Raw genomic sequence first — 72,089 nt, forward strand, 5'->3', positions numbered from 1 at the left:
ATGAAACAAAAATAGAACTGTTTGGCCATAATGACCATTGTTATGTTTGGAGGAAAAAGGAGGAGGCTTGCAAGCCGAAGAACATCATCCCAACCGTGAAGCACGGGGGTGGCAGCATCATGTTGTGGGGGTGCTTTGTTGCAGGAGGGACTGGTGCACTTCACAAAATAGATGGCATCATGACGAAAGGAAAATTATGTGGCTATATTGAAGCAACATCTCAAGACATCAGTCAGGAAGTTAAAGTTTGGTCACAAATGGGTCTTCCAAATGGACAATGACCCCAAGCATACTTCCAAAGTTGTGGCAAAATGGCTTAAGGACAACAAAGTCAAAGTATTGGAGTGGCCATCACAACGCCCTGACCTCAATCCTATAGAATTTTTGTGGGCAGAACTGAAAAAGCGAGTGCGAGCAAGGAGGCCTACAAACCTGACTCAGTTACACCAGCTCTGTCAGGAGGAATGGGCCAAAATTCACCCAACATATTGTGGGAAGCATGTTGAAGGCTACCCAAAATGTTTGACCCAAGGTAAACAATTTAAAGGCAATGCTATCAAATACCAATTGAGTGTATGTACACTTCTGACCCACTGAGAATGTGATGAAAGAGATAAATAAATCATTCTCACTACCATTATTCTGACATTTCACATTCTTAAAATAAAGTGATGATCCTAACTGACCTAAGATAGGGAATTTTTACTCAGATTGAATGTCAGGAATTGCGAAAAACTGAGTTTAAATGTATTTGGCTAAGGTGTATGTAAACGTCCGACTTCAACTGTATGTCTAATGGTAAAATGAACATAAGGGAGTATATTAGTACTTTAATAATCCCCAGACTAAAATCAAAAAAGGGAGAAGAAGCACTGAGCTAAGGGACCAGGTTTGGACTGTCGTTCTAGTAGTTCTGTTGTTGGTTCAGACACTTTGTTGTCCAAAGGGTGTTGGTGGAGTTGGGTGTCTGTGAGAGAATGGAGAAAACTGAAAACTCACTAAATCTAGCAAAAGTCGCTAAATTGGCAACACTGAGGATCACAACAATGTCGCTGTCGAATTTCGTCATCAGTTGCGGTGTTACAATCGTCACTAGTTGGCCTCCCAAGTGGCGCAGTGGTCTACGGCACTGCATCGTAGTGTTGCCGTAGGTAGTCCCAAAGGGCGACGCACAATTGTCCGGGTTGGGGGAGGGTTTGGCCAGTGGGGCTTTACATGGCTCATTGCGCTGTAGTGACTTTTTGTAGGGGGCTAAGCGCCTGCAGACTGACTTTGGTCATCAGTTGAACAGTGTTTCCTTTGACACATTGGTGCAGCTGGCTTCCGGGTTAAGCGAGCAGGTGTTAAGAAACGCGGCTTGGCGGGTCATGTTTCAGAGGACGCATGACTTGACCTTTGCCTCTCCCGAGCCCATTGGGGAGTTGCAGTGATGAGACAAGATCATAATCAAGAAAAAGGGGGTTAAAATTATAACAAAACAATCATATATATATATATAAAACAACTTCACTCTGTTTTTCTCACAAAAAATGATGCTTTAAAGAAATATGTGAACTCTGAAATAATTGAGGTCAAATCATGATGTTGGTGATCTTCAGGTCGGAAAGTCGGAGCTCTAGATAGATGCCAAAGATTTCGACTTGGAATACAGAGTTGGATGACCTTTCAAAACGTATTTTCCCAGTCGGAGCTCTTTTTTTTTCGAGTTCCCAGTTGTCTTGAACTCACTGAAGACTGAGATTTCCCAGTTCCGAGTTTCCAGTTGTTTTGAATGTGGCAGAAGTCATGCTAGATTGACAGCATGGCCAATGTTTTTAACCTTTTCTAGCCCATGGTGTGGTCGCAAGTGAATGTTTAGCTTAGAAAAGAGACCCTTAAACCCAGACTTGGACCACACACACTCTCCACTGCATAGCAGACTAGTGATTGCTTTGCAAAGCTTGCAGTTAGCCACTGATTCCTTCCAAACCACTCATTGTTGAATTTGTTATGTAATGTTCATGTCCAATGGCCGATGAGCACCGATACGTTTTATCTATAATTTCTCTTCATATGACAAGGATTGAAAAGGATTTGTCGACTTGATTCATGATGATAACTGCTTGTCTAGCTTGCTAGCGAAGATTTTGAAAGTATGATGTTGACATGATCAGTCCAATCAAAGCTACGATAGATATGATGTGATTTGACGTGATTTTATCTGTGGTCAATGACCTTGAGCGTTCTTGTATCGGCACTTCAGCTTGAATTTTCGAGCACTCCCCTTAGATTTTGCGGTGACGTACTGTCTCCATGAGTGACAAAACACTGACACAATCATGGAACAATTAGAGAACATTACCAGCACTCTGTATTTTCCGCTGGCGGCCACACCACCATAGCAATTCTGAAACACCTGCATTTTGGAGCTGCCTTACTCAATAAAGCAAAAAAGAGACCATGTTTGTATGTGGCTTTTTTTTAACGTTGTTTGCAAACTGATATGTGACAGGTATTAATGCCAAAATAACATGCAAAACAGGCATATTTATTTTTAGCTAAACATGTGGGGCTCAAATGCCCTGAATGACAGGTTGCCACTGCAAAATATGTAAGTGCCTTTTTGAAAAGAGTATGGTAGTAAGTACCAGGAGCACCGGTTTCAGCGTGTCAAGAACTGCAACGCTGCTGGGCTTTTCACGCTCAACAGTTTTCTGTGTGTATCAAGAATGGACCAGCACCCAAAGGAATGTATAAGATCTCCCAAGCCTGTGTTAACCTCAGACCTTATTTTTGGCGTTTATCCCAAAACCCTATTATTTCAAAAATGTTCTCATAGGAATGGCTGAACGAATCAGAGGTAACTCATTTCCAGTTTTTAGGACTACAAGTTGGTGATCGCTACTGGACTATGTCATTAGCTGAAACAGACCAGTAGGGATAAATTGAGAATAAACATTATGTGGTCATGAAGGGCAGGAAGTTCTAAAAGTAATATGTCGTTGTTCATTTGCTAAGGAGGAGGATGAAATCAGCAGGTTTTATTTCCGCTATATTCATTTATGAAATACTGACTTGCTTGCACACAGTTATTTTTTAAATTCTGATTCCATAATATATATATTGGGTTCACCCAAGTAAATGCTGACAGGAATTAATAATGGATATTTATTCATTATTAATTTGATCATTTATCGAGGGGAGTTGGTTGTTCTTCTGAATATCGAGCCTTGCAATGAAATGTGTATTTACTCAAATAGATTATTCTCATTAATGATTAAGTCATGTTGACTACATTTTTGGGAGAAAAATAAATAGAAATGAATGTCCCTTGACATTCAAATAGAGGCAACCCATTTGCTTGGTAATCTTCATCCTCTTTGCAACACCAGCCTTCTTTCTCTACAGTGTAACCTCTCCCCTGTTTCCCCACTCTGCTTTCTCCATCTCCAAAACTAGTCTTTTAGACAACACCCCATTTTAGACTATACCCCGCTGTGTGAGTGAAACCCAGACACAAACATCCACACATCTACAGCACTCCCCATCTTTCTGTCTGACCTATCTCTCGCTCTCTCACACACACTCTCTCTCTTACTCTGCCTTTTTGCATTTTCCTCCACTTATACATACACCCCCCCTCTCTTTGTGCCACAGCTCTTATTGCTTATGTAAATCTTTCCAACATTCCTCTTCTTAGTCTTAGATGGAACATACAGGTATCTCTACAATTTGTATTGGTATACTCTTCCTTATACCTCCACATTTAATAGTTATTTTTGCTTCATGTTATGTCATTTACATATACTCTGTGGAATCTGATAACGCCTCTGATAATAAGCAGCTGGATGTATGGCTTGATATATTGAAAGTCCCAATGTTGAAAAAGTCCCAAACTGTATCATGGAAAACAGACTGTTTCATGAATAATCTACATCTAACCCAACATATATTTGCAATTAATAATTTACAATTAACTGTGCCAAATGAAAATTGTGATAATGTTATTTTACTGCACCTGTAGAGTTACAGATTTGGATATTAGTGATAATATTATTTTACTGTACCTGTTAGTCTGCGTTTACACAGGCAGCCTAATTCTAATCTTTTGCCCAATTATTGGCAAAATATCTAATCCGATTGGTCAAAAGACCAATTAATGGCAAAAGATCAGAATCGGTCTGTCTGTGTACATGCAGCCTAGAGATACAGATCTGTAATTATAACACAGTGGCCTAGACCAGTACAATTCACAAATACAGTATCCCTGTGTGGCTGCAGATGGTTTTTCTACAATGGGATTCAAACTGTCAATCCTTACGACCGCCCACACTCAGCATCTCAGCTGGGGCTCAAAATAGTTGTCCATCACCATCACCACCCAGGGGGTTGCAGCCTTCCAAAACTGTTTCCTCCATTTATAGAAATCTCCCTCAATGTGATATCTAAAATGTTTTATTTTCCCATTATTCATATTTTCCAAAAGTGGTGTATCTTAACCTATGTTGTAACTGCTGTCCTGTCCACAGTAAACTGTGTCAGTGCCGAAGAGCTCCAGATGTTGTGACTTAGGTATCTTAACAGATGCTATCCTTAATACTTAGTTTGTGCTTAATGTGCATTTAACTATCTGTGCTATAGATAGCTTGGTTGTTTAGCAACAAAACAGACGCATGCGCAACTATGGGGCAAAACAGAAGGGGTTGGCTTAGACTATTGACAACTATATTTAATCTCCAAATGTTTATTGAAAACATTAATATATTTGCACAATGAGCACTTGTCTCTCAAATACATCATTACAGTTGTTGGTTAGCTGGCTAGTGAATTTTGTCCATATTAGAAATTAGCATATACATGACATCAGTTAAAACACCTAAAAACAAGACATGGTATCAATTAAGAAGATACAACGAGCCACCTACGATTCCCCACATGGCAGCTTCTTGTCTTGTTGCTAGCTATCTGACTGTTCAGAATCATAACAACGCATGCCTTCCGGCCTGCATCATTTTCATGACATCAGCCAACCCGTCTATTGTGAAAGGTGTATTGAGAAATGACCAGTGAGCTGCAGTCCTCAATAAAACACTGTACCCGGAATGAACATTTAAATTTTTTGTCATTTAGCAGACGCTGTTATCCAGAGCGACTTACAGTAGTGAATGCATACATTTCATTTCATGCATTGTTTTTGTACTGGCCCCCCGTGGGACTCGAACCCACAACCCTGGCGTTGCACACACCACGCTGGCGTTGCAAACACCATGCTCTACCAACTGAGCCACAGGGAAGACCCATTAACCCCATCTTTGTTCTAGCTTGGGAATATTCTGCTTTTTCAATCATGAAGATCAAACATTGTATCACTGTTACTATATGGAGCTCACTGTCAGTGCAGATTGAACCCTATTGGTGCATATGGTTCCTTAGTATTCAGAGAATGGTACAGTTGAAGAAAGACAGAAACATGACAGAGAATCACAAATGTTCAGTGACTCATTTATTTACTGTTGAATGTAGCATAACACATTACTTGTACATCTACAAGATGAGATTTACCCATTGATACCACTTGCTATTTAAAAGATCAGAGACATCAAACACAACATTTTCATCCTCTAATTTAAAGCCTGTTCAATTAAAGCCTGTTCAATTGTCCAATGCTACCCTCTAGAGGCTAACTGTGTAACAACATGCATATGATCAAACGTACTAAAGAGGAGATTTTATTTCACCTTTATTTAACCAGGTAGGCAAGTTGAGAACAAGTTCTCATTTACAATTGCGACCTGGCCAAGATAAAGCAAAGCAGTTCGACAACTTACAACAACACAGAGTTACACATGGAGTAAAACAAACATACAGTCAATAATACAGTAGAAAAATAAGTCTATATACAATGTGAGCAAATGAGGTGAGATAAGGGAGGTAAAGGCAAAAAAGGCCATGGTGGCAAAGTAAATACAATATAGCAAGTAAAACACTGGAATGGTAGATTTGTAGTAGAAGAAAGTGCAAAGTAGAAATAGAAATAATGGGGTGCAAAGGAGCAAAATAAATGAAATAAATAAATACTGTAGGGGAAGAGGTAGTTGTTTGGGCTAAATTATAGATGGGCGATGTACAGGTGCAGTGATCTGTGAGCTGCTCTGACAGCTGGTGCTTAAAGCTAGTGAGGGAGATAAGTGTTTCCAGTTTCAGAGATTTTTGTAGTTCGTTCCAGTCATTGGCAGCAGAGAACTGGAAGGAGAGACGGCCAAAGGAGGAATTGGATTTGGGGGTGACCAGAGATGTATACCTGCTGGAGCGCGTGCTACAGGTGGGTGCTGCTATGGTGACCAGTGAGCGGAGATAAGGGGGGACTTTACCTAGCAGGGTCTTGTAGATGACCTGGAGCCAGTGGGTTTGGCGACGATTATGAAGCGAAGGCCAGCCAACGAGAGCGTACAGGTCGCAGTGGTGGGTAATATATGGGGCTTTGGTGACAAAATGGATGGCACTGTGATAGACTGCATCCAGTTTGTTGAGTAGGGTATTGGAGGCTATTTTGTAAATGACATCGCCGAAGTCAAGGATCGGTAGGATGGTCAGTTTTATGAGGGTATGTTTAGCAGCATGAGTGAAGGATGCTTTGTTACGAAATAGGAAGCCAATTCTAGATTTAACTTTGGATTGGAGATGTTTGATGTGAGTCTGGAAGGAGAGTTTACAGTCTAACCAGACACCTAGGTATTTGTAGTTGTCCACATATTCTAAGTCAGAACCGTCCAGAGTAGTGATGCTGGACAGGCGGGCAGGTGCAGGCAGCGATCGGTTGAAGAGCATGCATTTAGTTTTACTTGTATTTAGGATTTGTATTTAGGAGTATTTAGGAGGATTCGAAATGGTCGGTAATCTGTTTGTTGACTTGGCTTTCAAAGACCTTAGAAAGGCAGGCTAGGATGGATATAGGTCTGTAGCAATTTGGGGCAAGAATGTCCCCTCCTTTGAAGAGTGGGATGACAGCAGTTGCTTTCCAATATATGGAAATCACAGACGACACGAAAGAGAGGTTGAACAGGCTAGTTATAGGGGTTGCAATAATTTCGGCAGATAATTTTAGAAAGAAAGGGTCCAGATTGTCAAACCCGGCTGATTTGTAGGGGTCCAGATTTTGCAGCTATTTCAGAACATCAGGTGAATGGATATGGGAGAAGGAGAATTGGGGAAGGCTTGGTCGAGTAGCTGTGGGGGGTGCAGTGCTGTTGACTGCAGTAGGGGTAGCCAGGTGGAAAGCATGGCCAGCCGTAGAAAAATGCTTATTGAAATTCTCAATTATAGTGGGTTTATCGGTGGTGACAGAGTTTCCTATCCTCAGTGCAGTGGGCAGTTGGGAGGAGGTGTTCTTATTCTCCATGGACTTTACAATGTCCCAGAACTTTTTTGAATTTGTGATGCAGGAAGCAAATTTCTGCTTGAAAAAGCTAGCCTTGGCTTTTCTAACTGCCTGTGTATATTGGTTTCAAACTTCCCTGAAAAGTTGCATATCACGGGGGCTGTTCGATGCTAATGCAGAACGCCGCAGGATGTTGTTGTGTTGGTTAAGGGCAGTCAGGTCTGGGGAGAACCAAGGGCTATATCTGTTCCTGGTTCTAAATTTCTTGAATGGGGCATGCTTATTTAAGATGGTGAGGAAGGCATTTAAAAAAAAAAAAACAGGCATCCTCTACTGACGGGATGAGGTCAATATCCTTCCAGGATACCAGGGCCAGGTCAATTAGAAAGGCTTGCTTGCTGAAATGTTTCAGGGAGCGTTTGACAGTGATGAGTGGAGGTCGTTTGACCGCTGACCCATTACGGATGCAGGCAATGAGGCAGTGATCGCTGAGATCTTGGTTGAAAACAGCAGAGGTGTATTTACAGGGCAAGTTGGTTAGGATGATATCTATGAGGGTGCCAGTATTTACGGCTTTGGGGTGGTACCTGGTGGGTTCATTAATAATAATTTGTGTGAGATTGAGGGCATCAAGCTTGGATTGTAGGATGGCTGGGGTGTTAAGCATGTCCCAGTTTAGGTCACCTAGTAGCACGAGCTCTGAAGATAGATGGGGGGCAATCAGTTCACATATGGTGTCCAGAGCACAGCTGGGGGCCGAGGGTAGTCTATAGCAGGGGGCAACAGTAAGAGACTTGTTTTTAGACAGATGGATTTTTAAAAGTCGAATTTCAAATTGTTTGGGTACAGACCTGGATAGTAGGAACTCTGCAGGCTATCTCTGCAGTAGATTGCAACACCGCCCCCTTTGGCCGTTCTATCTTGTCTGAAAACGTTGTAATTAGGGATGAAGATTTCAGAGTTTTTGGTGGACTTCCTAAGCCAGGATTCAGACAAGGCTAGGACATCCGGGTTGGCAGAGTGTGCTAAAGCAGTGAATAAAACAAACTTAGGGAGGAGGCTTCTAATGTTAACATGCATGAAACCAAGGCTTTTACGGTTACAGAAGTCATCAAAAGAGAGCACCTGGGGAATAGGAGTGGAGCTAGGCACTGCAGGGCCTGGATTCACCTCTACATCACCAGAGGAACAGAGAAGGAGGAGGATAAGGGTACGTCTAAAAGCAATAACAATTGGTCGTCTGTGATGTCCAGAATAGAGAGAAAAAGGAGCAGGTTTCTGGGGGCGATAAAATAGCTTCAAGGTATAATGTACAGACAAAGGTATGGTAGGATGTGAATACAGTGGAGGTAAACCTAGGCATTTAGTGATGATGAGAGAGATATTGTCTCTAGAAACATCATTGAAACCAGAAGATGTCATAGCATGTGTGGGTGGAGGAACTGAGAGGCTGGATAAGGTATAATGAGCAGGGCTAGAGGCTCTACAGTTAAATAAGCCAATAAACACTAACCAGAACAGCAATGGACAAGGCATATTGACATTAAGGAGAGGCATGCTTAGCGGAGTGATCAAAGGGTCCAGTGAGAATTAGATAGCTAGCCGAGGCATATGTAATAAGCTGGTAGAAGATGGAGGGAGGTCTGTTTTTAGCCACCTCGTGCGTTTCCGTCTGTAGATTAGTGGGGTTCCGTGTCGTAGGGGGGACCAGTCCAATTGGCAAAATAGTTATAGTTATAGTGGCCCAAAAAAGTTGTCCGATAGACCTATTCAGATAGCAGCCGATAAGATAGCTAACGATTAGCGGGCCGCAGATGGGCGTTCAGGTTATGTCGCGACGGAGGGGCCAGTTGGATAACTCCCTCAGGCAGATAATGTCGGTGGTCCAGTCGTGAAGGCCCGATGGGGCTCCGCATCGGCAGTAAAAACCGGGTCCGGATAGGTGATTGTAGCCCAGGAGTGGCTGAAGGAACTCTTCAGCTGGCTAGCTCCGGAATAGCCCAGGAGTGGCTGATGGAACTCTTCAGCTGGCTAGCTCTGGAATAATTTATGTTTAGCTCCAGGACCGACGTTTGCCAATAGTCACTCAGGTAGCAGCTAGCTCGCTGCAAGATCCAGGTGTAAAAGTCCAGAGCCTGCGGTAGAAATCCGGGGATATGGAGAGAGAATAGGTCCGGTATGCTCTGGTCTGAGTCGCGCTGTACAAAAACTGCCGATAGCTTTTTGAGCTAATGGATAGCTGAGGACCGCTAACCGTGGCTAGCCTGAACTCCAACGTTAGCCAGTGAAATGGCTAACCTCTGGCTAGCTTCTGTTGTGGATTTCAGATTTGAGGTAAATAATACTTTTTTTTTTTAATTGGTGAGGCGGGTTGCAGGAGAGTGTTTTGAGGTTGAGTTTTTAGAAAAAAATATGTAAAAAGATATGCAAATAAAATATTTAAATATATATATATACACTCGGGACACGACAAGAGGAGAACAATGGACGTCTGAACTGCTACGCCATCTTTGAAAGAGAGATATTGGATTTATGGATCAAATAAGTTATTGTCTATATTATGGCACAAAGTATGTGGTGTACTGCCCTTCAACAATATAATTACAATGAAATGAAGGGGTATCTGAGCAAATAATGTTTTATAACTAGAACTTATAACCATACTATTACCACTTTATTCTGTGTTATGTAAAGCGCTACCTATGTTTTTTAACACAGCCTGATGACCAGATCAACCATGCCCTTTGGGCATGCACCATTCACCAACCTGTCCATCAAACATCGGTCTTAGCAGCACTGTTAAATTCATTGCAATCTTGCAGACTTTTGAAATGATCAGGAAGTGAGTTCCATAGATGGACTCAACAGTTACCATTCGTGGCCCCTCATTAACATCTACCTTTACATTGCAAATATGTTACCGGATTGCAGTGCATTCAGAGCCAGTCCATGCAGACATTTAGACATTTGTTTCACATTAAGGAAAAAAACACAAGTGATCAAAACCAAACATAGTACAGTATGCTTTGGAATATGGCAGAGGATGGATAAGGCCAATATGTAAAAACATATCCCAACTTTGAATAACAATGTTTTTCAAATACTGTTCTGGCCAAATATATTGGCACCCTCAGAGTTTTTTCTTGAACCATTCCATACTTCTTGATGTGTGTTTGGGGTCGTTGTCCTGCTGGAAGAACCACAACCTGTGAAAGAGACACAGTTTTGTACACTGGGCTTAACAGTACCAAAAGCAGCAAAGCAACCCCTTTGAACTCTTCAATTGGTCATCGGTAAACATAGCACGTGATTTGTATTGCCAAAGTGTCCTAATTTTGTTTCATCAGTCCAGAGGCTTGTTTGGGTGGGTTTTTGCAAAGTGCAATCAGGGTTTCTTGTGTGTATTTCAGCGATGGGGTCTTGCTATGTTTACCGAAGACAAAATGAAGCATTCAAAGAAAAGAACACTCTCCCTCTGAAACAGGGGGCCAAACAGGCATTTATTTATATGTGCAGTTGCTAGCGCTAACTTTAATTAGTGAAATACATTAATGAAAAGTACACAATAATAGCGAGAAACAAAGGTTTGCCACTTAAAATAATTGTCTGTTTTCTGTTCTTTTACAGCCGGTCAACTCTGAAAAGGCATAAAAATCATTATAACAATTTATATAAATGAAATGATGTCTTTAAATTAATATTGCTAATAAACAGTTTACATTTTAGCCTGGATAATTTGTCATTACAAAGGCAGGACATCAGCTCCGTCACAATATACTGTACCTGACATCCTTCCTCCAAAGGGCCTTTCTTGTCACACCCTGATATGTTTAACCTGTCTTTGTGCTTGTCTCCACCCCCCTCCAGGTGTCGCCCATCTTCCCCATTATCCCCTGTGTATTTATACCTGTGTTTTCTGTCTGTCTGTGCCAGTTTGTCTTGTTTGCCAAGTCAACCAGCGTTTTGCTCCAAGCTCCTGTTTTTCCCGTCTGTTTTTCTCGTCCTCCTGGTTCTGACCCTTGCCTGTCCTGACTCTGAGCCCGCCTGCCTGGCCATTCCGCCTGCCTGCTGCCCTGTACCGTTTTGGACTCTGACCTGGTTATGAACTCTTGCCTGTCCCCGACCTGTCTTTTGCCTTCCCATTGGACTATAATAAATATCAGAGCTCAAACAATCTGTCTCCCGTGTCTGCATCTGGGTCTCGCCTTGTATCGTTATATTTCTATGGATTTCATTGTAGTAGGCTTTTTTTTTTTTAAAAGGCTTCAGGCATGGATCATCATGGCATTTTGTAATGGAACTTGTGAGTTAAGCTTGTGTAAAGTAAGCTCATAATGAGTTAAGCTCTGCTACACAGCAAAACATTCAGCACCACATATTTATGTAGTTTTCATTTCAACATTTTATAACTTGGCTTTACTCAAGTTGCTATCATTCGCCAGATTTGTTCTATAGAAGTCCTGAATCCTCTTCCAAGGCTCGACCTCTGCTGCTGCGTGGGCCCTGGGCTTACCTCCCCACACAACAGGCTGTCCGGTAACACAATGGATACTGGACAGGAAAAAGGGCATGTAGGGTGTCTCCAAGTAGTGTCTTGCCCCAGGGTAAAATACTGACTTGTAGTTATCCTTCCCATGACGCTTGAGTTGTTTGTTCCATTGCCTGATCTGCAAAATAACAACTGTCCCAGTTTTGGTCATCCTCTGCAGCAACAAAGAGAAACCTTCCATTGGCTCTCTCAATTGGGATAAGTGTTGCGTGATTCTCCTCTGCCATGGGGTCATTCATGCCATATTTCACATTTAAGGCCCCGGACTTGGTAGCAAAGACTCTTTTGGTAACAAACATAAAGGGAAGTATGACTGTGCATTTGTAGTGAAGAAGAATCACGGCATTGGCATTGCAACCATTGACAGACCCATTCCATAGCAGCATACCGTAGAAGCAATGGAAAGTGCAAGATCCCCACTTTTGGACAGTGATAGCAAACCTAATCCAGAGCTGCAAACCTAAGAAGAAGAAACAACAAGTAAAGCACCAACTTTAAGACATTCTGGTAGTAGAGTGATTTGAAGTAATATTGAAGTAATTACTCATCAATTATATGACTGATAAACTAAGAAATTACAACTAGTTTCCACCTTATTACCATGTTGTTACCACTTTATTTTGTAACATAAAGTAATACCAAAAAGGTAATATGGAATTAAAATCAGAGGATTATTTACTGCTTACCTACGGCTGCTTTTTCAAGAATTTCAATCGCCTCCTCCGAATACTCCAGATGGATCTCGGTCACGTTTTTAGGAAGATCATTATAGCCATATAAAAACACTGTAAAGACCACAAACACTCTGTTGGTAAGAAGAGAATCTAGTTTCACACCACTTCCGCCCTTCTTTGGACACTGTGTTAACAACCCTCCAGACAAGCTTCAATGCCATACAACTCTCCTTCCGTGGCCTCCAACTGCTCTGAAATACAAGTAAAACTAAATGCATGCTCTTCAACCGATCGCTGCATGCACCTGCCTGCCCGTCCAGCATCACTACTCTGGACGGTTCTGACTCTCCTTCCAGACTCACATAAAACATCTCCAATCCAAAGTTAAATCTAGAATTGGCTTCTTATTTCACAACAAAGCATCCTTCACTCATGCTGCCAAACATACCCTCGTAAAACTGACCATCTTACCAATCCTCGACTTTGGCGATGTCATTTACAAAATAGCCTCCAACACCCTACTCAACAAATTGGATGCAGTCTATCACAGTGCCATCCGTTATGTCACCAAAGCCCCATATACTACCCACCACTGAGACCTGTATGATCTCGTTGGGTGGCCCTCGCTTCATACTCGTCGCCAAACCCACTGGCTCCAGGTCATCTACAAGACCCTGCTAGGTAAAGTCTCGCCTTATCTCTGGTCGCTGGTCACCATAGCTGCACCCACCCGTAGCACGCGCTCCAGCAGGTATATCTCACTTGTCACCCCCAAAGCCAATTCCTACTTTGGCCGCCTCTCCTTCCAATTCTCTGCTGCAAATGACTTGAACGAACTACAAAAATCTCTGAATCTGGAAACACATCTCCCTCACTAGCTTTAAGCACAAGCTGTCAGAGCAGCTCACAGATCACTGCGCCTGTACATAGCCCATCTATAAATAGCCCAAACAACTACCTCTTCTCCTACTGTATTTATTTATTTTGCTCCTTTGCACCCCAGTATTTCTACTTTGCACACTCATCTACTGTCAAATCTACCATTCCATTGTTTTAATTGCTATATTATATTTACTTCGCCACCATGGCCTATTTATTGCCTTTACCTCCCTTATCTCACCTCATTTGCTCACATTGTATATAGACTTATTTTTCTACTGTATTATTGACTGTATGTTTGTTTTACTCCATGTGTAACTCTGTATTGTTATATGTGTCGAACTGCTTTGCTTTATCTTGGCCAGGTCGCAGTTGTAAATGAGAATTTGTTCTCAACTTGCCTACCTGGTTAAATAAAGGTGAAATAAAAAAATTAAAAAAATAAAAATTGCCCTTTGTCCACTCCAGATGCACACCACACACCCTCTCTTGCGCCCTTCAAACTTCACCAGGGAGTGGACCTATGTTCAAATGATGGAGTAACAACACCGTAGCCAAGTGAATGTACAAGCTGCATTTTGAATGCCTTCAGGGACCAGCGCCTGCGATTTCTGGGAAAGGGCCTTTGCAGGATCCCCGCACTGGTCTACTGACGCTGCCCTCAGAGTACCATAAATAGGTAGCAATATGCCATGCAACCGCTTTGAGCAGTTACTATGTAGGTACATGCACTTTTCCTCCTTTAAAAGTTGCTTCATATTGCGGCACACCCTGCGTGCCCCTGCAGCATTCTGTGGCACGTCATTTAATTCTCAGCCATTTCTTCTGTTACTGCACATTATTGCTAGTTTGACCACCAGAGGGCATCTTTGAGAAGCATTTGATAGTATTCCGTATTAGCATTACCAAATAATTTAAAAACGTTTTTGTATTAACATAGAGTATATGGGATTGATTTTAAGAAATTTAGCTGATTAATATTTAATTAATATTATGGTGTTTCCATTCAGAGAAAAATTGTCAGTTTGTAAATTCAGACAGTTTTGCTCCAGCATAATATGACCATATTTCCCAGCTGCTTACCATCGTTTTGAAGTAATATTGGAACTCTGCGGTCTTCCCATTGTTTCTTATGGGGGAAATATTGGCATGTCTGTCTATTTCGCCAAATATCTCGCAATGTGTATATTTACATTTTTTTCAAGTCGGGTGTAACCGGTGTAAAATGGATAGCTAGTTAGCGGGTGCGCACTAATAGCGTTTCAATCAGTGACGTCACTCGCTCCGAGACCTTGAAGTAGTTGTCCCCCTTGCTCTGCAAAGCCTGCGGCTTTTGTGGAGCGATGGGTAACGATGCTTCAAGAGTGGCTGTTGTCTATGTGTGCAGAAGGTCCCTGGTTCGAGCCCAGGTAGGTGCGAGGGGAGGGACAGAAGCAAAACTGTTACACAGGCACCATTTTAATCAGTAGAATCTCCTCTTTGTAATTATGTAAGCCAGGGCAGCGAGCTCATTTGTCATTGATTGCTAGACCAGAAATAGTCATACGTTTTCATTACGCAGACATAAGCACAGGATGTTTACTTTCTACACAAGTTGTTTTTTTCCCAATTTCGTCCGACGAACAGATTGTAGTGGTAAAATAAAAAGGGGTACATTTTTTAATGGAATTCTAAGCATCACTCCAGTCAAAACAGGCTCTGCAAACGTTCGATTCCATTAATTTGCTATGGGCTCGTGCTAGTGTTCCAGTTTAGCCAACGTTCTTAAGCCATTTTTCAGCCTTAGGTGAATTTTGACTCGTTCTATTGTCCGGCCTATAGATAGCCAGAGCAAATTTACGAAAGCACCCGAATGTCCATTGAGAACGCACACCGACTATACCATTTAGCAAAGCTAAGAATGACGAAAATAATCAAGTCAATAACCGTTGGGTTGTTAGATAGCCTATATACTGGCAAGTTTGATGTATAACTACAAACGTTAGGTAGCTAGCTAACATACCGGTACGTACTGCTGTAATGATATGCTATGTGGTTCGTAATGACAGCATAGCTAACAAATTGTCAGCCAACATAACATGTAAGGTAACTTATTTGAAAAGTCATTACTTTATTACACTGAGTAGCAAGCTAACCCTTGGTCGTTTGGGCAAATCTGGTCTGTGATAGGAGGGGGGGTTACGGCCATATCTCAGTTATTGTTTTCATATCTATAAAAAATAAGCTGTTTTCTTTACTTTCAGAGAGCGGGCTGACCAAGAGGTCAAAAATGTAGATATTGTCAGATGTTCACTGTCTGAGGAACAGGCCGTGAACGCTTTATTTCTGGCAAAAGTGTCCATAACCAGAGGTAATTAACTGTCCTGTGTTATTTTTCTCCATCTCTGCCTGTCTTGTTGTACATGGAACCTGTCTCACATGCATTAATTACAAAATCCTTAAGATGTCAGCTGCTAATTTAAACATAAACACAGCCATTTTCACTGGACTATCTGTTTCTGCCAAGTCATTATTTCCCTGGTGAGACACATAGCCCTCTATATTTAAATGTTTCAGGTACACTCCGATAGGTGTCTGCGTCACTTACAGTATCTTCTATTGACGTTATCTTCTATTGTTTGTCCTCGTGTCTGTTTTTCAGCATAAAGTACTCTGTAGCCCCTTAGTGTGGACACCAGGTGAGACCACACACACACAAGAACAGTCTCTATTCTTCACTTCGTCCACCTTCTCCCTAAATTCTCGAGGTTACATCAGCTGTTTTGGTGAACCCCTCCCACATCTGAACTGGCTGACACAGAGGGCACAGCATGATCATAGGTGAGATGTCACTTGGTCGGGTCAACAGGAAGTATTATTAAAGAGATGCTTTGCATTGAAATACAGACAAAGATGTAGTTGTCCCGGAGTTAATGATCAAAGGTCAGTTTTGCATTTCACCTCCAGATTTAAGATGACTGACCGTGTCAGAATAAAAAAGCCAAGGCTTAATCCTGCTCTCTCGTCTGGAGGTATGTTTTGATGTGAGAGAGGAAGCCAGTCCCGTCATCGACACCTCTCCCGCTCTTAAGATAACCTTTGGGTCATCTGGGGGCCCAAGGCTGGTTAGGAGACACCGCAATTGTGATGAACTTAGAGAATATTAGGGTAGCACTGTAATTCATGAATCATATGCTGTCTGCCGCTGTTCTTACCTCTTTCCGTCTTCTACACCTCTTTCCCCAGCCTCGTCTTTCTTCCTCATTTTATAATGCACACCATATGTGCATTGAAGTACAGATTAAACTTGTATTTATAATATTAAAATTATCATAATTATAATGCATTTATGTATTCATAACACCTGAATAATGATCTTCTTTCAATAAAGCGTTTCATATTCTCCACTGGTTGAAATTAAGTATCTCATTGAAATGCTATCCTGTGTCCTCAGATTAATCCAGATGAAGGGAGTTAGATATGCATAGTTTTTTCCCTGTATATATGAATTACAAATCAATCATGTTTCTAGTCTATTGCATAGTTACAATGTGTATTCATTGAAGTCCCAGGAGCAGTAAACCCTGTTGAAGCGTATAATTGTAATACATAGAGTTGAAGTTGGAAGTTTACATCCACCTTAGCCAAATACATTTAAACTCAGTTTTTCACAATTCCTGACATTTAATCCTAGTAACAATCCCCTGTTTTAGGTCAGTTAGGATCACCACTTTATTTTAAGAATGTGAAATGTCAGAATAATAGTAGAGGATGATTTATTTCAGCTTTTATTTCTTTCATTACATTCCCAGTGGGTCAGAAGTTTACATACACTCAATTAGTATTTGGTAGCATTGCCTTTAAAATGTTTAACTTGGATCAAAAGTTTTGGATAGCCTTCCACAAGCTTCCCACAATAAATTGGGTGAATTTTGGCCCATTCCTCCTGACAGAGCTGGTGTAACTGAGTCAGGTTTGTAGGCCTCCTTGCTCGCACACGCTTTCCCAGTTCTGCCCACAAAATTTCTATAGGATTAAGGTCAGGGCTTTGTGATGGCCACTCCAATACCTTGACTTTGTTGTCCTTAAGCCATTTTGCCACAACTTTGGAACTATGCTTGGGGTCATTGTCCATTTGGAAGACCCATTTGTGGCCAAGCTTAACTTCCTGACTGATGTCTTGAGATGTTGCTTCGATATATCCACATAATTTTCCTTTCCTCATGATGCCATCTATTTTGTGAAGTGTGCCAGTCCCTCCTGCAGCAAAACACCCCCACAACATGATGCTGCCACCCCCGTGCTTCATGGTTGGGATGGTGTCTTCAGCTTGCAAACATCCTCCTTTTTCCTCCAAACATAACGATCGTCATTATGGCCAAAGAGTTCTATTTTTGTTTCATCAGACCAGAGGACATTTCTCCAAAAAGTACGATCTTTTGTCCCCATGTGCAGTTGCAAACCGTAGTCTGGCTTTTTTATGGTGGTTTTGGAGCAGTGGCTTCTTCCTTGCTGTCGATATAGGACTCGTTTTACTGTGGATATAGATACTTCTGTACCTGTTTCCTCCAGCATCTTCACAAGGTCCTCTGCTGTTGTTCTGGGATTGAGTTGCACTTTTCGCACCAAAGTACGTTCATCTCTAGGAGACAGAACACGTCTCCTTCCTGAGCGATATGACGGCTGCGTGGTCCCATGGTGTTTATACTTGCGTACTATTGTTTGTACAGATGAACGTGGTACCTTCAGACGTTTGTAAATTGCTCCCAAGGATGAACCAGACTTGTGGAGGTCCACAATTTTTTTCTGAGGTCTTGGCTGATTTCTTTTGATTTTCCCATGAGGTCAAGCAGAGGCACTGAGTTTGAAGGTAGGCCTTGAAATACATCCACAGGTACACCTCCAATTGACTCAAATTATTTAAATTAGCCTGTCAGAAGCTTCTAAAACCATTACATAATTTTCTGGAATTCTCCAAGCTATTTAAAGGCACAGTCAACTTAGTGTATGTAAACTTCTGACCCACTGGAATTGTGATACAGTGAATTATAAATGAAATAATCTGTAAACAATTGTTGGAAAAATTACTTGTGTCATGCACAAAGTAATGTCCTAACCGACTTGCCAAAACTAGTTTGTTAAAAATAAATTTGTGGAGTGGTTGAAAAACGAGTTTTAATGACTCCAACCTAAGTGTATGTAAACTTCCGACTTCAACTGTAGATTAGTTTACTCATCATTTCACAATAGTAACATATAATTGTAGGAGTTTAAGAAAATCCCTTCAAGTAAATAATAACATTTCTGTAATGTCTTTTACTGATAATTTACCTTGAAAAGAGATAACAGAAAATAGAAGAAAAAAAAGGTGTGCTTTGCATCCTACAAATGGAGTAATGGCATCCCAGCAAAGCCCTCTTTGCACAGGAGCAGAACAAACTTCTGGAGCACATTTGTGGCTCGAGTGAAAAGAAGTTCATCCTTCAATCCAGAGAGATGGAAAATATCAAGCAGTGATGATGGTAGGGAATATGTGAAAAGGTCTTTCTTGTCCCTAAATGTTTTGTACACAATCAAAATATCTCAATGTTCCTCTACCAGAAGGTTTTGCACTAGGACAACCTCGTTGTTCCTCAACTGGACATAGTTATTCCCAGCGGACATCTGCATGGAGAAGTGAGTGAACTGCATTTTTTTATACTGCTCCTTCACTGTTAGACCATTTGGGACTGGGCCATTGTCATGCTGCTTTCGTAGTGTTTTCTCTGCATCTGACTGTGTTGCTCTCATGGCCTCTCTTTCTGACAGCCTCCGTATAACCTGCTCTAAAGGCTTGTTTGGTTTTCTTATCATTCTTTTTAACTGGCCAAGAAAATTCTCAAAGGGGAAGCAAGAGATATTGTCAAGAACACCAAATGCTTGTGCTTCATGACTGAGATGGGTTAGGCAATACATGTTATATGTTATGTTTTCCTTCCCATACAGGCAGCTGCAGTGGTCCACAAACAAAACCAGGTTTCAAGCATAGTCTGCGTGGTCTGCACACAAGGACACACTTAGGAAGATGGTCGTGGCAACTGCAAGCAACATTAAGTTTTCATACATCACCCTTGGAATATTCCCTTTTAAACAGTGTACAAGAGAAATGTACAGAACTCAGTTGCCTTCCAACGGTCAGACTCATTCAGTGATCTGGGTTTTCTGTTGATTTCTGATGGAATGTGAGGTCTTAGGTCAGTCAGCTGTGAAGATACATTTCTGACAACAGATGGACCTAAACGTGTTTTCAGTGGGCCTTTCTGCCATAGAGTTATCAGTTTCCATGTAACTCCCAAACATACCAGGGGCATGTAGTCAAGAGGAAACGGTGTCACCAAACCAATTGACAATGATCCTAAAGGTGTTGTCCCGCTGTAATGAGAGTCATCAGTCAAATCATCAAAAGTGTCGTGGTTGGACCTCAGAGGGGCTGTTGTTTCTGGGAAGGTCATACGATTCAGGTAGTAGACTCCCTTTTGACTGCAATTGTCACAGCCATAGTAGCCATTGTGACCTTTTGCATTTCTGACAAAGGCCCTTGCCTTTGGACTTTAAGATTTCTGACTCCAAAAAAAACAACTTCAGTTTCTAGCTGCTGCATTTCCTCAACAAAGTCATGCAAGAAATCAAGACTGGTTGGTTTCTTCTCCCCAAAGAACATCCCAATGACAAATGGTGACTTGTTTGTCTGGACCACGACTTTGTACATTTCTACTAGACCTAAGATGAGCTCAAATGCTCAATTCTGGCCTTTGTATAGAGGAAGGCCATCAATATTGATTTGGAGGGGCACTGACTCAGACAACCTTGTATGAACAGATGTTGTAAGGTGGGACAGCACACCATGTTTAATACCACATGGAAATAAGTCCCCCCCAGAGACTTCTTTAGTTGCCACCACTGATTTTGTTTTCAACAAAGTCCGTGAATCTATTGGTAGGCCTAATTCGGGTATTTTCGTGGATAGAATCTTGAGTAGTTCAGTTAATGACGAATGTGGAATTTGTTTCCTAAGAGCCCAATCTGAAAGTTACTTTCTGAAATCATCCTCCTCATCTGTACTTTCATCAATGCTCTCCTCTGTGCTCAGTGAAGCTCTGGTTAACCCCACCCTCACTACTACTTAGTGGGCAAACATCAGCTGGCTCAACTCTACTATTTGACTCCTGCGTTGGAAGAGCCACTTGCACGAAATTGCTTATGCTATAACAATCATGCCTCTCTTCTCTTTCCACAGATCCTGACTTTAGTTTTTGCAAATCTTGTGCAACTCCCTCTGAATTTTTCTACGTTTACTCCAGTAACTGGACAATTTACCTGGAAACTTTTGGTATGTAGACTGGATATCTGCAAAGAAAATCAAATGACACAATCAACACCGGAATGTTCAACATCACTTTTAGTCAACAACAAAACAATGCAAGATTGGTCACTGGATATCTAAGAAGGGCAACAACAGGAAAATTAAATGTAAATTAATGTAGTTTAAACCAATCTCCATGGTATGTTTCTTTGTGTATGTGTCTAAGGATGGTGGACAATTTTTATTCTGTGCATGCAGATAATACTACACTGAATGATGTCCAAAAAAATGACATTATAATTGCTTTCGTCAGTACATTCACTTTATTGTTGTATAAACTTGTCAATTGTAAACAAATGAAAATGAATCAGCTGATTTCGTAGACACAATAGTAGCACATCAATTAGTCAAATACTGTGTGTAGGTTAGACCTGATGTCACTTGTTTAGTGCATTTTCTCAGAATATGATGTTCCCTCAGCTTTGTGGAGCAAAAAAATAAAACATCTTTGACATAAGCTGGCTGATCGCAGACCTGCACCCTAATTTTCAAAAGGTTATGAATCACCATTAAAAGCTGTCCTGTACCTACTGTGTGGTACCACATATCCCTATATGAATGGCATGATTGGTACAACCTTTTGGACCATTTAATGGGGTGTTTGGATCGGGTGTAGGGTTAGTGTTAGATTGAATTTGTGGATTCTTGACCTTGTTCCTCAGGCTCAAGGCTCAGGTATAAGAACTAGGATTAATTATTTTAGAGATAGATATCTTGCAGTGAGGGAGGGCAGGAGAGAAATCAGGAAAAAAAATGCAGATTTGTCATCGATAGCTGTTGCTTTGTTGTCCAAGCAGGTTCTAACCATAAGTACAAATCACAAACTGAATTGGTATGTAGTTTCAAATCAACACTTCCTATTGTGTATACTATTACCTGTCATCTTTACATTTCTTAGAATATCATGATGGGTGGAAAAAGGGGGAAATTCATACGTAAAACAATAATTGTGATGAAAGTCTACGGATCTATAATTGTGTATAATAATAATTGTGGCATTTCTTTCTTCAACAGGACTTCTCTCTGCTGTTTGGTTCCTGAAAGATGTTGACGACATCACTCACCCTCAAGCTCCGCTAGCACATGCGCCCCACAACATTAGACATGAAACCCTCCTGTCCATCTTCAATACCTTAAGCAACACACACACAATGATATCCCCATAGACACGTAGGGTAGTTTGTGCCCATATTCAGTTTAAATGCGTTCCCTGGTTGGCATGAATCTTCAGTTAGAACATTTTACTGACTCACCATCTCTGATCAAGTTATTCCACCAACGATTGAGAGAAGTGTATCAATTTTTTTTACTTGTTTTGAACATTATAAAATGTCTTAATGGAAACTGAAAACTAAAGAAGACTTTACGAAAATATTGCCTGGGGGCCTCTTAAGCTAGAGCCTGCACTGTTTGTAAGTCTAACATTATGTAAATACATTACATTGCAGTTTTGTGCTAAAGGTTGTTAGACAAGACCATGTTAAAGGTAGTATTGTTAACCTATACCTAATACCATATCTTCATTTGTGTATTGCTGTAAAATAAAGATGTATTTCCTGTCATTTTTGTTCTATATTCACTAAAATTCTCCTTCACAATGCCCAAGATTAGTGAATAGGTTACTTAAAAGTGAAAGTATGCAAGATATCTACTTGTAAGCACACACATAAAAGTAGTGGAACTTGCTATTGCATAGAAATTACATTATGCGATTACAAAATGTGGAACATTATACAATGGGCATTTTCCAGACAAAGCTGAATGCTACAGTTCTATTCAGAATAGAGCATTTGAGCTCTTGTATAGAGGAAGGCCATCAATATTCTTTTGAAGGGACACTGACTCAGAGAACCTTGTATGAACAGATGTTGTAAGGTGGGATGATTGTGGACTAGAGGAAAAAGAGGACCAGGCACGACCCTTTCTCATCGACGGGGCTGCAGTGTAGCAGGTTGAGAGCTTCAAGTGCCTTGGTGTCCACATCACCAACAAACTAACATGGTCCAAGCACACAAAGACAGTCGTGAAGAGGGCACGACAAAACCTATTCCCCCTCAGGAGACTGAAAAGATTTGGCATGGGTCCTCAGATCCTCAAACGGTTCTACAGCTGCACCATCGAGATCATCCTGACTGGTTGCATCACTACCTGGTATGGCAACTGCTCGGCCTCCGACCGCAAGGCACTACAGAGGGTAGTACAAACAGCCCAGTACATCACTGGGGCCAAGCTTCCTGCCATCCAGGACCTCTATACCAGGCGGTGTCAGAGGAAAGCCCTAAAAATTGTCAAAGACTCCAGCCACCCTAGTTAGAGACTGTTCTCTCTGCTACCACACGGCAAGCGGTACCGGAGCATCATGTCTAGGTCCAAGAGGCTTCTAAACAGCTTCTACCCCCAAGCCATAAGACTCCTGAACATCTAGTCAAATGGCTACCCAGACTATTTGCATTGCCCCCCTCTCCCCCTCTTTACACCACTGCTACTCTCTGTTGTCATCTATGCATAGTATAATAACTCCACCTAAGTGTACATACTACCTCAACTAACCGGTGTCCCCGCACATTGACTCTGTATCGGTACCCCCCTGTATATAGTCTCGCTATTGTTATTTTACTGCTGCTCTTTAATTACTTGTTACTTTTATCTCTTATTCTTAGCTGTATTTTTTTGAAACTGTATTGTTGGTTAAGGGCTCTTAAGTAAGCATTTCACTGTAAGGTCTACACCTGTTGTATTCGGCGCATGTGACTAATAACATTTTATTTGAATTTGTCAAATCCGTGTGGTTTTTATTAAAAAAAAAATATTGTTTTCAACCATAGTAGCAGTACTTATTCACTTTATGAGAAGGTGTTACAGCAGGCCGCGCGCACGGGTCCACATATCAACATGCCGAAGTTCCTCCACTGAAGGTCAGACCTCCACCTAGCATAGCGGCTTGCCGTTCAAGAAACGCCAGTGGACCGATAAGCGATTGCCGACTATCGGCTTGCCGATGGTCTGCTGACGGCGTGCCACCCAAAAAACCCTGGCGGACGGACAGTTTTTTGTTTGCTGGGTAGGGTCCGTGAAAAATGTGGTCTTTCATAAACATTTCACACAATTCTACATGAATTGTGGCAGATAATTTTTTTATACCGCACAAATGATTGAAATGGCAGGCTACTTTGACACTGAGAATCTGAGATCAATAAAAACTACCTTGTCTTGAATCCATCAATAGCCTAGGCCTAGGTGTGAGGAGACACATATTGCACAATATGAGGAGGAAATAACAGTCCTAAAAATGCTTTCCAGTTACACCGACTCACCGAATGATGTGCCGCTCACTCGCTGGTGATGGCCGATTTGCTTGTAATGCCCCGTGTACACTAGCAAGCGATGCCGGGCGACGAAACCACACATCCCATTCATTTTCAAATGGAAGGAGAGGGCAGGGGACCGTTGGGCAGTGCGAACGTGGCGTGGGAGACGGTGAAAAGTTCAGCATTTACCAACGGCGAACGCTGGGCAATGACCAATCATATCGAGTGGTTCCCGTGACGAATTTCACGCTATGCGACCCATTGCTGGTGACTTCTTCAGCAAAGATCGCTGACGAAATTACTAGGATGGAAGTAAATGTAAGTAATTATAACGTCATAATGAGTCATGCAAGAAAAATTACAGTTGAGAGGAATATGTTGGTTAATGTAGAGACAAACGATTCTGCATATTTTTTTGCCATAAAGTACATTTACGAAAATCGCTATTTAGCAAGCTAGCTGACTAGCTAACATTAGCCAGCTAGCTAGCTAGCTTTATGGGTGTCGTGACATGAGTATGAAATTGTCATTTGTGTTGTTTAATGTTTTAGGGACTCCTGAGAAAACCAGCACACCAGGCTGCCATTTGTGTCTTTGCGTGTCAAAAAAGATACACGTCAAATAATACTGTTTGACGCCTCAAATAAGCTTGTTGACCAATCAGGACCCGAATATGACTGCACGTCACATAATAATTTAACACGTTCATACATTTTTACACATTGATTACACTCTCACTCATATTTCATGTCACAATGATTCACCGTTACGTAAAAAACTAGTTAGCTGATGGATGCAAACAATGTTCTTCCCCAAAAACATAGTAAAACGACAATCTGTTTCAGTAGCTATAGTTAGCTAGCTAACTATTTAGCTAGCTAACTATTTAGCTAGCTAACTATTTAGCTAAGTGTCATCATCTAAAATACCCCTAATTGACTTTGATTGTGCAAAAACTGTAAACAAGTTGTTTACAGTTTTTGACCAATCACAAAGCAAATAAAATGTTAACACCTCACAGATCATCACCCAAATACAAGCTTACTGCCTAGCCGTAGCGCGAACAGGGTTGCCAGAAATGGTTGAAACTATTTTAGTGGGGTTTGTGGGGGGGTTCATTTCAATTGTGGAGAGTTTTCAAGTGCATGGGGTTCTTGTATACACTGTAACAAGCACATGCAGATTTGTAATATGCTGAAAAGTGGCCAAACTAAGTTGATATTTTCCGGGCAATGGGCGCAGCCATCTTTGACTTTGTTTATTTACGTCTTATGCCACGGGGAACTGGGAACTCAGAAAAATACAAGGTAAAATCAGTGATCTTCAGGTCGGAGAAATGGAGCTCTAGAAAGTGGCCCAAAGTTGGAATTCCAAGTCGGACGACCGTTCAAATAAATTTTTTGAATGCCCCAACCCCTCTTTTTACGCTGCTGCTACTCTCCGTTAAATAACACTATTTGACGCGTCAAATAAGCTTCTAATTTCACACGTCAAATAACACAATTATATTAGATCAGGATCAAATGAGCAGGATCAAAAATGTTTGCAAACTTCTGGGGTAACTAGCTAGCTTTAGCTTGGTACCTAGCTAGCGCCAATGCAACCAGCATGAAAACAATGAACAGTAGAAACTGGAGTCATTTTCAATATTCTTAGCAATGATTTAGGACTCCATGTGAGTAAGTATCAGCTAGGTAGCCACTTGTTCTGCTATTGAAAAAACTAGCTAGCCTGCTACTTAACCCTGTTGCCCAAAACTAACATTATAAGCATCCAGCTAGCTTAATCTGACAACTATACCATGGCTTGACCGGACCGGGTTATGTGTTGTGAAGCTAGCCACAATAAGGATTAGCCTTTAAAATAATAGTCCCTCTTTGAAAGTGATGCAGAAGGTTACAATTGGTGAAATCATGACATATTTCGACATGTTAATGTTAAACATGGTTGGAGTGTTGGAATGTGGAGCAATGGGGTATCAGTCTACTCGGTGACACCCAGAGAACACAACTGTGAAGAGTTTACGGAAATATATGCGTCGTAGCTCATATTGCGGGACTTTGGCTGTGGGAAATCACCTCTTTGCATCACTGTCAATGACATACCTTAATTTTGAACGCTAACCGCAAAGAACCGTCTTACAAATTAGGGTTATTTTAGATGACACCTAGCTATATAGTTAGCTAGCTAACTATAGCTACTGAAACAGATGATGGCGTTTTTGGCACACCCTGATCTGTTCCACCTGTCCTCATTATTGTCTCCACCCCCCTCCAGGTGTCGCTTTTTTCCCCCAGCGTATTTATCCCTGTGTTTCCTCTGTGCCAGTTCGTCTTGTATGTCCAAGCGTACCAGCGTTTTTTCCCGGTTTCCTGCTTTGCCTTTTCTCCTTTTTCTAGTCCTCCGGGTTTTGACCCTTGCCTGTTCTGGACTCTGTACCCGCCTGCCTGACCATTCTGCCTGCCCTGACCGCAATCCTGCCTGCCAATCTGTACGTCCTGGACTCTGATCTGTTTATGACCTTTGCCTGTCCACGACCATTATCTTGCCTATTCCCTTTGAATTTATTAAACATCTTAAACTCCAACCACCTGCCTCCTGTGTCTACATTTGGGTCTCGCCTAGTGTTATAGTTTTGCTGTGTTTTTGGGGGAGAACATTGCTTGCATCCATCAGTTAGCTAGCTTTTTTATGACCAGCACCGTCCAAAGCTTGGGGAAGGGGAGGTACGCAAGACAACTTTACCAGCAATCATAGCATACAGTGGGGGAAAAAAGTATTTGATCCCCTGCTGATTTTGTACGTTTGCCAACTGAACGAGGAAAGGATCAGTCTATAATTTTAATGGTAGGTTTATTTGAACAGTGAGAGACAGAATAACAACAAAAAAATCCAGAAAAACGCATGTCAAAAATGTTATAAAATGATTTGCATTTTAATGAGAGAATTAATTATTTGACCCCCTCTCAATCAGAAATATTTCTGGCTCCCAGGTGTTTTTTATACAGGTAACGAGCTGAGATTAGGAGCACACTCTTAAAGGGAGTGCTCCTAACCGCAACTTGTTACCTGTAAAAAAGACACCTGTCCACAGAAGCAATCAATCAATCAGATTCCAAACTCTCCACCATGGCCAAGACCAAAGAGCTCTCCAAGGATGTCAGGGACAAGATTGTAGACCTACACAAGGCTGGAATGGGCTACAAGACCATCGCCAAGCAGCTTGGTGAAAAGGTGACAACATTTGGTGCGATTATTCGCAAATGGAAGAAACACAAAAGAACTGTCAATATCCCTCGGCCTGGGGCGCCATGCAAGATCTCACCTTGTGGAGTTGCAATGATCATGAGAATGATGAGGAATCAGCCCAGAACTACACGGGAGGATCTTGTCAATGATCTCAAGGCAGCTGGGACCATAGTCACCAAGAAAACAATTGGTAACACACTACGCCGTGAAGGACAGAAATCCTGCAGTGCCCGCAAGGTCCCCCTGCTCAGGAAAGCACATATACATGCCCGTCTGAAGTTTGCCAATGAACATCTGAATGACTCAGAGGACAACTGGTGAAAGTGTTGTGGTCAGATGAGACCAAAATGGAGCTCTTTGACATCAACTCAACTTGCCGTGTTTGGAGGAGAAATGCTGCCTATGACCCCAAGAACACCATCTCCATCGTCAAACATAGAGGTGGAAACATTATGCTTTGGGGGTGTTTTTCTGCTAAGGGGACAGGACAACTTCACTGCATCAAAGGGACGATGGACGGGGCCATGTACCGTCAAATCTTGGGTGAGAACCTCCTTCCCTCAGCCAGGGCATTGAAAATGGGTCGTGGATGGGTATTCCAGCATGACAATGACCCAAAACACACGGCCAAGGCAACAAAGGAGTGGCTCAAGAAGAAGCACATTAAGGTCCTGGAGTGGCCTAGGCAGTCTCCAGACCTTAATCCCATAAAAAAAATCTGTGGAGGGAGCTGAAGGTTCGAGTTGCCAAACGTCAGCCTCGAAACCTTAATGACTTGGAGAAGAACTGCAAAGAGGAGTGGGACAAAATCCCTCCTGAGATGTGTGCAAACCTGGTGGCCAACTACAAGAAACGTCTGAGCTCTGTGATTGCCAACACGGGTTTTGCCACCAAGTACTAAATCATGTTTTGCAGAGGGGTAAAATACTTATTTCCCTCATTAAAATGCAAATCATTTTATAACATTTTTGACATGCGTTTTCTGGATTTTTGTTGTTGTTATTCTGTCTCTCACTGTTCAAATAAACCTACTATTAAAATTATAGACTGATAATTTCTTTGTAAGTGGGCAAACGTACAAAATCAGCAGGGGATCAAATATTTTTTTCCCCCACTGTACGTATTAGAGGTCGACCAATTATGATTTTTCAACGCCGATACCGATTTATTGGAGGGCCAAAAAAAAGCCGATACCTGTTAATCTGCCGATTTTATTTATTTATTTGTAATAATGACAATTACAACAATACTGAATGAACACTTATTTTAACTTAATATAATACATCAATAAAATCAATTTAGCCTCAAATAAATAATGAAACGTTCAATTTGGTTTAAATAATGCAAAAACAAAGTGTTGGAGAAGAAAGTAAAAGTGCAATATGTGCCATGTAAAAAAGCTAACGTTTAAGTTCCTTGCTCAGAACATGAGAACATATGAAAGCTGGTGGTTCCTTTTAACATGAGTCTTCAATATTCCCAGGCAAGATGTTTTAGGTTGTAGATACAGGAATTATAGGACTATTTCTCTCTATACGATTTGTATTTCATATACCTTTGACTATTGGATGTTCTTATAGGCACTTTAGTCTTGCCAGTGTACAGTATAGCTTCCGTCCCTCTCCTCGCTCCTACCTGGGCTCGAACCAGGAACACATCGACAACAGCCACCCTCGAAGCAGCGTTACCCACGTAGAGGAAGGGGAAACAACTACTCCAAGTCTCAGAGCAATTGACGTTTGAAACGCTATTAGCGCGCACCCGGCTAACTAGCTAGCCATTTCACATCGGTTACACCAGCCTAATCTCGGGAGTTGACAGGCTTGAAGTCATAAACAGTGCAATGCTTAAAGCATTGCGAAGAGCTGCTGGCAAAACGCACGAAAGTGCTATTTTGAATGAATGCTTACGAGCCTGCTGTACCATCGCTCAGTCAGACTGCTCTATCAAATCATAGACTTAATTATAACATAATAACACACAGAAATACGAGCCTTAGGTAATTAATATGGTCGAACCCGGAAACTATCATCTCGAAAACAAAACGTTATTCCTGTTACATTGCACAATCTTCAATGTTATGTCATAATTACGTAAAATTCTGGCAAATTAGTTCGCAACGAGCCAGGCGACCCAAACTGTTGCATATACACTGACTTTGCGTGCAATGAATGCAAAATGACACAATTTCACCTGGTTAATATTGCCTGCTAACCTGGATTTCTTTTAGATAAATATGCAGGTTTAAAAATATATACTTGTGTATTGGTTTTAAGAAAGGCACTGATGTTTATGGTTGGAACAACGTGTACCTAAGCGATTATATGCAACGCAGGACAGGCAAGATAAACTAGTAATATCATCAACCATGTGTAGTTAACTAGTGATTATGATTGATTGATTGTTTTTTATAAGATAAGTTTAATGCTAGCTAGCAACTTACCTTAGCTTCTTACTGCATTCGCGTAACCTCGTGGAGTGCAATGTAAAGCAGGTGGTTAGAGCGTTGGACTAGTTAACCGTAAGGTTGCAAGATTGAATCCCTGAGCTGACAAGGTAAAAATCTGTCATTCTGCCCCTGAACAAGGCAGTTAACCCACCGTTCCTAGGCCGTCATTGAAAATAAGAATGTGTTCAAAACTGACTTGCCTAGTTAAATAAAGGTCTAAAAAAAATAATAATAATCGGCCAAATCGGCGTCCAAAAATACCGATTGTTATGAAAACTTGAAATCGGCCCTAATTAATAAGCCATTCCGATTAATCGGTCGACCTCTAATACGTATCGATGAATCGTTGTTACATGAAATACAAATGATAGTGTAATAACTACGTAAAATGAACGCGTTACATTATGCGACGTGCAGTCATATTCAGGTCCTGATTGGTCAACAAGCTCATTGGACACATCAGATAGTGTTATTTGACATGTCTTTTTTGACACGTAAAGGCCCAAATGGCGTTCCATATCATACAGCACACTCTCAAGCGGGCCACTCTGGGTACAGAACGCTACGACACATATAGTTCCGTAAACTCTTCAGTTGTGTTCTCTGGGTGTCACCGAGTAGACTGACACCCCATTTCGTTACTCCACATTCCAACACTCCAACCATGTTTAACATTATCAAGTCTAAATATGGCATATCATAACTGCCATCGATAAAAGACAATACTGTGCAGCTGTATTCATCGATCTGGCCAAGGCTTTTGACTCTATCAATCACCGCATTCTTATCGGCAGACTCAACAGCCTTAGTTTCTCAAATGGCTGCCTCGCCTGGTTCACCAACTACTTCTCAGATAGAGTTCAGTGTGTCAAATCGGAGGGCCTGTTGTCCGGACCTCTGGCAGTCTCTATGGGGGTGCCACAGGCTTCAATTCTCGGGCCGACTCTTTTCTCTGTATACATCAATGATGTCTTGCGGCTGGTGATTCTCTGATCCACCTCTACGCAGACGACACCATTCTGTACACTTCTGGCCTTTCTTTGGACACTGTGTTAATAAACCTCCAGACGAGCTTCAATGCCATACAACTCTCCTTCCGTGGCCTCCAACTGCTCTTAAATGCAAGTAAAACTAAATGCATGCTCTTCAACCGATCGCTGCCCACACCTGCCCGCCCGTCTAACATCACTACTCTGGACGGTTCTGACTTAGAATATGTGGACTACAAATACCTAGGTGTCTGGTTAGACTGTAAACTCTCCTTCCAGACTCACATTAAGCATCTCCAATCCAAAATTAAATCTAGAATCAGCTTCCTATTTCGCAACAAAGCATCCTTCACTCATGCTGCCAAACATACCCTCATAAAACTGACTATCCTACCGATCCTTGACTTCGGCGATGTAATTTACAAAATAGCCTCCAACACGCTACTCAGCAAATTGGATGCAGTCTATCACAGTGCCGTCCGTTTGTCACCAAAGCCCCATATACTATCCACCATTGCGACCTGTATGCTCTCGTTGGGTGGCCCTCGCTTCATATTCGTCGCCAAACCCACTGGCTCCAGGTCATCTATAAGTCTTTGCAAGGTAAAGCCCCACCTTATCTCAGCTCACTGGTCACCATAGCAGCACCCACCCGTAGCACGCGCTCCAGCAGCTATTTTTCACTGGTCACCCCCAAAGCCAATTCCTCCTTCGGCCGCCTTTCCATCCAGTTCTCTGCTGCCAATGACTGGAACGAACTGCAAAAATCTCTGAAGCTAGAGACTCATATCTCCCTCACTATCTTTAAGCACCAGCTGTCAGAGCAGCTCATAGGTTACTGCACCTGTACATAGCCCACCTGTAATTAGCCCATCCAACTACCTCATCACCATACTGTGATCTATTTTATTTATTTTGCTCTTTTGCACCCCGGTATCTCTACTTGTACACTCATCTTCTGCACATCTATCACTCGTGTTTAATTGCTATATTGTAATTATTTCGCCACCATGGCCTATTTATTGCCTTACCTCCGTAATCCTACTTCATTTGCACACACTGTATATAGACTTTTCTATTGTATTATTGACTGTATGTTTGTTTATTCCATGTGTAACTGTGTTGTTTGTGTTGCACTGCTTTGCTTTATCTTGGCCAGGTCGCAGTTGGAAATGAGAACTTGTTCTCAACTAGCCTACCTGGTTAAATAAAGGTGAAATATATATATTTTTAAAAATCTAATTGGCATTCACATAACTCATAGATTTTCCACGTGGACGGGGATATTGGAAATTTCAATCAGTTTACTGGAGGACAACTTATTTTTAAATGAGACAAAATAATTTATAACTGAATTTTCCAGCAAAATTTAGGATCAGCAAATCCCCTTATGTTTGGGATACCTTTAAAATGTACCTTCAGGGGTCATTTAATTCAATATTCATCAATAATAAAAAAAGCAGTTTCTGGCTAAAGAGACAAGACTAACAAGGGAAATCCATGAACTAATAGTACAGGTAGATAGCAATAAAAACGATACTACAGCGATACAAAATAAGTAAGAGGAAAAAACAAAAAAACTTCAGAAACTTATTCAAGAACGATCTAATGTAATCTATTACAAAAATAAAGCAAACTGGATGGAATATGGAGAAAAATGCACAAAATTCTTCCTGAATCTCCAATACAGGAACGCTAACAAAAATCATTTGCAGAAACTCGTTACTGAAGACGGAGTCATCTATGATTCTCTGAATGATATTTTAAAAGAGGAAGCTAATTATTTTAGGCAGACGTTCTCTTTTCCGTCTTATCCTTTCCCACTGAATGAAGATTATGGTAAGGAATTCTTTCCAAATAATATAAAAAAAATGGAAAATTAACAAATGTACAGAAAGATCAGTGTGAAGGCCAAATCACAGTGGAATAACTTTTTGAGGCTATTAAATCCTTTCAGTCTGTAAAAACCCCAGGGTTTGATGGCATACCAATAGAGTTATATCAAGTATTTTTTGATATACTAAAAGCTCCATTGTTAGATTGTTTTAACTACTGCTATAGAAATGGTAGTATGTCAGGTACTCGGCAGGAAGGTCTGATTTCTCTATTATTAAAACAAGACTCAGATGGCAAATATAAAGACGCAGTCTAAAAAACTGGAGGCCCCTTACACTTCAATGTTGTGATGCAAAAATACTAGCAAAATGCATAGCTCTCAGAATTAAAAGGGTTTTACCAGGTATTGTTCATCCTGATCAGACAGGTTTTTTACATGGACGATACATTGGAGATAATAAACTAATAGAAAATCATGAAACATATAAGGAGCCAGGAATGGTATTTATAGATTTTGAAAAGGCATTTGATAAAGACTGGATTTTATTTATAAATGCCTGGATTTTTTCAATTTCAGTAATTCTCTTATAAAATGGGTAAAAATAATGTATAGCAACCCCAGGTGTAAAATAGTAAATAACGGCTACTTAGAGTTTTGAATTGTCAAGAGGAGTTAAACTAGGGTGTCCGCTGTCACCATATCTATGTCTGTGTCCGCTGTCACCATGCTTCACTGTACAGATAGTGCCACGTTTCCTCCAGACGTGACACTTGGCATTCACGCCAAAGACTTCAATCTTGGTTTCATCAGACCAGAGAATCTTGATTCTTATGGTCAGTCATTAGGTGCCTTTTGGGAAACTCCAAGCGGGGTGTCATGTGCCTTTTACCGAGGAGTGGCTTCTGTCTGGCTACTCTACCATAAAGGCCTGATTGGTGGAGTGCTTCAGAGATGGTTGTCCTTCTGGAAGGTTCTCCCATCTCCACAGAGGAACTCTAGAGCTCAGTCAGAGTGACCGTCGGGTTCCTGGTCACCTCCCTGACCAAGGCCCTTCTTCCACGATTGCTCAGTTTGGCCGGGCGGCCAGCTCCAGGAAGAGTCTTGGTGGTTCCAAACCGATTCCATTTTAGAACGATAGAGGCCACTGTGTTCTTAGGGACCATCAAAGCTGCAGACATTTTTTGGTACCCTTCCCCCAGATCTGTGCCTTGACACAATCCTGTCTCGGAGCTCCAAGGACAATTCCGTCAACCTCATGGCTTGGTTTTTGCTCTGACATGCACTGTCAATGATGGGACCTCATACAGTTTTGTGCCTTTCCAAATCATGTCCAATCAATTGAATTTACCACAGATGGACTCCAATCAAGTTGTAGAAACATCAAAAGGATGATCAATGGAAACAGGATGCACAGGAGCTCAATTTCGTGTCTCATAGAAAGGGTCTGAATACTTGTGTAAATACGGTATTTAAAATTGTAATTTTTTATAAATTAGCAAACAGTTCTAAGAAACTGTTTTGGCTTTGACATTATGGGGTGTTGTGTATAGATTGCTTAAATAAAAATGTAGAAAAAGTCAAGGGGTCTGAACACTTTCCAAAAGGGCACTGTACATACATACTGTACACAGTAACAGTCAAAAGTTTGGACACACCTCTTTCAAGGGTTTTTATTTTTTACATTGTAGACTAATATTGAAGAAATCAATACTATGAAATAACATACCAGTAATAAAAAAAATCAAAATATATTATTCTTCAAAGTAGCCATACTTTGCCTTGACAGCTTTGCACATTCTTGGCATTCTCTCAACCAGCTTCATGAGATAGTCACCTGGAATTCATTTCAATTAACTGGTGTTCCTTGATAAAAGTTAATTTCCTTAATGTGTTTGAGCCAATCAGTTGTGTTGTGACAAGGTAGGGGTGGTATACAGAAGATAGCCCTATTTGACAAAAGACCATGTCCATATTATGGCAAGACAGCTAAAATAAGCAAACAGACAATGACAATCCATCATTACTTTAAGACATGAAGGTAAATCTAGTCAGAAAATTAAGAACTTGTCAGTTTCTTCAAGTGCCATCCCAAGAACCATCAAGTACTATGATGAAACTGACTCAAGAGGACCGCCACAGGAAAGGAAGACCCAGAGTTACCTCTGTGCAGAGGATAAGTTCATTAGAGTTACCAACCTCAGAAATTGCAGCCCAAATAAATGCTTTATGGTGTTCAAGAAATAGACATCTCAAAATCAACTGTTCAGAGGAGACTGTGTGAATCAGGCCTTCATGGCTGCAAAGAAACAACTACTAAAAGGACACCAATAGGAAGAAGAGACTTGCTTGTTTCTTAGCCCAAGCAATGGACATTAGACCAGTGGAAATCTGTCCTTTGGTCTGATGAGTCCAAATTGGAGATTTTTGGTTCCAACCGCAGTGTCTTTGTGAGACGCAGAGTAGGTGAACAGATCTCCGCATGTGTGGTTCCCACCGTGAAGCATGGAGGTGGTGTGATGGTGCTTTGCTGGTGACACTGTCAGTGATTTCTTTAGAATTCAAGGCACACCTAACCAGCATGGCTACCACACCATTCTGCAGTGATATGCCATCCCATCTGGTTTCCGCTTAGTGGTATTATCATTTGTTTTTCAACAGGGCAATGACCCAGCACACCTCCAAGCTGTGTAAGGGCTATCTGAACAAAAAGGAGAGAGTGATGGAGTGCTGCATCAGATGACCTGGCCTCCAATCACTCGACCTCAACCCAATTGAGATGGTTTGGGATGAGTTGAGTTGGACCGCAGAGTGGAGGAAAAGCAGCCAACAAGTGCTCAGAATGTGGGAACTCCTTCAAGACTGTTGGAAAAGCATTCCAGGTGAAGCTGGTTGAAAGAATGCCAAGAGTGCAAAGCTGTCCAGGCAAAGGGTCACTACTTTGAAGAATCTAAAATACATTTTGATTTGTTTAATACTTTTTTGAGCACTACATGATTCCATGGTTGTCTTCACCATTATTCTACAATGTATAAAATAGTTCAAATAAATCAACCCTTGAATGAATAGGTGTCCAAACTTTTGACATGTAATCTATCCGTCTATCCACCTACAAACCCACTTTTAACACCACTATAAGCAAAACGGCAAAATGTAAAGGATTAAAAGTGCAGAACTACATCACAATCTGAAGAATTTCAAATAAAAACATTTATTTCTGGTGTACAAGAATTCATAAACTGAGCAGCTGATTTGTACAATCATAGATATGGCAACGAAGATATTGGGTCCCATTTTGACAGCTCTAAAAAAATGCAGACAGTCTACAGTATAACTGCAGCACGACACGATTGATAAAAAAAATTAAAAAAAACTTTTTGTATTTTTTTTTTTTTTATACAATGTCCAGAGGGCTATCATTTGTACAGTGTAAGAGTGCATACACTTGATGCAATTTGCGGTATTCAAAATAAGTTTTGAATCAAGTGCCATAACAGGTATATGATCAGTAATTTCGGTAACATCCCTGCACATTTGTGCTGCCAAAATGCTGCCCCCTACATTTTAACATATACCATCTTACCATCTGCCTTAAAATTACATATGTTAGTCAACTCACAGCAGGTATAGTGGGTTAAAGTTTAGAATAATGAAAATGTGTTGCTACCTCCTCAGATGTTCCTCTTCTTCCCAGATGCACACATTGACAACATTATCAAGCTAGTACATATAGAGAAAAATATGAAAGGGTTCCAAGTAGGTCCAGAGGAAATATGAAAGGCTTTACAGTGAGTGAGGCAGTGGGTTGGAGCTCGACTCCGGCTCCACTGCAGTGTATACGATGCAGTATTTACAAAATAGTCTTTATCCATCCAACTGAGTTGTTGTTCAACCATCTCCAGCCACTCTCTTATCTTCCCTATAGGTTCTCTCGCGCCCTCTGTCCGAGAGATCAGGCTGCAGGCAGTGGACGACGGAACAGCAAGATGTGGGGCTCTGGAGGGAAAGAGAAAAACAGAGAAAAAGTGAGTGATTGTGAAGTTTAGGAAGTGAATGAAACCAAAATGGCAGGTTGTATCCAATATATCTGTCCTTCCTACCAAAGTATGCACTAGTTTACTTCCCTTCACTGAATTGAAAGAAAACTCCTTCTAGCACATACCTACAGTGCCTTGCAAAAGTAAGCAAGGGGCACCACCAAGCAAACAGCACTACGAAGACCAAGGACCTCTCCAAACAGGTCAGGGACAAAGTTGTGGAGAAGTACAGATAAGGGCTGGGATATAAAAAAATATCCAAAACTTTGAACATCCCACAGAGCACCATTAACTCCATTACTAAAAAATGGAAATAATATGGCACTACAACAAAACCTGCCAAGAGAGGGCCACCCACCAAAACTCACAGACCAGGCAAGGAGGGCATTAATCAGAGAGGCAACAAAGAGACCAAAGAAACCTGAAGGAGGTGCAAAGCTCCACAGCAGAGAATGGAGTACCTGTCCATAGGACCACTAAGCCGTACACTCCACAGAGCTGGGCTTTACTGAAGAGTCGCCAGAAAAAAAGCCATTGCATAAAGAATAAAATAAGCAAACACGTTTGGTGTTCGCCAAAAGGCATGTTGGAGACTCCCCAAACATATGGAAGAGGGTACTCTGGTCAGATGAAACTAAAATTGAGCTTTTTGGCCATCATGGAAAACGCTATGTCTGGCACAAACCAAACACCTCTCATCACCCCGAGGACACCATCCCCACAGTGACGCATGGTGGTAGCAGAATCATGCTGTGGGAGGAATGTATGGATGGTGCTAAATAGAGGGATATTCTTGAGGGAAACCTGTTTCAGTCTTCCAGAGATGAGACTGGCACGGAGGTTCACCTTCCAAAAAAATAAATTAAAAATAAATTAAAAAAATGTAAAACACTTGAGTGGTTTAAGGGGAAGCATTTATATGTCTTAGTCAATGACCTAGTCAAAGCCCAGACCTCAATCCAATTGAGAATCTGTGGTATGACTTAAAATTGCTGTACACCAGCGGAACCCATCCAACTTGAAGGAGCTGGAGTAGTTTTGCCATGAAGAATGGGCAAAAATCCCAGTGGCTAGATGTGCCAAGCTTAGAGAGACATACCCCAAGAGACTTGCAGCTGTAATTGCTGCAAAAGGTGGCTCTACAAAATATTGGGGGGGGGGGGGTGAATAGTTATGCATGCTCAAGTTCTGTTTTTTTTTGTCTTATTTCTTGTATTAAAATATTTTGCATCTTCAAAGTGGTAGGCATGTGTAAATCAAATGTTACAACACCCCCCCCCCCCCCAAAAAAAATGCAATTTTAATTCCAGGATGTAAGGCAACAAAATAGGAAAAATGCCAAGGGGGGTGAATACTTTCACAAGCCACTGTACACCAGTCCAATGCTTTCAGATGTGGGAAGTAGTGAACTAAAGGAGATATTATTGGGACTCACCCTAAGTCATATTGTGGACACCTGATAATTATTCAATGTGTTCTAGTAGTCTCAAGAGGCCATCCTTGATCCTGCCAAATATTTCGTTGACTTGATTATTGGAAATCTGGAGAACATCAGTATTGGATTTTGTATTTGAAATCACTGGCTGTTAGTGCTTACATTTGTTTGACCTCAGAGTGGAAATTAAGTTCTCAGGAGAGGCATTAACTTATTTATCCTTGTTTTGTCTGTGCCTCTTTTCCTGAAGTTGTACAAAAGGTTAAGTAGCCTGTGTTTACAAACACCACCAATGCAAAATGTTATTGGTTACGTGGCAACGATGCTCTACTCAAAATTACAACCAACTAATTCCAGCATTTTCAAAAAAAAATAAAAAAAAATGGAAGAGGCAAGTGGAAGAAAGTAAGGAACTTGTCTGCCGGGCCTGCATTAAACACCAAAATTGGCTAAAGAAAATGGAAGCCCAATGGGATGAGAGGATGATGATATATAAATCTGGATACCGCCCTACTTTTTTTATTTATTATTACCAGAATGCTAACCAAATTTGCACAAGGCTGATTTCCATGGAGGATGCTAGCTAAATTTGCTAAGGAGCGCAAATTAAAATAAAATGAATTGCAATGATAGGCAATCCAGCTCATAGTCAAACATATATAGGTAGGAGCTACAGAATGTAAAATGTCCAAACTCAACAAAAATGACAAATGTGAACAAGACATTGTGCAAATTAAAAAGTTCACGCTTGTCTGAAGGAAAAAACAGCAACGCCTCAGGAGCCGCATGTGGAATATGGAGTCGCTAGGGCAATGGGTCTGCCTGCTCTGAAAAGTGGAGCAGCAGACAGATCTTGAAGGGAGAGGAGAAAAAAAAAATGTTGCTTCAATATATCCACATCATTTTCCTACCTCATGATGCCATCAATTTTGTGAAGTGTGCCAGTCCCTCCTGCAGCAAAGCACCCCCACAACATGATGCTGCCACCCCTGTACGTCACGGTTGGGATGGTGTTCTTCAGCTTGCAAGCATCCCCCTTTTTCCTCCAAACATAACAATGGTCATTATGGCCAAAGAGTTCTATTTTTGTTTCATCAGACCAGAGGACGTTTCTTCAAAAAGTAAAATTTGTCCCCATGTGCAGTTGCAAACTGTAGTCTGGCTTTTTTATGGCGGTTTTGGAGCAGTGTCTTCCTTGCTGAGCAGCCTTTCAGGTTATGTTGATAAAGGACTCATTTTACTGTGAAGATAGATACATTTGCACCCGTTTCCTCCAGCATCTTCACAAGGTCCTTCACTGTTGTTCTGGGATTGATTTGCACTTTTCGCACCAAAGTACGTTCATCTCTAACAGCACGCGTCTCTTTCCTGAGCGGTATGACTGCTGCGTGGTGTATATACACACGTGTGTACTATTGTTTGTACAGATGAACATGGTACCTTCAAGCATTTGGAAATTGCTCCCAAGGATGAACCAGACTTGTAGAGGTCTACAATTCTTTTTCTGAAGTCTTGGTTGATTTTTGATTTTCCCATGATGTCAAGCAAACAGGCACTGAGTTTGAAGGTCGGCCTTGAAATACATCCACAGATACACCTCCAATTGACTCAAATTATGTCAATTAGCCTGTCAGAGGCTTCTAAAGCCATGACATAATTTTCTGGAATTTTCCAAGCTGTTTAAAGGCACAGTCAACTTAGTGTATGTAAACTTCTGACCCACTGGAATTGTGATAGTGAATAAGTGAAATAATCTTTCTGTAAACAATTGTTGGAAAAATTACTTGTGTCATGCACAAAGTAGATGTCCTAACCGACTTGCCAAAACTATAGTTTGTTAACAAGAAATTTGTGGAGTGGTTGAAAAACGAGTTAATGACTCCAACCTAAGTATGTAAACTTCCGATTTCAACTGTATATATCATTGAAGAGTGTAACTGTCTTCAGGACAACCGTCTTAGTCAAGATTGTGTTTTTAACGTAATATGTAATTGTTGCACTGGATGTGTGTTTATAGTTTTGTTTAATAATGTGTTAGTGTATGTAAGTTGTCTGAAACGTTGTTCCCCTTGCTGCTATTGGACCAGGTCTCATAGAAAACAGATGTTATCGCAATGAGAAAAACCTGTATAAAAAAGTTACAAATAAAAAAGTAAATAAAAAGCAGTGGCAATTGTACAGGTAACTCATCCAAAAGGGATTTGACCTCTCAAACACAGCAGGAAGTGAACACTATAGGATGCCCCATCACCTTATTAATTCAGCCACTTAACAAGCAATACTTTTTTTAATAAAAATGCATAATTAATGTCTTGCTGAGTTTTGTAAACACATCTTAAATGCTTCTTGTAATTTCTGCCCGGCATCAGACTAATTTTGTGCTTCAGTTGCACTTCACATGGATGATATATATGCACAATTTGACTGCAGGTATTTACTTAAAAAGTAGATACAAATATAAAATTGTGTTAAACTTCAAATAAATAGTTAACGGCTATATCCAAATACCCCAGTATAGAGTATATATGGTATACTGCCCAATCAGGACTTCATTCTTTGTGTGTTCAGTGAAGGGTCTCTCTAATGATGCACATTAGGCAAACTCAAATAAGTTAGGTACACACCCAATGCAGCCAACCATATGTTCAATAGATGCCCTGTCTTAGCCATCATGGCTGAAATGCTTGAACCAACATCTTGTTTTCAGGTGACAGACAAGAACAGATTTGTATTTGGAGACATAACAGTAGGAGTCAGACCTCATGATCTGCTGATGGCAAGAGACCAGTATCAAAGATTGCAAGTAGCCTATAATACAAAAGTCAATCCGATGGAGGCTGAGCACCATCTTGTGTTACAAACAGGGATCTTTGAGCTCTCAACATGAATGTACTGTATTCTAGGGTTGGGCGATGTCAACCTTTGTCCTAACGTGATTATGTACCTACAAAAACATTGTGATATACAATGCAATCACCACTTTTGTCCAACCCCCAATATTTTTATTTTATATAAATAACAAAAACCTGCTAAAACGCAGTTGAGCTATATCGTGAAATCGAAAGCAATTGGAAGACGAAAGATAATGTTGAAAGCCTGGGCAGAGGCTAACCGCAGGAATTTGCAAATCTTCTCTGTGTGTCAGGGGCATAGGCACTGGGGAGCAAGGATCACCCAATCAAATTGAGCAAACAAAAATAAAAATGTTTATGCCCTTTACTTGTCAGTGTTTCATAAAGGACATTGTCTTTTTAACTAAACATGCAAACACAAATCAAATTGCATCCCTGTATGAATTCTAACTGGTGAGGGTCCAAAAAGGTGACACGTTTTTTTTTTTGCACTGAAACATGCAAAGCAAATCCCTGCTTGGGAGAAATGCAGGTTAACTAATTAAACAAAGAATATAATCTACATGATCAGTCTGTAAAATAAGTGGTTAATGTGAACCTAACTCAGCTAAAAAATGTAAAGAAAGAAATCCAATGTTATTTGTTGCCTAGACTTCACTGAAAATGACACTCAAGTTGAGAAAAAAAACCCCACTAATATTGCAGTTCGCCATGACAACCTTTATAATAGAACGCTTGTGACCACACAATATATAAATATTGCACTTGGGAAAAAACATCTTAAAGTAGAAATAGAATATGACAAAACGCATCATGACAAGAGACAACACTACGTAAGACAACATAGCAAGGCAGCAACACATAACACAACATGGTAGCAGAACAAAACATGGTAGAAACATTATTGGGCAGAGACAACAAAGTTCAAGAAGGTAGAGACAACACAAAACAGCCACAACTGTCAGTAAGAGTGTCCATGATTGAGTCTGAAGAGATAATTGTCCAGTTTGAGTGTTTGTTGCAGCTCATTCTTCTTAAAAATGGAAGAAGTTTGGAACCACCAAGACTCTTCCTAGATCTAGCCGCTAGACCAAACTGAGCAATCAGGGGAGAAGGGCCTTAGTCAGGGAGGTGACCGAGAAGCCCCAGAGTTCATTTGTGGAGATGGGAGAATCTTCCACAAGGACAACCATTTCTGCAGCACTCTACCAATCAAGCCTTTATGGTCGAGTGGCCAGACAGACAAGACAAGCCACTTTCAGTGAAAAGGCACACAACAGCCAGCTTGGAGTTCACCAAAAGGCACCTAAAGGACTCTCAGACCATGAGAAACAAGATTCTCTGGTCTGATGAAACCAAGACTGAAATTTTTGGCCTGAATGCCAAGCATCACGTCTGGAGGAAAATTGGCACTGCTCATCACCTGGCCAATACCATCCCTATGGTGAAGGATAGTGGTGGCAGCATCATGCTGTGGGGATGTTTTTTAGCAGCAGGGATTGGGAGACTTGTCACGATCGAGGGAAAGATGAACGGAGCAAAGTACAGAGAGATCCTTGAAGAAATCCTTGAAGAAATCCTGAGTGCTCTGGAGCAGGTTCTCAGACTGGGGCGAAGGTTCAACATCCAACAACCCTAAGCTCACAGCCAAGACAACGCAGGAGTGGCTTCAGGACAAGTATCTGAATGTCCTTGAGTGGCCCAGCCAGAGGCCAGATTTGAACCTGGCCTCTGGCGCTCTCCATCCAACTTGACAGAACTTGACGGGATCTGCAGAACTTGACGGGATCTGCATAGAATGGGAGAAATCTCCAAATACAGGCATGTCAAGCTTGAAGCGCCACAAGAGCCTGTAATCGCTGCTAAAGGTGCTTCAACAAAAGTACTGAGTAAAGGGTCTGAAAATGTATGTATGCGATTAAAAATTTATGAATTTGCGAAAACGTCTAAAACGTTTTCTTTTTCATTATGGGGTATTGTGTATATTGAGGGGGGAAAAAAACTAGTGAATCCTTTTTGGAAAGGCTGCAACGTAACAATGTAAAAGTGAAGGGGTCTGAATACACTATGTTCTGGGTGCCCAACTTCTTTATTTTTGCCTAGGACAAGCCTTAATGACTAGCCGTGTAAAGTCTGTCAGTGTACCTGGTTGATGGATCATGTAGTGTATCCAGCCTTGACTCTGCTGGACGCCCAGGTTCCTCCACTCAGTCTCTGACATCAGATGGGTCTTGGGCACACGCTTGGCAATGTCCTTGGGCAGCATCACATGCCTACAGACAGAGGAGAAATGGCATGGTACTTTACGGAGTCACGTTGTGTCAACATCACAGGGCTGGGAAGGAGGATAGCTGCCAGACAAGACGTGTCAATACTAGCTATATAGCTAGATCAAAACCGTTTTAGAAGAAAAAATTACAGTCAGCTTACCTATACTCGAATTTCTCGTCGTCGTATTTGTCAGAGTAATATATCTGCTTCTGAGACATGATGCCAACCTGAAAGAGACAAAAGCAATCAGTTTAGTTAATAAAGTCCAAGGAAGATGGCAGAAGTGGATGTTTTGTTTGAAACTGATGTCGCGTCAAGTGGAGATGGGAAATAAGAGTAATGTGCTCGTGGAATTTAGAAAATCCATGCCTAGTTCCAACTTTTGTTGTTGGAGTGAAGGGTTTGGACCTATGGAGTAATCTGGGAAATCCGTTTGACATCTTGATGAAAATCACAGACGCGTTGCATCAGTGAGGATAACAAGTGGGCTTATTTATACATTTATTTTTTGTGCATCTAAGGAGCATGCTTTGAGCAAGATTTCAGATTGGAAGGTGTCGTGTGGCTCTGTGAAGTAAGGGCGCCTATCAAGGGAGTTCTCTGAAGTGGCGCTAAAAGTGAGTGCAAAGGATGTAACTGAAGTAGCTGCAGTGGTTAATGGACAACTGACCCACATGGTGGCTGGAGAGAAAAAGCACACCCATTCATTATTTAGTTTTTTAAAGAAGTCTCACACGTTTTTTGTGGTTGTGAGATACCCTGTACGAGACATCATGCCCAAATCCACGTAGTGTGATAAATGTAAAATATCTGGACGTGTCAATTGTATGTATAGGGAAGGATTATTGTATGGCTGTTTAAGCGAAATGCTTCAATTGTGGTGTCTAACATGCGCCCTAAGTCTTAAAGTGCCCTGTTACTTGAAAGCGAGAGGTGGCAAGAGTAAGCGCTGCCCAGCGTGTCTCCTATCAGGAAGCAGTCAGAAGAGGAACGTTGAAGAAACCATGTTAGGTAGAGACCAGGATCCTGGCATGTTAAAAAGGTGGACTTTGTATTGTTTATTGGATTGGTTACAAACTGCACAGTGCAAAGAAAACAGTAACTCTGTGAAAATAGTCATTGTTGCGACTCGGGGCTTTTACATTAGAGGCATTACAAGGAAACCTGTCGACTAATGTTTTATCCTGTGATTTGGACTATGACCGAAGGAGTGGGATGGGTTTATTTATGTATTTATTTGTTTTGTTGCCATGTTTTTTCGCTCACTACCCATGCAATAGGTGGCAGCAATACACCTAGTCGGTTAGTCTGCCAACAAGCCACACTGAAGTAAAGCCCAAGAAAAGGCAATAGAAATAAGACAATTACAGGTTTGTCAGATCAACGCCCCTGCATAGCACATCGTAAACTAAGGTAGTGTTATTTGGCTAAGGCGACAAGTTTTGGCTACTAGCTAGCAAACACAAATCTAGGTCAGCTATTTATCTCTACATCATACTAGGTTGGACACATTACATATTTAACAATGCTTTAAAAAAAAAAAAAGTAGTTCATTGCATCCGCGGTGGAGACCAGTTTAAAAATATTACCATATCCCAGCTGCATTCCATAGTTTTAAAGTAATCATGAAAAAACAGGCCTTATTTTAAGGGCATTTTTCACCCTGCCAGCTCTTATTAGTTCCATTTAACACCGTGGCACCAACTCGCCTCCTGAACGTTCTAATTCCATTTTGTTGTAATGTCACAATGACAACTTCGTTATAGTTGCCAATTCTGACCTGCTCACGTTGTTTATAGATAAAATGTTAACAAAAATACTCGTTACTCTGAGGTCGTCCCATTGTTTACTATAGGGAAATAGGCATGTCTGTCTATTTTGCCAAATATCTCGCAAATTGTATATTTAGATTTAATTGGACACCACTTTAATCATGAGATTCTCATATTTCTAATTATGTAAGGCTGGGAAGTGTATCTCGTCATCAAACGCTAGCCCCGAAATACCTTTTGCCCTTGGAACGCTGAGCTCCCCCCATTGTTTTCCTATGGAGAAGTATGCTGGTATATTTCGCAATGTGTATATTTAGATTTTTTTCAACTCGGACACCATGAGAATCCCATATTTCGAATGATGTGAGCCTGGGCAGTGTATCTCGTCATCAAACGCTAGACCAGAAATAGTCAGAAGTTGCCATTATTTTCCTACTTCCTCGTTATTCAGACATAAGCACACTTGGCACCATTGAGGTGCGGATGTTTACTTTCTACACGAGTTGTTATTTTTTCCAGTTTCGTCCTAAGAACAGATTGTAGTGGTACAATAAAAAGCGATAATTTTTTTGGTGCCATTTAGGCTAAATGGAATTCTAAGCTTCACTCCAGTCAAAACAGGCTCAGCGAACGTTCGATTCCATTCATTCGCTATGGGCTAGCGCTAGTGTTCCAGCTTAGCCAACGTCCTTAAGCCGTTTTTCAGCCTTGGGTGAATTTTGACTCGTTTTATTGTCCAGCCTAATCATACATAACTAGCTACTCATGTCAATCATTGACTGTTCTAGCTAACATAGTTCTAACAAAATGCCATCCAACAACTGTTCAAACTAGCTAAATTAGCTGGCTAACTACTCTAGTTAACAATGAAATGCATTAGCTAACTACTATAGCAGGCTTAGCTAGCTACTAGCTTTGACAACACAAGTAAAGCTCAAATCACCTTTATCCACGTGGATTGTTCCAAATGATTGTACTGGTGATTTTCTAACGAGAATCTAGAAATATCACAATAACTGTTGTTTCTAGAATATTGTCCTGCTTCTGATGTGGTCGATGGACCTTTTTCAAGTTTGTTGCGAGCTTCCCTCTCTAATGTCAGCTACTGACCCGGCCTTTCACCATTCAAAAAGCCACCGCTGCTTCTCATTGGTCAATCATTTCACAGAAATGATCATGTGATTTACCTCGGCCCTGTCATTGGTTATAATCTATATGAGAGAGAGAGAGAGAGAGAGAGAGAGAGAGAGAGAGAGAGAGAGAGAGAGAGAGAGAGAGAAAAATGAAATATATATAGAAATGATCATGTGATTTACCTCGGCCCTGTCATTGGTTAGAATCTATATTATATATATATATATATATATGGCCCAAAAACAAAAGGTCCATCGACCACATCAGAATTAGGACAATATTCTAGAAACAACGGTTATTTTGTGATATTTCTAGATTCTCGTTAGGAAATCACCAGTACAATCATTTGGAACAAGCCACGTGGATAAAGGTGATTTGTTCTTTACTTGTGTTGTCAAAGCTAGCGCTAGCCCATTGACCAATGAGAAGCAGCAATATATATATATATATATAAATGAGGAGATTCGATTAATCCAACAACATTAGATAAATGAGATACGAATCCCATTGGCCAATGAATGGAGGAATGTATAACGCCCCACCCAGCAGACTGTCGACCAATCGCGTTCACTTCATCATGCCGCGTCATAAGGTTGTAGTGATGGGCATTCCGGCTCTTTTCAGTGAGCCGGCTCGTTCGGCTCAGCTCACCAAAAAAAGCCGGCTCTTTTGGCTCCCAAACGGCTCTTTAAAAAAAGATATGTTTGTAAGCAGTTTGCTTGACTATGATTGGTGTTAAAACAATTCTAATGAAATTATTAAATAGAATCATACTCTACCTTAATCACAATGTATTTAAAAATGCATTGGTTTGTTATGAAAAATAATGCTATTAAACATTTGCATTTAAAGTATAACTTTTTAATGTATTTCAATGAAACAGGCAGGGAAGCAGGTCCCGAACCCTCAACCTTCTAGCCCGAAGTCCAGCGCGCTATCGACTGTGCCGCAAAAGCACGCTCCTGCGGCAGTCGATATCCGCGCTTATAAACCCAGGGTCGTTCTTCTACTCCCTCCTTTCAAAGAGCGCGTCCTCACGCTAGTTTGCAACTCTCCCTCTCTTCTAAAGTTTATCTGATTAATCGCGCCGGTGTAGGCGTGTTTTGCGTCAGCTAAAAATTTCGTGCATTCGATTTGGATCCGGTCTCGATGCCACTAGATCTGACTGCCTACAGAATTTGACTGACAGTCGCGCCGGCTGCGTCACAAATAAACGTTGTTGATGCTGTTTCTCTCCCGCAACACAGGTGCCAAGATGGCGGCTTGAACAGACACTTTTTTTTTACCGAGCTCTGCACAGTCATTACTATTACTGTTTTTATTTGTTCAAGATATAAGAACTTTCATGTGACTGGAATAAGAATTGGATAATTTATTTCAGCACGTCCATGCGAAGTCGTGACAAAAAAAGAAAGGAAGAAGCTAGCCGTTCTATTGCTAATCAACAAGAGAGAAACATGCTTATAGACAACTGCCATATCTAGGCTTGCCCTATGATTAATATCATGCTGTTGAAGATGACGAATTCCCCTCTTTACCGGTTACTCTGTGCAAACCTCCACCCTCCAAAAAACCCAACATGAACTCTGACATTGTGGCTACCCACTCCTTACTCATCAACTCCAGGTCTGACACCATTGAGAAAATGGTAGGCGCAAACACCATGGTTATCGAAAGTTTGAAAAAGACTGGAGTTTGCATGTAGTGAAATCAAGGATGTGAAAATGAGTGGCAAAAGTTGAAAAAAGTGTGGAAAAGAATAACAATGTCTACCATAGACGTCTCACTGATCTGGAACAATACACAAGAAGATGGAACCTGAGACTCTACGGCTTGCCAGAGGTGGAGAATGAAGATGTCATCAACGTTGTGCATCGCCTCGGCAAGAAGCAACAGCAAAATGATTCAAGACCAAGGGTATCATCATCATCTTTACTGCCAGATTCTACAGGGATGCTGTCTGGAAAGCTGCTAGGAAGAACGCCTTCCTTCAGAGCCATGGTATGCGTTTCGCCGAGCATCTCAGCCCGGAGGACATAGAAAGAAGGAACAAGTTGTGGCCAACGATCAAGAAAGCACGAAATGAGGGAAAGGCTGCTTACTTTGTCGGAGGACGAGGCTTCATCAACGGTTCAGAAATCCATATTCCTCCCTAAAATCTCACCAGAAAGAACAGATTGATGGTTTTGGCCATGGTATTCTCATTTTCCTTGTATTGTTTAACTTTACCTAACAAGCATCAGGTGACTTTTTCGGAATACTCAGGTACTTCAATTTATTAGTTTGTTCTTGTATGACTAGAAGGCCTATTTTGTTTACAAACTTATGAAGAAGACTGAAAGCTGTATTTATTTTTTATGTATACAGTAACTAAGATACTGTTTTAAAGGGCATACAGGTCTGCTCTGACTTTACACGGTTATTGTTCGATTTAGTTATTAATACTTATTTCCAAGTGAAAAAGGTCTTAGGAACATGTATACGTAAAACATTTTTTATTCAATTTTTTTGTGATCAGTTTTCATATGCACTTAAAATAGTAGGTACCCTTTTATTTAAATTATTATGTTGTATTTTATTTCTCAGAATAGTTCCTGATTACACTAAAGAGGGTTTTTAGTCTCTCTTACTACAAGAACCCTTGGTTGGGTCTTGAACATAATTTTCAGTTGAGTTGAATTTCAAAAGATCTAGCTCAAAGTTTATGGAATAAGCTATTTTCACTTTAAATTGACTTAAATGGTGCAGATCTCGGTTCCTTATCGCTTACGTTCACTGCTCCTACGTTTCTGACTCATCCTACTACAGTTTATACTTTTATATAATCTTTGTTGTTTTGTCTTTTTCTATAGTTTCTCTTAATGCTAGGGGATTACGAAACAATGTGAAGCGCAAGGCCTTATTTTTATTTGCTAAACAATTTCGAACAGATTTTTGCTTTTTTCAAGAGTCTCACTCATTTTCGGCTGATGCCAACTTCTGGAGGTCACAGGGGGGCAACGATATTTGGCTTTCCCATGGATCTGAATGCTCCGCTGGTGTCACTAAAATGAAAATACCTTTGGTGGTAATATTCTACACTCGGAATGTGACCCTTTGGTCACTTTATTTGTCTTGTGATGAGTTACAATGACATTACGCTCATTACTGTAAACTTCTATGGGTACAACACCAAACATGAGAAGGATGAGTTGCTTGAATCTATAGAGAAACATATACTTCATTGGTTATCTAAATTTCCGAATTCGTTATTATTGATAGGAGGGGACTTTAACAATACTATAGATAATTCAACTGATAGATGCCCCCCAGGTAGGCCAACCAATCAGAATTTGGGTTTAATACTTTTTATGGAAAAGTTTGATCTTACTGATATATGGAGAGAGAGTTTTCCGGCCAACAGATCGTTCACTTGGAGTAACAAAACAGGTTCCAGACAATCCAGAATAGATTTTTGGCTTATATCCAACTGTATTGATAGTGAGTGTGTTACTACAAATATTTGTACTACTCCCCTCACAGACCATAGGGCTATTTACATTGATATCAAAATATTTACCCCTTATACTAACCTTGGTAGAGCATCCTACTGGAAGCTAAATAGCTCATTATTAAATAATGATATAGTTAAGTTTGAGGTTAAAGATCTGCTTTCACACTTTTAGGAAAGGGTTTGTGAAGAAAAATCTTATTGCAAGAACTGGGAGCTCTTTAAATTTGAGGTGTCCAAATACCTTAGAAAATATGGTAGTAATCTAGCTAAGACCAGAAGAGCTGAGGAGGAAAAGGTGATCATTAAGATAACTTCCCTTTCTCATAGGTCCCCAGCCAGCCCCTCAGGGGAAGAGAAGATGGAACTAATTGAGTTACAAAATAAACTGGGTAATATAAATAGATTAAAAGCAGAAGGGGCCTTTATTAGATCTATGAAAAAATGGGTTGAGGAGGGAGAACAGAATTCATCCTATTTCTTTAGACTTGAGAAATTTTACCTAAAAATAACACTATCCATAAGTTAAACACTGATGGTGTTATTACAAATGACCAAAAATGTATCGCTAAATACTATAGCAATTTTTACAGAAAATTGTATAGCTCTACGTACTGTCAGGAATCCACATATATGTTTTTTTGACTCACTGAATAATGTTCACTCTATCAGTGATAAAGAATCTAAACAGTGTGATGAACCCATCAAAGTTGAAGCGATTATAGAGTCTGTCAAGCATCTAAAGGACAATAAATCACCAGGTGTTGATGGAATTACATCAGAATTTTACAAATTATTTTCTGAACAAGTAGCTCCCTTCCTACTTGAAGTCTTTTTAGAGAGTATAAAAAACAATGTTCTCCCTCCTGCAATGAGTCAGGGGTTAATAACACAGATACCTAAGCCTAAAAAAGAAGTGCTGCTCATCGATGACTGGCATCCAATTTGTCTTCTTAATAATGACTATAAGATATTAGCCTTACTACTTGCAAAAATAATTAAAGAAGTCCATTGAGGAAACACAGTCTGGCTTTATGAGGAACAGACATATTTCTAACAATGTCAGACTAGTATTATACATACTTGACTACTCAGACCTAATAACCAAGGACAGCTTCACATTATTTTTAGATTTTTATAAAGCATTTGACACAGCAGAGCATCAGTTCCTCTTCCACTCCCTTGAGAGACTTGGCTTTGGGGATTTTTTCTGTAAGGCTATTAAGACTCTCTATACAAATGGTAACAGCTCTATCAAATGGAAATATGGCACCTCACCTAGATTTGAGTTAAAGAGAGGAATTAGGCAAGGTTGTCCTATCTCTCCGTACCTGTTTTTATTAATCACCCAACTTCTTACAAATTATTTAAATAATAGTCCTATACAAGGTATTTCCATAGCTGGTAAAGAAATTATTATAAGCCAGCTGGCTGACAATACTGCACTTTTTCTGAAAGATGCTAACCAAATTCCCATATCGATCAATGTGATACAATCCTTTTCCAAAGCGTCTTGTCTATTTCTTAACATTAATAAATGTGAACTCATGGCTGTCAAAGATTGTGTGACACCTTCATATTATGGTATTCCAGTAAAAGAAGAACTTACATATTTAGGCATAACCATTACAAAGGATCAGAAGTCTAGAGGCTTACTAAATTTTAACCCTCTTATTAAAAACCCCAGAAGAAGCTAAATCAATGGCTACAGAGGGACTTATCTTTAAAAGGAAGAGTCCTAATAACCAAGGCTGAAGGTGTCTCTAGACTAACATATGGCGCTCTATCTTTATATCTTGACAGTAAAATAAGCAAGGAGATAGACAAGATGCTTTTCAACTTTCTGTGGAGAAACTGCACCCATTACATTAGGAAGACTGTTGTAATGAACACTTACGAGAATGGTGGGATGAATTTTCTGAACTTTACTACCTTAAATAATACTTTTAAGATCAATTGGATAAAACAATTCCTAAGAAGACCCACTTCTATGTGGAATTTTATTCCTCATGTCTTCTCTACTTTTGGTGGCCTTAACTTCATGTTGGTTTGCGATTATAATATTGACAAAGTTCCAGTGAAACTTTCTGCTTTTCATCGGCAGGTTTTCTTGTCATGGTCCTTAATTTATAAGCATCATTTTTCTTATTTGTTTTTAGAATATTGGTGCCAAAATAATATCCTATTGGTGAGCCAACTGGTAAATGCAGAGGGTCTTTTACTCAGTTATAAGGAATTCTTATCACTTTACAAGGTCCCTGTAACACCAAAAGATTTTGCAGTTGTTTTAGATGCCATTCCCTCAGGTGTTGCTTTATTATTCAGGAACGTGTCAAGACCTGACCCTCAGAACCTACCTTCCATTGACCCTGTTGACTCATCAGTAGGAAATATTTGTTTCTCTTTTGGTCCATTCAACAACAGAGCGATACGAACCTTGTTTCAGCAGGATGATGTATCTATACCTTATGTCATGCCTTATTGAAATGGATTTATTGCTAATATCTGTTGGGAAAAATGTTGGATGTTGCCACACACATACCTACTTGTTAACAAAATTAAGGAAGTTTCCTTTAAAATTATTCATAAATATTATCCTGCCAACCACTATATGTAGAAGTTTAAGGAAAACATCAACTCAAATTGCTCCTTTTGTAATGACCACCCAGAAACAGTGTTGCATCTTTTTTGGAATTGTATTTATGTAAGAAAACTGTGGCAAGACATCAGTAGATTTATAATTGAACACATTTATGAAGATCTTACACTATTGTGGAGAGATGTACTGCTTGGATTCTTTACCTACGATAGAAATAAGCTGAAACATTTTTATGTAATTCATTTCATTATTCTTTTGGCCAAATTTCATATTCACAAATGTAAATTTACAAACAAAAAAACACATTTTCTTACCTTACAAAAAGAAATTGAACTGTATTTTAAGACAATTAAATACTCTACTAACAAAAAAGTTGTTAGAATTATAAGTGTATGTATGTCCCTTAAGGTCCTGTATGTATGTCCCCCTAGCCCCGCCCCGCCCCTAGCCCAATTGTCCATTGTATATTATTCATATATAATTGTGTTCCCACATGTACTTCCTGTATTGATTTGTTGTTAATAAAATAAAAAGGAAAAAATAAACAATTCTCTCCCACAACTCCGCCGTATAGTTACTGTTGCTAAGACAGATCAGTCAAGCAAGGTGCTGAAACGAAAGCTAGCAATATGATGGCTAATAGGTAGCTAGCTAGCTAGCTACAGGTATCTTATACTGAACAAAAATATAAATTGTTGCAACAACAATACGAGTTACAGTTCATATAAGGAAATCAGTCAATTTAAATAAATAAATTAGGCCCTAATCTATGGATTTCACACACAGGGCAGGGGTGCAGCATAGGCCCACCCACTTGGGAGCCAGGCCCACCCACTTGGAAGCCAGACCCAGCCAATCAGAATAAGTTTTTCCCCACTAAAGGGCTTAATTACAGACAGAAATACTCCTCAGTTTCATAAGCTGTCCGGGTGGCTGGTATGAGGTGATCCTGCAGGTGAAGAAGCCGGATGTGGAGGTCCTGGGCTGGCGTGGTTACACATGGTCTGCGGTTGTGAGGCCGGTTGGACATACTGCCAAATTCTGTAAAAACGACATTGGAGGTGGCTTATGGTAGAGAAATTAACATTTAATTATCTGGCAACAGTTTTGGTGGACGTTCCTGCAGCCAGCATGCCAATTGCACGCTCCCTCAAAACTTGAGACATCGATGGCATTGTGTTGTGTGACAAAACTGCACATTTGCCTTTTATTGTCCCCAGCACAAGGTGCACCTGTGCTTCCATAATGTCTGCGCCAATCAGAGCATCTCCACCCAGTGATCTCCACAGATGGATGAAGCCCACCTGCTTGCTCTGCCCCTCCAGTACTGACTCAATACTTTTAAAGATACACCTTACTTCACAGGGTTGAAAATTCTACATTCAATGCATATTGAGTTTTTCCTTGCCACCATCAACAGGAAAAGGTGTAAAGTATAAAGTAAATAACAATGGTATCATTAGTTCCTTGATTTGTCATGCCCATGCCATACCAATTACTCTGAACATTTAACCACCACAGGCGACTTTGTAACCCAGAGACCTGTGATAGAGACATTGTCTAAAGAAACAGGTTATAATGTACTTAAGTAATGTGCAACTATGTTTCTTGAATATGGTTTCCAACACAAAATTGCCAGAACGTTACTGAAGAGCAAGTGCATTACTGTATTGTAATTATTTTTAACAAATACATTATTCACCTATGACTAGTGGCTGCAAACAACATAGCACTGGTAATTATGACTGAACAGTATTAGAAGTATAGCAACGACTTCAGTACAGTTAGTTTTGTTTAATTGGTTCAGGGTAGTACTGCCACCATGGCGCATCGGTGAGAATGCAATGAAGTCAAAAGGAAAGGGTTCCAGTATTGGATTTTTATTATACAGATGAAACAGGAACACAGAGGCACATGAGGGGTTTGAATGGAGGGGGTTGGAGTGGAGGCTCAGTAGTTGGAGTTTCAGATGCTGTAGGTTGGTTGTGGTAGGTTGGAAGTTGTGGTTTCTGGAAGGGAGATAAAAAGTGCATATTAGGATACACAATATAAAAAGTACATGAATGATAAAGTGGTGGAAAATATAGTGACTAATATGTAGGGAGAATGTCAGAACTGAGCATAACTGTAAAATAGTGGACCCAAAGTGGCCAAGGTGGGAATGAAGAGGATCCTAACTTGTAGGGGGAAAAAACCCTCTCTGGACTACCAACTAACCACATTGAGCCCAATGTTCAATGAAAAGAGCATTGCATTGTATTTGCAGTGTCTTAACTATTTATAATCTAGGTGTTAGTCTGGCCTTTAGTACTGAGAAGGATGAGCTGCTGTGTGAACTATTATCATTAGCACAAGAGGGAAAATGAGAGGAAGTATTGTTGCATTAAAGGGGCAATAAGCAGTTGCTACATCCATTTGACTTATACAGTGCATTCGGAAAGTACTCAGACCCCTCGACTTTTTCCAAATTTTGTTAAGTTACAGACTTATTCTAAAATGGATGAATTTTATTTATATTTTTATACCACAACCTACACACAATACCCCATAATGACAAAGCAAAAACAGGTTTAGATTTTTTGGAAAATATATATTTAAAAAAAAAATCTAATTTACATAAGTATTCAGACCCTTTACGCAGTACTTTGTTGAAGCACCTATGACAGTGATTACAGCCTCAAGTATCCTTGGGTCTGACACTACAAGCTTGGCACACCTGTATTTGGGAATTTCTCCCATTCTTCTCTGCAGATTCTCTTAACTTCTTAGGGATAGGGGGCAGTATTCGGAAGTTCGGATGACTGACGTGCCCAAAGTAAACTGCCTGTTACTCAGGCCCAGAAGCTAGGACATGCATTATTGGTAGTATTGAATAGAAAACACTGAAGTTTCTAAAACTGTTAAAATAATGTCTGTGAGTATAAAAGAACTGATATGGCCTGAGGAGAATCCATCCAGATTTTTTTGTTGTTGAGGTGACCACCCATTGAAATGCTTGTCTATGGGAAAATCAAAGGAAATCCTCCCAGATTGCAGTTCCTATGGCTTCCACTAGATGTCAACAGTCTTTAGAAATGGTTTCTGGGTTGTTTTTTGAAAAATGAGCTAGAATTTGTAGTTTTTCAAGGTGGCACTCATTTTGACTGTAGTCTTGTGGCGCGCATGGATGAGGGCGCGCACTTCGTTATTTATCTCCGGTATTGAACACACTATTCTCCGTCTTAAATTTGATCGTTTATTTAAGTTGTTTGACTTGTTTGGACGAAGTTTATTGATAACTTTTGGGATCCTTTATATGCATTTTGAACGAGTAGAAGAGGTGGATTACTGAATCAAGCATGCCAAATAAACAGACTTTTTTAGGATATAAAGAAGGACTTTATCGAACAAAACGACCGTTTGTTGTGTAGCTGGGACGCTTGGGATTGCAAATAGAGGAAGATCTTCAAAGGTAAGTGATATATTTTATCGCTACTTCTGACTTTTGTGACGCCTCTGCCTTTTTGGAAAATGTTTTTAAAGCTTTTGTATGCTGGGCGCTGTCCTCAGACAATTGCATGGTATGCTTTCGCCGTAAAGCCTTTTTGAAATCTGACAAAGCGGCTGGATTAACAAGAAGTTAAGCTTTTAAATGATGTATGCCACTTGTATTTTCATGAATGTTTATTATTACGATTTTTGTATTTTGAATTTCGCGCTCTGCAATTTCACCGGATGTTGTTGAGGTGGGTTGCTAGCAGCACGTCTAGCCCAAAGAGTGCTCTGTCAGGTTGGATGGGGAGTTTCTCCAGAGATGTTCGATCAGGTTCAAGTCCAGGCTCTGGCTGGGCCACTCAAGGACATTCAGAGACTTGTCCCAACGCCACTCCTGCGTTTTTTTGGCTGTAGGCTTAGGGTCGTTGTCCTGTTGGAAGGTGAACCTTCGCCTCAGTCTGAGGTCCTGAGTGCTCTAGAGCAGGTTTTCATCAAGGATCTCTCTGTACTTTGCTCCATTCATCTGTCCCTCGATCCTGACTGATCTCCCAGCCTCTACCGCAGAAAAACATCCCCACATCATTATGCAGCCACCACCTTGCTTCACTGTAAGGGTGGTGGCAGGTTTCCTCTAGATGTGATGTTTGGCATTTAGGCCAAAGAGTTCAATCTTTATTTCATCAGACCAGAGAATCGTGTTTCTCAAGGTCTGAGAGTCCTTCAGGTGCCTTTTGGCAAACTCCAAGCCGGCTGTCATATACGTTTTACTGAGGAGTGGTTTCTGTCTGGCCACTAGATTGGTGGATTGGTGGAGAGCTGCAGATGGTTGTCCTTCTGGAAGGTTCTCCCATCTTCACAGAGGAACTCTGGATCTCTGTCAGTGTGACCATCGGGTTCTTAGTCACCTCTCTGACCAAGGCCCTTCTCCCCCGATTGCTCAGTTTGGCCGGGCAGCCAGCTCTAGGAAGAGTCTTGGGTGGTTCCAAACTTCTTCCATTAAAGAATGATGGAGGCCACTGTGTTCTTGGGGACCTTCAATGCTGCAGACATCTTTTGGTACCCTTCCCCAGATCTGTGCCTCGACACAATCCTGTCTTGGAGCTCTACAGACAATTGCTTCGACCTCATGGCTTGGTTTCTGCTCTGACATGCACTGTCAACTGTGGGTTCTACTTTGTGCATGACACAAGTACATTTTGAGTCAATTGGAGATGTACCTGTGGATGTATTTCAAGGCCGACCTTCAAACTCAGTGCCTCTTTGCTTGACATCATTTGAAAATCAAAAGAAATCAGCCAAGACCTCAGAAAAAATATTGTAGACCTCCACAAGTCTGGTTCATTCTTGGGAGAAATGTCCAAATGCCTGAAGGTACCATGTTCATCTGTACAAACAATAGTATGCAAGTATAAACACCATGGGACCAAGCAGCCATCATAACGCTCAGGAAGGAGGCATGTTCTGTCTCCTAGAGATGAATGTACTTTGGTGTGAAAAGTGAAAATCAATCCCAGAACAGCAGCAGAGGACCTTGTGAAGTTGCTAGAGGAAACCAGTACAAAAGTATCTATATGCATAGTAAAACAACATAGCCCGACGACATAACCTGAAAGGCCGCTCAGCAAGGAAGAAGCCACTGCTCCAAAACCACCATAAAAAAGCCAGACTACGGTTTGCAACTGCACATGGGGACAAAGATCGTACTTTTTGGTGAAATGTCCTCTGGTCTGATGAAACAAAAATAGGACTGTTTGGCCATAATGACCATTGTTATGTTTGGAGGAAAAAGGGGGATGCTTGCAAGCCGAAGAACACCTTCCCAACCGTGAAGTATGGGGGTGGCAGCATCATGTTGTGGGGGGTGCTTTGCTGCAGGAGAGACTGGTGCACTTCACAAAATAGATGGCATCATGAGGCAGGAAAATTATGTGGATATATTGAAGCAACATCTCAAGACATCAGTCAGGAAGTTAAAGCTTGGTTGCAAATGCATCTTCCAAATGGACAATGACCCCAACCATACTTCCAAAGTTGCTGCAAAATGGCTTAAGGACAACAAAGTCAAGGTATTGGAGTGGCCATCACAAAGCCCTGACCTCAATCATATAGAAATGTTGTGGGCAGAAACGAAAAAGCATGTGCGAGCAAGGAAGCCTACAAACCTGACTCAGTTACACCAGCTCTGTCAGGAGGAATTGGCCAAAATTCACCCAACTTATTGTGGGAAGCTTGTGGAAGGTTACCCGAAACGTAAACAATTTAAAGGCAATACTACCAAATACTAATTGAGTGTATGTAAACTTCTGACCAACTGGGAATGTGATGAAAGAAATAAGAGCTGAAATAAATAATTCTCTCTACTATTATTCTGACATTTCACATTCTTAAAAAAAGTGGCGATCCTAACTGACCTAAGACAAGGAATTTTTACTAGGATTAAATGTCAGGAATTGTGAAAAACTGAGTTTAAATGTATTTGGCTGAGGTGTATGTAAACTTCCGACTTCAACTGTATACACACAAACACACACACTAAAATACAAAAACACAGTCATGCGAAGCACAAATAAAACCTCACAAATCACCCAGAAAAACAGTTACATTCCTACACAAGTAAGTCCCCAATCAATACTTTAAATTGCATGAATGGCACCATAACATCAAGATGAAATGTATTTAGAATTTTGTTCTAGTAATGCGTAGCATTAAAACTAAAACCGGAGTTACCTAGCTCGGTGGAGACCCTAGGAACCTCAACCAATCCTGTGAACGGGTTAGGCAACTCAGGTGTCTATACTTCAACAGCAAAGTTAGATAAGACAGACGTTTATGAATTAGGGCCTTGTAAACAAAAAGGGAGTAATGTAGCGATCTACAGGTCTTTAGCGAAGTCCAGCCAACCTTTTGATACAGAATGCAGTGATGAGTATCAAAACTGTCACCTGTAACAAAACAAAGGGCACTACGGTAGACGGCATCCAAAGCTTTAAGAGTAATAGCAGCTGCACTTTGATCAATAACATCACTGTAGAAAAGGCCCATGGAGTTGGTGGAAGAATCCTTTAATTCATGGCCACTTGCTCAGCTGGGCCAGGGGCGCTTTAATTAGGTCAGGTGGAAATGTCCGACAGATCTCAACTCCATAAAAGGAGGAAATCGCCATCGCCCAATCTCGCTGCTTTCTCTTCCTTAACTCCGTCTAATCCAGAAGTTCTGTGCGTCCATGAATCCACCGAATCTGTTACCTTTCATCTGAGCTATCTGTTGCAATCGGGAGAGCGGGCCATCAGTTATTGTTTATAGTTATTACAGCGGAGCGCGGCTTGGAGTGCACGCTTCAAACCTGTTGTGTAATGTAAATGGTCAATGATCACGGCCCTACAGATAATCACAGGCCAAGTATGCCATCGATATCTGGTTAATATGTAATGAAATTACATGTACATTTGAAGACAAACCTGAAAGGGTGAAATATGAAACGTCATTGTTAGCTGAACTGATCAATTCTGATAAACTAATGGGGATTATAGATTGAATAACCGATCACTGTTTGAATTATTTGCGAGCCTAAATTACGAAAATGATGATTCCTATTGACTTCTTAATGAACTGGATTGCTGAATTCCCTGATTATGTTAATAATGAATGATTGTTATGATTTCATCTTTGTGATTATGAATTTGATTGGATACATGTTTTTCTGTTTCCTTTGCTATGCAGCACAGACTACCCAGTAAATATACCACTTTATGGTTGAATGAATTCCTGCCTCAGTCTCATCCATTCCTCTGTCACCTGACCCGTGACCACCTGTTCACCTTCCCTGTCAGTCATCCTACCTGTCCAGCTACCCACACAGATTCCACTAATCTTTCAATCACCGTAATCAAGAACAGATAAAAAGGTTGACTGAATAAACTGCTTCCTACGGATTTTAGAAATGTTTGCTAATTTATAAAAAAAAAACTGATATCACATTTACAGAAGTATTCAGACCCTTTACTTAGTACTTTGTTGAAGCACATTTACATTACATTTAAGTCATTTAGCAGACGCTCTTATCCAGAGCGACTTACAAATTGGTGCATTCACCTATAATATCCAGTAGAACAACCACTTTACAATAGTGCATCTAAATCTTTTAAAGGGGGGGGGTTAGAAGGATTACTTTATCCTATCCCAGGTATTGGCAGTAATCACCTTTGGCAGTGATTACAGACTTGAGTCTTCTTGGGTATGGCGCTACAAGCTTGGCACACCTGTATTTGGGGAGTTTCTCCCATTCTTCTCTGCAGATCCTGTAAAGTTCTGTCAGGTTGGATTGGGAGCATCGCTGCACAGCTATTTTCAGGTCTCTCCAGAGATGTTCTATCGGGTTCAAGTCTGGGCTCTGGCTGGGCCACTTTTGAGTTTGCCCCACCAAGGATGTACATGCTAAAATCACCACTGCATAACATGAAGTTGGATTAAATGCTCATGACTGTACCAGTTTTCTACCCTTGCCAATCACCAAACGTGATCCCACAGTTGCTGATATCACCATCCCCCACCAGTTTTGAAAATACCGCTTCATTAGAAAAATGAACCAAAGCGATTGGGGAAAAGACTATAAACATCCGTATCCTGAATCAGTTTTCCAATAAAAGCTATTTACTGTATGTACTGACCAAGAGGCTTTTTAAATGTTTCTGAAATGTACCTTATATAGGAGACCTCCTTCACTGGTGTAAATGGACGTCACACGGATGGGCTCCTACATGTGCTCATCAATGTTGACCTCCAGTGTGTACACCCCCACCTGGAACTCCTAGGACACACACAAAGAAATGCATACCAATGTAGCTCTCCAGAAGCAGGGTAAATCAAATCGAGAAAATGCAGAAAAGTGACCAGGGCACCAAAACCCTGAGTAGGAGGCCTGATTTTGGATCAGATCCCATATGTCCTTATAATGCGATGCTCTCTCTATGGGCTAGCTATACACAATAATACCAAAGACAATTGGCTTCGTAAATTCACTCTGGCTATCTACTCCGACTTCAGTGCACTCTCACCCGGAACACAGAATAAATGATGAATTTACGAACGCGCAACACCTGTTGAATATGACCGGTGTCAGTAAACGTTGGCCAAATTGTTTAATTAAATTGTTGCCAGCAGCACAGTTAGTGACCAACAATCTAGACACCATGAAAACAGCCTAACCACCTCTGCTAGGGTGAGTAAAATGGTCAGAGTGAGGTGTTCTCTCATTTGTGTCTGGAAGTAGCTAGCAAGCTAGCCAACTTTAGCCAGTTAGCTTGGGTGCTTGACTGGCGCTGTGAGGTCAGAACTCTCGGATCAACCTAGGGTTGCCAACTGTCCCATATTTACTCGGGATGTCCCTTATATTGGGCTAAATTGGTTTGTCCCATATGGGACCTCCCTTGTCCCGTATATTCATCCAATCACAGTATAGCGTAAATGCGCCAATTCCTGCAAAGTAATTTCTGTTGTTGTTTGGTTGGTTTGGCATATCAAGGAAATATGGATAAACCTACAAAAAAGAAAAGACTGTGCAGCTACAATAAACAATGGGAAGCAAAAAAGACATGGGTTAAGCTCGTCAGTGGTGACTCGATGAAAGATTTCTGTACTTTATGCCGTCGGGAATTCTCAATTGGCCATGGAGGGGAGAATGACCTAACTCAGCATGCATCCACAGAAATGCACAAGAAGGCCACGCTAGCTAAAGGTGCTAGCAATATCGGTGCATTCTTCGAGATGTCTCCTGCAGCAACAGGACTTTGTGAAGTTCCATGACACTGTCATTACATACACTGACAAGTGGTTTGATTTTTCACCAGAAAATGTAATGGTGAAACTAAAACCGATCGGCCTCTATGCGGAGCTCTCCTTCACTGACCTGGAGCAGGTGGTGGTTGCCCTCAAAATGACAGAGACAGTCATTATGGACCAACTCTATGAAGAGTTTTGTGCTAGCTGGGAGGACATACAGAGCCCGACAGGATACCACAAAATCCACCAGTGAGAAGTGGGTGGCAGTTTTCCAAAACCTAGGGAAAGCCAACTTGATCAACATGTTCAGGATTGTCTCATTTGTCCTCAGTGTGCCAGGCTCAAATGCCTTTGTAGAGAGGATTTTCTCTCTGATGACCATTAAATGGTTAGACTCAAGTAACAGATGCAGCACAGAGCTGATCAAAAATGAACTTCAAATATCTGTGAACTGTAACTTGTCATGTATGTAAGGACTTCTCTCTGGCTATGCAAAAGGAGAAAGGACTGCTTGAATCAGTCGAGCAGCAAAAAATATCCATGGAAAAAGTAGACTTGGTGAGTGACTCATGCCCCTCTTTTGCATTTGAAATGTTTTTGCTTTTTTGCTGTAGTGGTCCAAATTGATTTCCAAAGTGATTTCTTTGATCATTTGAGGTTTATTCACATACGTTTACATAATGCTAGTTTTAGTAAAGCTATAGACTAAATGGAATATAAACATGTTTTTCCTTTCAAATTGAATGAGAATATTCACTGTATATTCATTCACACAACACAATGCCCACACCGCCGTGGCGCCGTGCACTGGCACGCTGCCTTTTGTCCCTTATTTGGTGGTGAGAAAGTTGGCAACCCTACTCCTCAGCCAGAGCGTCCAGTGTGTACACTCCAAGAGCGAAACGCTCTGAATGTACGAACGGACAATCTGACAACGCTCTGATCTAGGTTGCAATCAATCAAATCATTCAATCAAATTTATTTATAAAGCCCTTCTTACATCAGCTGATGTCACAAAGTGCTGTACAGAAACCCAGCCTAAAACCACAAACAGCAAGCAATGCAGGTGTAGAAGCACGGTGGCTAGGAAAAACTCCCTAGAAAGGCCAGAACCTAGGAAGAAACCTAGAGAGGAACCAGGCTATGAGGGGTTATGAGGGGTGGCTAGTCCTCTTCTGGCTGTGCCGGGTGGAGATTATAACAGAACATGGCCAAGAGGTTCAAATGTTCATAGATGACCAGCAGGGTCAAATAATAATAATCACAGTGGTTGTCGAAGGTGCAACAGGTCAGCAACTCAGGAATAAATGTCAGTTGGCTTTTCATAGCTGATCATTCAGAGTATCTCTACCGCTCCTGCTGTCTCTAGAGAGTTGAAAACAGCAGGTCTGGGACAGGTAGCACGTCCGGTGAACAGGTCAGGGTTCCATAGCCGCAGGCAGAACAGTTGAAACTGGAGCAGCAGCACGACCAGGTGGACTGGGGACAGCAAGGAGTCATCAGGCCAGGTAGTCCTGAGGCATAGTCCTAGGGCTCAGGTCCTCCGAGAGAGAGAACGAAAGAGAGAAAGAGAGAGAGAAAGAGAGAGAGAATTAGAGAGAGCACACTTAAATTCAAACAGGACACTGGATAAGACAGGAGAAATACTCCAGATATAACAGACTGACCCTAGGCCCCCCCCGACACAAACTATTGCAGCATAAATACTGGAGGCTGAGAGAGGAGGGGTTGGGAGACACTGTGGCCCCATCCGACGATACCCTCGGACACGGCCAAACAGGCAGGATTTAACCCCACCCACTTGGCCAAAGGACAGTCCCTACACCACTAGAGGGATATCTTCAACCACCAACTTACCATCCTGAGACAAGGCCGAGTATAGCCCACAAAGATCTCCGGCACGCACAACAACAATGGGGGGCGCCAGCCCGGACAGGAAGATCACGTCAGTGACTTAACACACTCAAGTGACGCACCCCTCGTAGGGACGGCATGGAAGAGCACCAGTAAGCCAGTGACTCAGACCCTGCAATAGGGTTAGAGGCAGAGAATCCCAGTGGAGAGAGGGGAACTGGCCAGGCAGAGACAGCAAGGGCGGTTCGTTGCTCCAGTGCCTTTCCATTCACCTTCACACTCCTGGGCCAGACTACAATCATTAGTCCAACAGTTGCAAACGAGAGTTTCTATTCTACATTCAGGTATGTTTATCCCCGTTTCGTTACATTTTCTTCTCTCTTCAGTTGGCTCTCTCATTCAACAACTAGTGACCTTCTTCTTCTTCGTCTTCTATGAGGTTTAACGGTGGTTTGCATCTAATTTGTTGCATGACCGCCACCTACTAGACTGGAGTACAACTCCCTTATACTTTGCTTGAAAAATAAAAATGTACTAAATATATACCCTACCATCAAACACTACACTCACTAATTTCAAAATTATATAAAATAAAATTAACACCACCCTACTCCACTAATAAAATGTATTTATTCCTACCTCATGCCATCATCCTGAAAGGACGGGACAGCACCCCTTAACACACCCTGTAACTCTTCTGATGTTAACTCTCGCACACCCAAATACCTCTCTGCAGCTGCCACCTCAACCTCAATTTTTTGCAACTTCCGTTCCGTCCCTGCATTACAGTTGATAATCATGGCTATAAATGCTAAAAATCCAATCTTACTGAAATGTATATCACTTTTTGGCCTATCCTTCTGTACTGGTATATCTCTATTACTCTCACCACTCCTCCCCCTTAACCCATCTTCCTCTACTTTCTTCACTGCCTCAGCATATGACAACTTCAACACTACTCTAACCCTGTAAACATCAACCTGTCTCTCTCGCACTGGACACTTCTGATTCCCAGCTCCATGTGTACCCCCACAATTAACATATTCCACTACTTTCCCCAATTCTACACATTCCATGGTCTCATGCTCTTCTGCACACTTCTCACACCTTGGACCCTCCCTCCTACACACTGCTGCCACATGCCCATAAGCTTGACACCTGTAACATCTTAATGTATTTGGCACATATGCTCGTACAGGATAACTTATATATCCTAACTTCACTTTGTTGGGCAAAAACCCAAAACTTATCTCATCTCACTGGTCACCATAGCAGCAACCACCCGTAGCACATGCTCCAGCAGGTATATTTCACTGGTCACCCCCAAAGCCAATTCCTCGTTTGGTCATCTTTCCTTCCAGTTCTTTGCTGCCAATGACTGGACGAACTGCAAAAATCACTGAAGCTGGAGACTAATATCTCCATTGGCGAAAATCTGATATCAACTTTGGAGGGGACAATTACATGAAATTTTCTCAAGAGCAATTCCTGAGGGGGACACCAAAAGTAGTGCTGTAACACATAGCCTACATTGTAATATGGTAAATGTATATTGAGGAACCAAAGAAATAAGGTGTTTGCCGTACTCCTAACTACCGGTACCCAAAACTACACAACTAATCACAACAGCAATACCATTGCCTTTAACAAATCTTAGTTCAGTCACCAGTTTAAGTTGAGAGTATTTTACAAGTCAAAAAAATTGAGAACCTTTCATAATGTTGCCAAACAAAGACTCAACAAACTTACCTGAGACTCCCTGTCTCTGCCAGTCTGTCCCTGCATATCTGTCCCCAACTCTGCTGTCTGTGTGCCATCTGTTGCCTGCTCTGCCTAATGACATCATTGTGAAACATTTCCATTAGAATTTCATTTCTTTCTTATGAACATTTTATCAACTAGTCTTTGAGATATTCGGCTACTAGGGTTCTTACTATGCGTTTTGGTGTATTGAAAAATACTCTGATGTCCGTCTTTTATTTTTCTGCCATTTTTCTACCTGGCTGGCTGGCTGGCTACACACACAGTGTGTAGGTTATTTACAGTAGGAGATGGGCTTCAATCATTCTATTTGGGCTTCGATCTAAAAGGTAGCTAGCAAATGTGAAACGGATTGCAGTGACAAGAGTTGACAGCTGCATGAGTTCACCATTTACACAACATATGCTGCAACCTTTTGTAATTTTAATAGTTTGTTTCATATTGGCTGGCTTCCAACAATAGCTGAATTTGCAAAGCTAGCGAGCACCAATTCAGTTTCAGTGGTGTTTGCTATAATCTTTGCTACCCGGGTTAAATAAAGGTGAAATAAAATAAATAAATAAAAGTTCACTTGCGACAATTTAGCTTTTGCAACGAGACCATTAAATATATTTAAGACAATGGTAGAAGAGAGTGTAGTTCTGTTCAGTTTGGATTTCAGTTGATCGCTAACCTTATCACAGGGACTTTGAAGCACTAACTTACATCATCTGCATGCTGATTCCATCTTTGACGACGCCACATAAATGGAATAGGTACTAGCTAGCTTAATAGTTAATATTTGCCAGCTAGCTCTGCATATTCAGCTAGTGTGTGTGCGCGATTGACTGGATTAACCTCACGTCAGTTACGTCGCAAACTAAGAAACTAGCAGTGGATCAAACCATTGTGAGGCAAAGGGTGGGGGGGTTGCAATCTTTTGAAACTTAAAAACGCGCTATTAAGTGTCTATAATCAGCACAATTGCTTTCATTGCATATTATTCATATTATTTAAATTACATAGTTATGTTTCAGTGATATATTGGGGGGGACAAATCATATTTTTCCCAGGATGGGGGGGTCGTGTCCCCCCCGTCCCCCCCGGGATTTCCGCCCCTGAATATCCCCCTCACTAACTTTAAGCTCCAGCTGTCTGAGCAGCTCACAGATCACTGCATCTGTACATAGCCCATCTGTAAATAGCCCATCCAACTACCTCATCCCCATACTGTTATTTATATTATTTATTTTGCACCCCAGTATCTCTACTTGCACACTCATCTTCTGCACATATATCACTCCAGTGTTTAATTGCTATATTGTAATTATTTTGCCACTATGGCCTATTTATTGCCTTACCTCCCTTATCCTACCTCATTTGCACACACTGTATATAGACTTTTTCTATTGTGTTATTGACTGTATGTTTGTTTATTCCATGTGTAACTCTGTGTTGTTGTTTGTGTCGCACTGCTTTGCTTTATCTTGGCCAGGTCGCAGTTGTAAATGAGAACTTGTTCTCAACTAGCCAACCTGGTTAAATATAGGTGAAATAAATAAATACATTAAAAAAAGAACAGACTGACTCTTCTGTTTCCCCACTCTCGCCACCCTGTCTGCGTCATATCAAACGACGAGCATCACATCACATACACCGGGAATCTTTCCCCTCAGCTGGTCAACTTTTATATTTACTGCTAACCCAGTTATCACTCATTGGTGCCCTTTTCTTGAGAGTGAAACAATTTACTTTTCTTGCCCCCATTCGTTTTACTCCGAGCGCATTCCACCTCTGACCAACAGAAACACAAACAATTATCACTAGACCACTTCTGATTACCCTCACCGATTCCACATTACCTAACTCTTTTTTTTCAGCCACATGAAACCCCAAATGGATCAGCCAAAAGGCAAGAGTCCACTTTTTCCATAAACTTCACTCCTACTGTCACAGATTCATCTTTTTCCTGATCCTCAGTGCAAACCTCGGTCTCCAATAACTTCACCACACCTACCACCTCCGATACATCACCCTCACTTCCATTTCTCCTCCTGTCTTCAGCTCACTCTGCTTACACGTTCTACCATTCTTCTTTAACAAACCATCTCCCTTTTTTCCACCATTTCTTCCACTCAAGCTCACCCTAATCTTCCCTCTTTCTCTTAGACCTCCTCTCCCTCTCTTTTTCCCTCCATTCGTCCTCCGTTTTCCAAAAATACGTCTCCTTATGATAATATTGCAATACTCCTGACAACCATCTTGTTCTTGCTTTCTCTAGGGACTCCATTTCCACGACTAGTGACAGAATTGCATTGTGGATTTTGTAGTCGACTTGAGCTGCAACAGATTTCCACAACGATTTTTCCACGTTGCTACCAACGTTACTATATTGCCAAAATGAAGGAAAAAAATGTTGTTCACAAAAAACATTGTTCTCACACATTAGTATTATTTAACACTGTAAATTAAAACCTCCCTGGGCAAGGTGGGACGTTTGCGTCCCACCTAGTCAACAGCCAGTGGAATCGCGTGGCGCGAAATACAAATACCTAAAAAATGCTATAACTTCAATTTCTCAAACATATGACTATTTTACACCATTTTAAAGACAAGACTCTCGTTAATGTAACCACATTGTCCAATTTCAAAAAGGCTTTACAGCGAAAGCAAAACATTAGATTATGTCAGGAGAGTACCCTGGCAAAAATAATCACACAGCCATTTTCAAAGCAAGCATATATGTCACAAAAACCAAAACCACAGCTAAATGCAGCACTAACCTTTGATGATCTTCATCAGATGACACTCCTAGGACATTATGTTATAAAATACATGCATGTTTTGTTCAATCAAGTTCATATTTATATCAAAAACCAGCTTTTTACATTAGCATGTGATGTTCAGAACTAGCATACCCACCGCAAACTTCCGGTGAATTGACTAAATTACTCACGATTAACGTTGACAAAATACATAACAATTATTTAAAAAATTATAGATACAGAACTCCTTTATGCAATCGCGGTGTCAGATTTTAAAATAGCTTTTCGGCGAAAGCACATTTTGCAATATTCTGAGTACATAGCCCAGCCATCACGGCTAGCTAATTTGACACCCACCAAGTTTGGCCCTCACCAAACTCAGATTTACTATAAGAAAAATTGGATTACCTTTGCTGTTCTTCGTCAGAATGCACTCCCAGGACTTATACTTCAACAACAAATGTTGTTTTGGTTCCAAATAATCCATAGTTATATTGAAATACCTCCGTTTTGTTCGTGCGTTCAGGTCAGTATCCGAAGGGTGATGCGCGAGCGCATTTTGTGACAAAAAAATTCAAAATATTCCATTACCGTACTTAGAAGCATGTCAAACGCTGTTTAAAATCAATTTTTATGCAATTTTTCTCGTAAAATTGCGATAATATTCCAACCGGGTGACATTGTATTCATTCAAAGGCTGAAAGAAAAAAATGGAGAATTCACATGAACGCGCATCTCCAGTGTCACTGTTCTCAGCCTGACCACTCACAAAATCTCCTGCTGTTTTTCGCCCAGAGACAGGAGAGACGTCATTCCACTTTCTGGCGCCTTCTGAGAGCCAATGGAAGCCTTAGAAAATGTCACGTTACGGCAGAGATGCTGTATTTTTGATAGAGATGCCACAGAAGGAGAACAAATTGTCAGACAGGGCACTTCCTGTATGGAATCTTCTCAGGTTTTGGCCTGCCATATGAGTTCTGTTATACTCACAGACACCATTCAAACAGTTTTAGAAACTTTAGAGTGTTTTCTATCCAAATCTACTAATTATATGCATATTCTCGTTTCTGGGCAAGAGTAGTAACCAGTTTAAATCGGGTATGTTTTTTATCCGGCTGTGCAAATACTGCCCCCTAGCCCCGACAGGTTATTAAAGGAATGAGTGGTTTTGAGTGGGTTTTTCTTCTAAAAACTTCTTATGGCTTGAATCCCGTTAGCGCGATCGATATGACGATAGCCAGAGAAAGTGCAGGGTGGCAAATTCAAAACAACAAAAATCTCATAATTAAAATTCCTCAAACATACAAGTATTATACACCATTTTAAAGCTTTACTTCTTGTTAATCCAGCCACACTGTGTGATTTCAAAAAGGCTTTATGGCAAAAGCAAACCATATGATTATGTTAGGTGAGCGCCTACACGCAAACAGCCATTTTCCAGCCAAAGAGAGGAGTCACAAAAAGCAGAAATAGAGAGAAAATTAATCACTAACCTTTGATGATCTTCATCAGATGACACTCATATGCCTTCATGTTACACAATACATGTATGTTTTGCTCGATAAAGTTCATATTTGTATTCAAAAATCGCACTACATTGGCGCGTTATGATCAGTAATCTTTTGCTTCCAAAACATCCAGTGATTTTGCAGAGAGCCACATCAATTTACAGAAATACTCATCATAAATGTTAATGAAAATACAAGTGTTATACATGGAACTTTAGATAAACTTTAGATAAAGCAATAATCTGAGTACGGCGCTCAGACACAAAAACTTGCCATACAATATATCCGCCATGTTGGAGTCAACAATAGTCAGAAATAGCATTATAAATATTCACTTACCTTTGATGATCTTCATCAGAATGCACTCCCAGGTATCCCAGGTCCACAGTAAATGTTTGTTTTGTTCGATAAAGTCCATCCTTAATGTCCAAATACCTCCTTTTTGTTCGCGCCTTCAGTTCACAAATCCAAATTCACGACACGCAGGTCAGACGAAAACTTAACAATGTCCATTACAGTTCGTAGAAACATGTCAAACGATGTATAGAATCAATCTTTAGGATGTTTTTATCGTAAATCCGCAATAAAGTTTCAACCGGAGAAATCCTTTGTCTTCAGAAATGCAATGGAACTGAGCTACCTCTCATGTGAGCGCGCATGCCTGAGCCTCATGCCCTGCTGGCAGTGTTCTGACTCCAGGAGCTCTTATTCATCCCCACTTACAGTAGAAGCCTCAAACAAGGTTCTAAAGACTGTTGACATCTAGTGGAAGCCTTAGGAAGTGCAAAATGACCCCACAGACACTGTAGTTTGGATAGGGAATCAATTGAAAAATGTCAAACCACTTCCTGTTTGGATTTTTTCTCAGGTTTTTGCCTGCCATATGAGTTCTGTTATACTCACAGACATCATTCAAACAGTTTTAGAAACTTCAGAGTGTTTTCTATCCAAATCTACTAATAATATGCATATCTTAGTTTCTGGGAGTGAGTAGCAGGCCGTTTACTCTGGGCACGACAGTCATCCAAGCTACTCAATACTGCCACCATCCATAAGAAGTTTTAACATGACTGAAGTCAGAGATTAAGAGGCCCAACTTGGCGGGAAATCAGTCTCTTTCCAGCAGGTGGCGTACTTTCGTTGTTTCGCACTCATGGGGTCAATGAGTGTCGAATTTGGTCAACAATAAAAATGTATGGCTTATTTGCTACATAAGATTTATTTGATCGAGTAGAAGTTTCTTAATGCTTAAGTTGTTACGAGTGTACTGATTTAAGTAGGACACGTGAAGTCCTGGCAACTTTGAGAAAAAACACTTTATGTCGGAGTTGTCTCCAGATGGGTAAGCATATTCATGACATAAGGCTAGTAACCATAGCATCTCTCTCCATTGTTGACTGGCTCAAATCAGTAGCCTACTTGTTGCATTTACTACTTGTTCTATTATCAACTGATTTGAGCCAGTCTGGCTGGCTAGCTAGCTAACACACATACAGTGCAGATAAATTCTCCACATTCACTGTTTTACACTATCTTACACCACTGGCAAACCATGGTTGACCAAATCCCTGATCAACATGGCTGACCTTTCGACTGTCATAAGGTTCATGTCATTCTAGTATTCTAATTCCTAATTCACTGTAAATCAGGTCTAACAGTTGTCTCGTGCGGAACTGCACATGTGCAGGCCGTCAAATAAAAGGCACTCCTTCGATATAAAGTTGTTTTGTTGAAAATGAAAACGTGTCAGTTTGTCACTTTCATGAGGTTGGTGTAATGTTCAACTACTTAAGACATTTGCTCAAATCTAGTTTGCCTTTTTTAGATTCTTTGAAAATTAACAACTAAGGAAAAACTTCACTTCTCTCATTGACTTCTCAAACTCAAGAAGCAGACACCTCCCCTGACACTCCTGTGACCAACCCAGCAGTCTCCTCTCGGACCAGGAAATAACCTGGTTATGCAAACTCAACCAGGGGAGACCTAAAACAATGGGGTGTGTGGGGGTGTCTATAATCAAGAAGGTGATCTGTTCTGAATGAGTGTCCTGGGTCAACAAAGAAATAAAAACAGTAATGCGATGTACGAGCCCTGTCCCTATTGGACGATTATCCAGGGCTCGGACCGTGCTTCTACACCTGCATTGCTTGCTGTTTGGGGTTTTAGGCTGGGTTTCTGTACAGCACTTTGAGATATCAGCTGATGTAAGAAGGGCTTTATAAATACATTTGATTTGATTTGAACCGGAATGAGTGACTGTAGGAGAACCAAAGGAATGCGTAATGCAGTGGCCAGTGCGCTATCTAAACAATTCCCGGCAGCTCCGGAATCAATCAGAGCTAATGGGAGTGAAGGGTGAGAGTTCTGTCCCATTTTATAGAGACATTAAACGAGTCTGACACCAGACGTAATTTCCGGTCACAACTTGTAGATGTGCTGCTGTGTGTTTTGTTGCTAACCTTACTTTGCTACCTGCCAACTTTACGTTTTTTACTTTTTAATTACTTTTTAATTACCGTTTATATTTTTAGTTTTTCCCCTCGCTCGACTTTTTTTCATTCAACTTTTTCACTCCGGACGCTTTATCTGGACGTGGTTCGTCAGGACCTCCACCAGCCGAAGCTAAGTAGTAACATTAACATGATGCCTTCTAATTGCAGTCGCTGTACTCATAATATACAGGAGAACGATTGCCTTACGGCGAGGATAGC

General features: G+C 40.9%; 1 protein-coding gene, 1 long non-coding RNA gene and 1 pseudogene across 2 annotated transcripts; all 3 read right to left on the reverse strand.

Moving 5' to 3' along the window:
- Positions 1-11,616: 11,616 nt before the first annotated feature.
- Positions 11,617-19,228, reverse strand: LOC115176145 (putative acyl-coenzyme A thioesterase 6; annotated as a pseudogene).
- Positions 19,229-35,857: 16,629 nt separating this feature from the next.
- Positions 35,858-46,164, reverse strand: LOC115176076 (cyclin-dependent kinases regulatory subunit 1). Its single transcript, XM_029735860.1, has 4 exons — positions 45,980-46,164; positions 43,424-43,491; positions 43,139-43,266; positions 35,858-36,665 (listed from the first exon to the last, which is right to left on the reverse strand). Exons 2-4 carry the CDS (start codon positions 43,480-43,482, stop codon positions 36,622-36,624), a joined length of 231 nt encoding a protein of 76 aa, XP_029591720.1. The 5' UTR covers positions 43,483-43,491; positions 45,980-46,164; the 3' UTR covers positions 35,858-36,621.
- Positions 46,165-54,123: 7,959 nt separating this feature from the next.
- On the reverse strand, positions 54,124-60,565 carry LOC115176255 (uncharacterized). Its single transcript, XR_003872201.1, has 2 exons — positions 60,433-60,565; positions 54,124-54,268 (listed from the first exon to the last, which is right to left on the reverse strand). It is a non-coding gene; the product is annotated as an uncharacterized LOC115176255 (long non-coding RNA).
- Between the last annotated feature and the right edge of the window lie 11,524 nt (positions 60,566-72,089).

This window comes from Salmo trutta, chromosome 36 (genome assembly GCF_901001165.1).
Source record: "Salmo trutta chromosome 36, fSalTru1.1, whole genome shotgun sequence".
Taxonomy (NCBI): Eukaryota; Metazoa; Chordata; class Actinopteri; order Salmoniformes; family Salmonidae; genus Salmo; species Salmo trutta.

Excerpts from the sequence above, each read along its gene's own strand:
- LOC115176076 (XM_029735860.1), bottom strand. The coding sequence starts at position 43,482 with ATGTCTCAGAAGCAGATATATTACTCTGACAAATACGACGACGAGAAA. Across the intron at positions 43,267-43,423 it reads GACGAGAAATTCGAGTATAG|GCATGTGATGCTGCCCAAGG; the intron begins GTAAGCTGACTG and ends CTCTGTCTGTAG. Across the intron at positions 36,666-43,138 it reads CTACATGATCCATCAACCAG|AGCCCCACATCTTGCTGTTC; the intron begins GTACACTGACAG and ends CTTTCCCTCCAG.